Here is a 72,089-nt window from a genome sequence, read left to right as displayed (position 1 = left end):
TGATTCGGCCTTGGAATTTGCCACCCCCACCTCTCTTCACTGCTCAAGTAATCAGTTGTCAAGCATAGAGATTCACCAAGAACATGGAAAATGAAAGAAGGGTCAAAACTCTTAACAGGTATAAATACTCAATGGGCAACGGAAAGTAGCTTAGTAAAATGCCTGCACCAATTTATGAATATGGCGGCTGACCAGCTCGTGGGAAGGGATGGACGAGAGACCTCTAAGCTCGTCATCAGTAATGATGTTGTGAGCTCGTCCAAGAGCTGTGGTAGGATCTTCCCAGACACTCTTGCCAACCTTATCCTTCCCTTTGAAGTGAGTCGTTAAAGGAGTAAAGGTCATCATCTCAAGGGAAGGCATAGGAGAAGACGGGGTACCAAAAAGAGACAAGGGGATAGGAGTTTCATCTTTACCTTCATCCAACTTGCGCTTTTTCGATCTAGGAGTAAGTGGAGACAAAGGCTCATTCTTCAAACTCTTCACATGAGCGTATTTATCTTTTTTGTACCTGGTAGCCATTTTTGCAAAATAGAAGGTTAGAAAGCTAAGCTCTTATAAAGAAAGTGGAAAATAAAAAGAAGGGTAAGTTAAACCTACTTTTCTCTTCCCGAGCAATCTTCTTTAAAATAAATGAGGAAGGTTCAGATCTAAGGCAACACTCGTATAAATGATGAGGATCTACCAGGTCGTCGAAATCGTTGATAGTAAGGACAAACTTAAGAGCAGCTTGAACTCTTCCTTGATAACGCTCTTCCGATGCAGGCCAATTAGAAACTGCAAGACAAGTTGACAAGGAAAGATTAGAGAATGATAAGTTAAAACAGCTGGACTAACGAAAAGGTATAGAGACGTACCAAGAAAGGGAATTTCCCATTTCTATAGCAACCACAGGACCTCACCCCGCAGGTTGTTAGTCATGGTTTCCTATTCGGATCTAGAAACAAAAAAGTATCGTGACTTCCAGTCACGAAAGGAAGTAGGAAAGCTATGGACGATCCTAGACTTCCTATTCCAAGGCAAGAGTTCAAAATACCCATAGTGGGTAGAAGGTTTCAGACAGTATAAGTGAAGAAATTCATTTAAGGTAATCATGTCCCCATCATGGATAGATACCCAAATTGACATACAACCAATACTCGTCCTCCATGCGTTAGGGGCGAGCTGGCCAGGTGCAACATTGAGAGCAGAAAGAAGTTCCATGATGAAAGGATGAACAGGAAAATGAAGGCCACAAGAAAAGGTAGCTTCATAAAAACTCACCTCACCATAAGCAAAGGAACTGGCTTTTTCATTGGGATGAGGTAGTCTTGTAACGACCCCTGCAAGGAATTGGAACCTTTTTCGTATAGATTTCAAGTGTCTCTGTTCTAAAAAGCAAGACTCGGAGAAAGAATGGAAAGGATTGAAGGCGAAGAAGAAGAAGGTTTTTAAGAAGAGGAGGGTTTTGAAGATGACGAGGGTTTCAACATCACGATTTCAAAATATTTGTCAGTAGACTCACTACTCGATGACAGACCAGTTTCTAGCTTGCTAGACCTAACATCAGTATCCCTATACTCTATAGCAGTCATCTCTAGGTGATGAGCAATCAAAGAACGACGAATCAAGGGAAAAAGGCTAGTCAAAACAAGTCTAAAGGCCCCACAATCTCGAGGTAAAAACAAACTAACTTAGGGACGATGCTCACCAGAGAACTCAAGAAATACCACTAGTCTAGCAAGAAGAACGAAATAAAGGGAGCTTCCTGCCTAATGGAAGCAAAATCAACCATTAACGAAATCTAGAGAAAAATTAGTTTTACCATACAAAGGGTATAGAAGCTCTCTTTTTGTTTCAGACTTTAAGTGTAGCGTATAATGAAGAAGAAGGAAGATATGAGAAGTTTTTACTAAAAAAGGAAGCAAAATCAATGTGCGGGGAACACAAGGAAAGAACACACATGCGACCAACACGAGAAGGAAACGTGGTAATCATCTAACGAAAACGTCGCCCAATAATAAATGTGATGAGACGAGAATCTTGGGGTATGAATAAACTGGCCCGCCCAAAAAGGACTTTCCATATTCCTTTGCTTGTCCAAACAAAGGACGACAAAGAAATAAAGGGGGCAACTGACAAGTATCGCATAAATGGTTGTCTATCACTTGCAAACCATCCATAATAATGACGAATGTAAGTGCATTAATTCCAGACAACATTCAATGATTGAGTCATTATCCATTTAGTATTTTCTCTTACACAGGATCTTAGGTCATCCATCGTACTGATAAGGAACATACTGACGAGGCGAAATCATGCTTCATCATATATCTTCTTAAATACACTAGAAACTAAGACTCAAATACATATAAAATGCATTTTGATCTCGAATAATACATTAAAAAAATCACCCTTACACTCTGTTATAAATAACCTTCAATTGGCTCATTATAACATGCAAAGCTCAACAGTAAAAATATAGTCGTTTGAATTTTTCATTGTGAATGTGGGCAGCTAAGACTAAACCATATTAATTTTTTGAATTCTTTCGCTCTAATCTTCTCTTTATTTCTTCCAAATATTTTTCATTAAAAAATAATTATACGGATATTATAGTAGGATCAGCAGTCTTGTAAATGAAAAAGAGTACAGACTTGTCATGGTGATATTTTTATTTTTTTTGGAGATCAATGAGGGGACACAAGTATAGTTTATATAATTTTTTTTTTAGAGTTTCAACTAGGGTGTTCATCAAACTGCACAAACCACAAAAATCACACCAAAACTACCCGCAAAATAGCATAAATGCACTACATCGCATGGTGCAGTATGGTTTGCAGTTTTATAATAAGAAATCCGCATAAACCGCACGGCATTGTACCCTCTCTATATATTAATATATTTATTAATTTTTAATATTAAATATATTATTAGTAGTTTAATTTCCCTAGTTTTGGAAAAAAAAAAGTTTGATCACCTTAACAAGTGTTGACTAAGAAAACCAGCCCAAAATAAAGAAAAACTAGCTCAATAGTTTAAAATATGGCCCAAAATAAAGGAAACAAATTAGTTTTGGGCAAGGTAAGAAAAGTCCAAATTTTGAAAAATATACCGACTTCAAACCATTCAAACTGCATCTTATACACTGCAACCACATGTGACCGCAAAAATAAGTTGTGATATAGTTATAGTTTTGGCTAAACCATACCGCAAAGTGTGGTGCTAAAAATGGCCCAATACCGCACCGCACCCCACCGCGAACACCCCTAGTTTCAATCTATGGTGTTTGCTACTAATGATAGATCTTTTCAGACCAAAATATCAATCAGTTTTTAATGTAGGCAGAGATTGAACCACAGATCTCTTATTCAACCATCAGAGACTTTACTAGTTGACCTAACTGAAACTCACTATAATATGTTCCTCTTAATAAATAGGTTTGCCCCATTTCCTACTAAAAAAATCATGAAAGGTATAGTTTATATAGGTTTGCAAATAAGGTTTAATGAGATGGTGCAAAAAACTAATTACGAACGGAACATGAAGAATAGATTTTTACCGACCTTGCTCAAGAGAGGGACATTAGGAACTCTTGAACCTTTATTGTTTCGCTCAAGCGGGTTCTCTTCTCACTAAAGCACATTTACCATATCTTTTGAGCAAGCCTTCATCTTCGCTAGAACAAAGTAGGTCTAGGTTACTGAGTTTATTGGTATGTTAGTTCATATGGAAATGAGTTTGGGTTGTGGCTATGCTTGGCAACTGCATTGTTATGCTGTATATGGGTTTTCCCTTGTTTTATTATATTCACTTTGAGTGGCAGTTTATAATTGCCGACTTGTAGCGGTGGTGTTTTATAGTTTTGTAACTTAAAATAAGTGAAATTATTATAAATTTAGAGTAATCAAAAAATTAAAAATCATTAAGGTTAAAGACATAGGCCAAATGGACTTTTGATGATCAAAGATTCAAAGTACTTTAATCTCAAGTTGAGGATTTTTATATCAAATGAAGGTACCCAATTGCAAGTTTATAGTTTTAATTTGGTTTCGTAATCAACAATATGATTTATGATTAACTAGAGTGTAACCTCGTGCATAAACATGCGTATAATCAACCAATCAATATCATATCATGTCATATCATATACTATATGCAGAAGCTGAGAGAAAGTTGATTCCTACAATTAAAGAGGTGTTGCCATGTAGAAAAAGTGGCTATCTAATATTTAGACACATTTAACTTTAAAAAGCGATACATTATATTGTTTTACAAGATAAACACCGTTTGACATATATTAGAAAAAACTTTTTTTTTTTTAAATGTAGCAATTAAAAAAAAGGCGAAACTACACTGTTAGTCCCTCAAGTTTACCTTGTGTGCACAATTGGTCCCTCAAGTTTCAAGTGAGCGCAATTGGTCGCTCAAGTTTATAGAATGAGCAATATAAGTCATTCTTTAACTTCTGTTAGTAGTATTGCTTACATGGCTAACAGAATAATGACCTGTCATTTTTTAAATGATGTGGCTTTTTTATTTAATTACAAAAATTAATTTACAAGGAAAAAAAATCTGTAACCACGGCAAATGCAATTGGCAATAGAAGCAATGGAAGGTGAGAAACCAGCAACACTAGTGTGCACAATGTTACCCATAAACCACACCAACTTTTATGCTACAAGGTCTGCTCTGTTTGTGGTAAAGGGTTCGATTCAATAAGTGATTTTAGGCTGAAGTTTGCCAAAGGGACTCAAAGGTTGATAGTGGTGGATGAGTTTAACAACAGAGACATTCTCATTCCTGCTAGCCCACCATTCCTGCTATTCCTCTCGATATTCGACGCAATAAAGGGGATCGACTTCGCTTCAAGTCCGATGTTCTTCAATTCAACCAAGTTTCCCTTTTTCTTTTCTTAATTTATTTACTTTACCATGGCAATGTGATGAAACTCTTTTTTCTTTTTTTTACTTTCTAATCAACAAATATCTAAGTAAAAGCAATGCCCCAGTTATGAAATTAGAGGACATTTCTGGATGGGATTCTATGTACAATTAGTTAATTTTGATTCTAGGTCTGATGATTATTTTTTGGGAGGGTAATTGTATATTTTTTGTAAGAGCCTTTTACGATCCCACTTGTCTCTACAAATTTTGCAACTTCAATGCCTTCAACTCCATCTCCTCTGCTTCCAAACGCCTCTTCCGTGTCCTTGTAAGTCACCTCCTAAACCAATTTCTTATTTGTTTCCATGGAAATTACTTGAATTGGAACAATTCAGATTTTTATTTTTAACGTGTAAATTCATTTTTGTATTTTTTTAACAAAAAGAAATGCCACGTCATTTTAAAAAAAGACATATCATTATTCCGTTAGCCACGTAAGCAATACTACTAATGGAAGTTAATAGAAGGACTTATATTGCTCATTCTGAAAATTTAAGGGACCAATTGCGCTCACTTGAAACTTGAGGGACCAAATGCGCACACATAGTAAACTTGAAGGACCAACAATGTAGTTTCGCCTTAAAAAAACCCTAACGATCTAAAAAAAACTCTTAGATGCACACCTACAAAAACTCTAGCGTTTCAAAACATATATCAGGCGGTGGCTTTATTCACTCAAACGCACACCTACAGTTTGCCATCAACACATTTACCATCAGATTGAGAGATACGAAGACAAAAAGAGATAGTCCATAAGGCACATAGGAGTAGAGATTGAGGAAGAGAAAACTAAGTGCCATTAACACGTTACCATCAGATCGTCGAAACTACCATTGGAAAATTTTTTTCCTTTCTTTCTTTCTTTCTTAGATCTGGGTATGAGATGATGGAAATATGCATGTATGTAACAAAAAAATAACGGATTTACTTAATTCATAAAAGTTAACATGTACTATATAAGTTTCAGAATTTGAGAACAAGAAAGTGTACCTTGGAGCGGTGAATTTCAAAACCGACGATCAGAAGCACTTGGAAACACTTTCAATCTTCACTCCAATTCCACTAACTCCCAAGATGTGTGGTCTCTTAATTAGTTTCAAAGGAAGAATGTCAAAGTATCTAACACTTACATACACCACTTCACAAAAGTGTTCTACAGATTCTCTACAGAAAATTCTGTATGTTTCTCTATTTGTATCCAACTTATTATCTAATTGGGCTGGCCTTTTGGGCCTTTCCAATTGGGCTTAAGTGTGTGGCTTGGAGTGGGACCAAAAATGGACCAATAAGACACTAGCTCTAATGGGCCTTGGGCTTCTCTGTCAACTCTTGACAAGTCCAAAGTTACCATTAACTATATTTAATACCACTATATAAATATAGTTGCACTCTAGGCCTTATTTATAAATTATATCCCAAGACTTTATTGTACATGCAACCCCTTCATAAAATATTCGTAGTAATACAAAGTCATGAATGTAGACTGCCACTTTATAAATTACTACATCTTATCCTTGAGTACCCAGTTTAATCCTTTAAGTTATTCATCATATATTTATGAAATTCAATTTCATAAATATATACTCTAATAACTATTTACTAAAGTAGTTAGGCCTAACATTCTGAATAACAAACCCATTAAACTTATCTCAAAGGAATATTTTGTATCTCCGTTAAGAAACTATGAATTCTATCTTGAGAATATATGTTCCATCAACATTAAATGTGGTTGCCCAACATATTGAGGTTTTGACCATAACTCTAGATCACACTCCTAATATATCAGAGCAACCTACTCCTCATGATCAAGTCCATTATTCTTTCAGGATTAAGAGTTCATGCAAATACAAGTCGTGAGTTTATTATTCATTTGACAGTCGTTAGGAGAATAATAAATCTCACACCGGTCCAGTTTAATATGTTTTAAGTCTTAAATCATATCAACATATCAACTAGAAATCTCCATTTTCATGATCAAGACAAATCATCTTAGTTGATATGTTATAGTCTTCGCAGATGAAATACCCAATTTCATCACCGGCTACGAACTAAAATTCTAAGTTTACAAAGAACTTGTGATTTATATCTTCTGTGACTTTTCACATAAATTACATACTATACATCTCATGGACTATATGATAATGTCACAATACTCATGTTACCATTATTTTTAAATACAAAACAACTTTATTAAACACAACATTAAGTCACCATACATAATAACATACATAGTATCATACAATAGGATTTAAGGGCACTAATCCTAACATGAGATTGGTTGGATTGAATTTATTTAGGTATATGGATTACACTAGGTTTTGATTTTTTTTTTTTTTTTTTTTTTTTTGGGTTTTCACTGTTAAGAAACGATATTTTTTTTTATATTACGGAAATTGTACTTTTGTTTCTAACCTTAACCAAATCGTTGGGATTAAATAAGTATATGATTGAATGTTGTATTGATATTTATTTTAGGTTTTTTTGTCGTATACCCATAATCAGTATAGTTTTTGTTTTTGTTTTTGTTTCTATTTTTTTCCTTTTCTTTTTCAAGTTTAGGGATTGAATATAATTTAGGTTTGAATTTTTTGGTTGGATTGCTTTAGATTTAGTTATTTGACTTTAAAAAAAATAAACTGGTTAGAATACTATGCACAGAGAGAGAGAGAGAGAGAGAGAGAGAGAGAGAGAGAGAGGCCATGAGGCCTGAGAGGCTGAGACACGGAGAAACAAACAGAGAAAGAAACATAGAAAGAGGCAGAATGGTAAAGACTTCATCGATTGGGCATAAGAAATCAAAAAGTTTCAAAACACTCTAACACATTTAGATTTTAACTGTGAAAAGCCATACCTTACAACACAATCACTCTGCCTATTAACAACGCCTCCGACGGGGTTAGTATTCATTCTTCGACTTTTTCCCCACAAATTAGATCTGTTATATGTTTCAAACTTTTACAATTATAGTTGGGTTTGGTTCCAGAAATTAGGGTTAAGGAATTCAAAATTCTGATATGTGACTATTTTATTAGATATTTTTAGTAATAGGTTTGTTTAAATTCGTCTCTTTTGGATGTAAAACATTCAATTTCTTTCTCCGCGGAGATGAAGTGGAATCTTTCTTCAATCTGGAGTCTCTAATTTCATCAAAGCAAAGGTACCAAATTTTTTTCCTAATATTCTCCTAACTCTACCTCTCTTACATGTTCTGTTATTTCTAAGGGGGATTGAAATTATGGGATTTTGAAATCTGAAAATATTTTGTTATTTTGTTTATACATTGTAGATTTTAGACAATATTTAAAAAAAAATACTTATAGGTCATGATTTTGTTATTTTTGATGTTGGGTTTTTCTAGGTTTTGCATGTTTTAAACTCTTAAATCTAAAAGAATGATGTTCTTTGGACAAAATTGATTACTTTGTATGTTATGGTAGAGAATAATTTTCTCAGAGATTTACTTATCAAAAAAAGATAATTTTCTCAGAGATAGTATGATTTATGTTTGGGTATTTGGTTGGATTTAGGCATTTGGGTTAGATTTGGTTTTGATTAAGGTATTTGGGTTAGAAAATTAGAATTTTTTGAGTGAGTATTTTTTTTTTTTTTGGATATTAGGAATTGAATTGGTTTTGGGGCTGTTCTGTAACTAAGTTTACAATCTGCATGGTGAGGGGATGAAAGAATTCAAAGCGTGGCCAATGTTGCCAATCATATCTTCTTTGCTGGATACCGCTTCTCTGTGTACAATAATCTGTCACTAAACATGTATTTATACTCTTATGTCTTTCTTATAAGAGTCAATCTGTACTTTTTCCTCTTTATTTATAGGACATCTATTGGATGTTCTTTACATATATCTTTTTTAAATTTTTTAAAAATATAGTTGCTTAAGTGTATATTGCCATGTTCAACACAAAGATTAATTCATCTTTCAGATGACTCTTGGAAGTAGTGAATCCAACTCTTAATATTTGTGTTTCTCCTCAAGAAATCTCAACATGTGCACATTCTCAAGGATTGATTCATTTATCTACAACTTTGCCCAGTTTTGAAATTCACAGATATATGACAAAAATAAGGATAAAGTAGAGTGTTTGGTGATAGATGATTTTATATAGTTCTTGACAATTGTTTTTTAAGTTCCATTGACACTTACAATAGGATGAAAAATGAAATAGTTGGGTATATTTTTAATCAATTAGCTATAGGAAAGCAAATTTGATTAATTCTTTCCAGTTTAGTGGTATCATCTTAATATCTTTTGGTTAATTTTTTATTTATAGTTTGTGAAATTTCTATTGCTAAAGATCTATGTCGTAGTAGTATGTTTGGTTTATTGCTTTAGCATGAACCTGCAATTCTTTCATATGACTTTTAATTTTACTGCCATTGCTTCAGCCTTTCCTTGGAATTAAGGCTGTGATGACACGTATGGAAAATTGCCCACTTAAAAACATACCACGCTTACAATTTGAAAGTTACAAAATACAGCATGTTGCACCGCTTGAGGCTTTAAGTTTTAACTGTTTATTGTGCAACCTACAGTTTAAAACAAAAACACACAGATTAAAATAGAGAGAGAGAGAGAATGAGTCTATTAGCACAGAGAGTGGAGAGAGAAAAAAACTGAGAAATCTGCCCATAACTACGTCAAGCAACAGTCCAGGCCTCTGCCATTGTCAAACCCATTCCCTCCACCAGTATAGTCTTTGTTTTTTGGTTTTTTACTTTTATTTTATTTTTTAATTTGGGGTCAAATCTGATTTAGGTCGGGTATTTTGACTGGATTGGATTGCATTAAGTTTTTTGGCTTAGATTTGGTTTTGAATAAGGAATTTGGGTTAAGAATGGTTTTTAATTATTTGTGTTGGACTTGGTTTTCCTTTTGGATAATTGGGTTCAATTTGTTTTGAGTATATCTCTACACTCTAAAGCTTTCATTTTATTTATTGTGTTTTAAATTTTTTGTTGAAACATTTTTTCCCTTTATAATTTCGTTTCCCATGTTTCTCTTCTAGCATTGTTATCAAGTTTTTCCAATATATACTTCTTGTATTAGATTTTTTCCCCATATAGTTCACATATCACAGTGATTGCGTCAATTTTATTTTTAAATTGTATTTCATTGGTATACACACACTTTGTAATGTAGAATGAGGTTGGCCATATTTGATCAATAGGGCTAAGATTGCACACTTCACATCTGAATTGGATTTTTGTTCCTATTTATTGATAACAGATGAAAACAAACATATATAAGACAGCCCTGAAATCCAAATACAGAGGAAACAAGAAGCTGAAAACAGAAAGAACAAGAAGCTAAATACAGTAGAGAAGTACAGACCAATAGGTACACGCAGAGAAATTCAGAGCAACAAGTATGCAAATTGTAGAAAATGCAGACCAACAAGTGCAGAGAAATACAGACCGTGACAAATATTTTTAGATGTCAAATATTTGAGCTTCAAGTCCCAATATTTATTTATTTCAAATATTTGTTTAGTGATGTGCTCCACCTGTTTTTTAAGAGAATAGAATTAATAAAATTTTTTGAAATTGTTGTTTCCTTTGAGATACGAGTTTAACAATATGAACAATTTGAAGAACCCTTTACTCTTTCGCTATGGAATTTTCGTTTTAAATTTTAATGCGTTATCCTTTCTTATTTATCTATTCATATGCATTTAGTTTCTTGCTCTTTTCATGTTTGATGCATCTTAATTTGTTATAATATTTTGCTATCTTGGAGGGTTAGTCATGTTGTTCAAGTGTTTTCCACTAGAGTCACTAAAGTACATTCTCATGTTTGTAAGATTTCAATTTAATTTTTCAAAGTACAGAATTTTAAAAATCTTTCACTGGGTGAATTTCTAAATGCTGCTCAATGACACTTTGTGTTTGTAAGGGCATTCAAAAATCAAACAAAGAGGTACTTAAGAAGATTTTTAAAAACGTGAGAAGGATAGAAAAAAAAATCAGGTAATTTTAAATGTAGCGAATTCACGTTGACAGAATTAGAAATTTCTACTCATTGCACCTTACAACTTTCTCAAACTTACATGATGCAGGTCTTTGAATTATTTTAATTTATGCATTTATTATATTTGAATTTGATGATTATTCCTCTACAAATTAATTCTAATATAGATATTTTTTTTTATCAATTAGTGTTAGGATATGAACTTTTTTTAGGTAAAATGGGTTATCCAGATTTAATATTTATCATCTTTGCTTTCTAATTTATAAATGATGAATTATCAATATGAATTGGTACTAAATTCTTTCTAAGTGAGTCGAATAATTTTGACCGACATTGTGATTTTATGTAGCACTTAGAGAACTTGAATATTTTCACACTAAGTATCACCAAAGTACCGACCTATGATTTCATAGTACTTTGGAAAGCTGTGGTATTATGCAACAACCTGATTTAGCTATTCAAGGGTCATTTTTTCTTATTTTACAATTTTTATTTCATATTGAATAGTAAATCTAATTGGTATGAAATTTGACACGCATGTTAAAAATATAAAGAATATGCAATCCAACAGTTCAATTTTCAAAATATGTAATTATGTTATAAGCAAGTTTTTTGAGTGTGAGTTGTAGACTTGGTTATAAGCAAGTCTGTAGTCAAACTTTGTGCTTCTTACTATATTTATTTTAAAATTTTATGAATATTATGTGATTTTTCTCTTTAGTTAAATATGGATGATAGAATAGGTTCTTGTAAACGTGAAGATGATTTTACGCTTTGGTTTATGGTGGCCGATTGTTTCAACAATTACATGTTGGTGCACACACATGTATTAAAAAAAATTGAGTTATGTGGGTGTGTAACCATTAACCAATGTATATTGAAGACTGAATTATATAATAGATTGAAGCATGTGATTATCAGAGGAAATTTCAAATATTCTTGACTAATTTTTGTTACTAATTTTTTTTTTTTTTTTTGCTTTGTAATTTACATGTATAAATATAACCAAGCTAAAATATTACTTTTACTTTTATGTGTATAAATATAACCAAGCTATCTTAGAATTTTTATCATACCATGTTTATTTTTACTTTTTTTTTTTCTTATTTATTGGATTTTCCTTGGTCAAGATTGAACTTGCATTATGTAAGCTTTTCTAGGTTTAGGAATATTTTTTACATTGGCTGATGATATTTAATTTATGTTTAGCTGATGAAGAAATTATGAGATTAAACGCAATGTTGAAAGGCATGGTTGTTAAAAACTTTGGACCTACAATATTTAGAGATGAAGCAAGAAGTCATTAAGCAAGGAATAAAGTATTTGAAAGATTTTAATAAGTAGAACTTCTTTTTTATTTTAATAAGTGCATTTCTTTATTTCTATTAATTATATGTATTGTTGAATTATGAGCAAGTCCAAGGACAAGGCTTTAGGCCTTATTCTTTTGGAGTAACCTTTGAATTTCATAATTAATTTTTTTTGTTTTGATGCTAAGCAAAAAAGTGAAGTTACCTTGTCAGCTTTTCTGCTTATATAAATTGACAGTTTTGTTTGATTGAACTTGGATCATTTGAAGGCTTTTTTTTTTTTTTTTGACAATTTTCTTTACTAGGATGTGTTATAATTCAAACTTAATGTATATTTCCCTTTTTCCCCATTTTTACTTTTCACTCTTTCAATGCTGTGTATGTGTTATACTCAATTTTCTTTACTAAATTTGTTGTGAAAAAAATTATTTGACTTAATTTCGATTCAATTTATTTTCCATTTTTATAATTATTCAATCTTTGTTGTGAAGTGTCATAGTCTTTGGGTTTTACCCCCATTAATTTACATGTAAGGGTTTGCTGTGGCTTGAGCCACATTGTCTAAGGAAGTTAAAACACTTTAGTGAGAGTTATGTTTTATTTATGTGTTCGTATGTATGTTTTATTCTTTGGTTGATTTATTAATTATTTTCCTTGATGTGCTATATATTGTTGGTGATTGCATTTTCATCATGATCAGAAGGTGAAGATAGAAATTACTCTTATCAATGATAGAAATTACCCTAATACCTGCTGTGTCTTCGTCATTATCACAAGATGTAGATAGACTTTTTTTTTTCTTCCCAAACCTCATCTTGCTTGACAAACCTTATATTTATCTGTTTGTACCATATATATTTATCTTACATTTTAAATTGATTCTATAATTCATTACAACATTTGTATATGTCTATTGATTTTTTATGTATATAATTTTTATGTTAGGTTGTTCTATACAGCTTTTTTAGAATTGTTATAAAATATTGTTTCCGTAATTAAAGTTTAACAGTTTAACATTGGTTTATTTTAACAATCAGTTAAATTATACATGCCCCATAAGAATTTTAATGTATTTCACTGTCTTCTAATAAGTAAAATGACCCCACACATTGCACGGGTTAAACGCTAGTAATAACTAATAGTCGAAACATTTGACTTCTTGTTGACCGCGTCTCATTGTGCCATGTGGCTACATAAATTACTAACACGTCTATGATTAAAATTACAAACAATTGCATCTTTTTAGTTAAACATTCTCCTTTACAAAAATGCCTATTATTACAAACTAGAGACACAACTCTTGGGGCAATAGTTATAAATAAAACATCACTTCATTTTTATATCTTTCTCCTAAACGTTCTTCTTTCCCTTCTCTCTCCCTCTATCCAAAATTTAGTATTTGCAACAGGACTTCTCTTTTTTATAACACCAGCCAGCAATGTTCCAAAACAAGTTTAAAGGTCAAATACCTCTCCTAAAATGTGTGGTAAATAAAAAGTGGAGTATAGGCTAACGTAGCACAAAATTTGTATCATAAACTCAAAGGAGTAAGTAAAAATCACTTACAAAAATCAATTGATTTCATTCTCTAGAGTAAGGAAAAAACCTCCACAATGTGGTTATTATCGACAAAAGTAAATTGACTTGTAAGAAGAGGGCTGGGAGAGCGAACAACCTCTACAAAACTGTCAGCTTCACAAAAGGGTGACAAAGGAAGGTAACGTACCCGTAATAAACTTACGGCACTTTCAACGAATGACCACCATAAAAGCGAATAGATACATCTCCCCCACAAACCGACTAGAAAACCTAAAGCGAAGGGTGACCATAAGGCCGATGGGGTGGAAAAGCTTATGGGTCATACGTGGCCTCACTTGGTCCTCATAAATACTCATATATGGAAATATCTTGCACATTACGTACAAAGACCTTATCACGCTCTTGTATCTTCCCCATATGGAAAGACACCCTAGAATCTCGAAAACCCTAATACCAGATCTCCTCTACAAGGAAAGATCCTTACTTCCAAGGGATCTTGGTTGACCACTCACCACTATATAAGCACCAAACCTTCTCTTTCCTCAGGTAGGCAGAAAATCCCTATGTCTCTCACTATAGAGTTCTTAGAGATTTCTCATTCCCTAACTTGACCTTTGGAGGGTTCTTGGCTGGTATCACATCGATGCCTTCTGTTTGGTCCTTTTGCTCTCATTCCATAAGTACCCATTGGCGTGATTTGGAGTTCACAACTCACTGATGATTAAGAACATCAACAGTTGGCGCCGTCTATGGGAAGAACGATTGTGATTTACCATATCACCGCTTCTGAGAAGAGTTGCATGGTCCAAACATATTCAATGGCTACCATCAACCAGGAAATAGGAAACGCCTCCAACGCCTTGGAGAGACAAGTGCAAACCCTAGTTGTAGTAGTAGAACGACTTACCCAGTGCAACCAAGAGTTGAAGCAGCAACTAAACCAAAGGAATGAGTGGCGTCAGGAAGGCCCACATGACTAGCAGGATGTCAACGAGCAAAATGGTAGTCACCTATCGACAGGGGAAAGACATGAGAGGGAAGACTAAGAAGAAAGCAACATCCCAAGCAAAAAGGATGGCTCGGAAGATGCTAGCCGCCCCTCCGAAATGGAAGTCGGTGCGATGCGCATGGCACAGGATATGTAGATGATGAAGGAGAAGATGGACATGATGATGAATGCCATAAGGGGATGGGTTCCTACCAATTTGGACTAATTGGTCCACCGAACTGACTCCCCTTTCACTACACAGGTGACTTCCTTCCCCCACCAACGAAGTTTTGGATGCAACAGGTAGAAGCGTATGATGGATCAAAGGACTCGCTCTACCATCTAGAGTCATACAAAACCCTCACACACCTGCAAGACGAAATTATGTACAAAGCCTTCCCTACCACACTAAAGGGGCAAGCAAGGGTATGGTTCGACAAGCTTACCCTAAACACAATCTCCACCTTTAAAGAGTTGAGTGGACACTTTGTCACACACTTTATTTAAGGATAGAGACACAAAAGATCATCCGCAGCCATACTGAACATTAAGCACGGGAAGACAAAAGCCTAAGGTTGTAAGGGACCCGTTTCAACAAAGAGGATCTCTTGATTGACAAAGCAGACAAAAAAGTCCTTGTCACGGCTTCATCAGTGGATTGAAGAAAGGGGAGTTCCTCTTCTCAATCTACAAGAATGACCTAAAGACAATGCCGAAACGTTGTACAAGGCCATGAAGTACATGAATGCCGAAGATGTAATGATTGCCTGGGGGGACACACTGAGAAAAAGGGAAAGGCAAGATGACCATCACCCGGACAGAGGCAAAAAGTCAGCCAGAACAAATGACAGAAGGGACGATAGGAGATCAAAACCCCCGTCGGGGAGGATGATAAATTTCACTCCCTTGAACACCCCGCTGTAGGAAATCTCTTTAGACGATAACATCCCAGGCCGAGTCACTCGTATCTGCACACAGGCTAACCCTTTAGTTCGCAAAGAGCTTGCCCTCTTCCTAAAAAATAATCAGGACGTCTTTACTTAGAGCCACGAGGACATGCTAGGGATTAGTTAGAATACCATGGTCCATAAGCTCAAAGTATGCCCGTCCTTCCCCCCAATCTGACAGATGAAAAGGGTTTTCGCCTTGGAAAGGGACAAGGCCATAGCTAAAGAAGTACGCAAGCTACTGGAGGCAAATTTCATCCAGGAAGTCTACTACCTCGAATGGTTGACCAACGTAGTAATGGTCAAAAAAGCAAATGGCAAGTGGAGAATGTGTGTAGATTTCACCGACCTGAACAGAGCATGCCCCAAGAACAGCTACCTGCTCCCATGCATTGACCTCCACGTAGACCCCATGGCAGGCCACCAACTTCTAAGTTTCATGGACACCTTTTCCAAGTACAATTAGATCAGATTGGATGAAGCAGACCAAGAGAAGACCTCATTTGTCATAAGCTAAGGGCTCTTCTACTGCAAAGTCATGTCGTTTGGGCTAAAGAACGCAAGGGCAACATACCAAAGGCTCGTAAACAAGATGTTTGTTGGATAATACATGAAAATAGTTGTTTGTATCTCATACAAAACATGCGCAACGGAAAAATTAACGGATCTACTTAATTCGCAATTGATAACATGTACTATGTAAGTTTCAGAATTAAAGAACAAGAAAGCGTACCTTGGTGCAGTGAAATTCAAAACCGAAGATCAGAAGCACTTGGGAAGACTTTTAATCTTCACTCCAATTCCACTTAATGCCCAAGATGTGTGGTCTCTCAATCAGTTTTCATCAAAGAAAGAATAGGAGAGTGTCCAACACTCACATACAAACCATTTCATTCCTTGTATGAAAACTCTTATGAAAAGGTCTCATGAAAACCTTAATGAAATTTTGTATGATTCTCTCCCTATATATAACTGATTATCTAATTGGGCTAGCCTTTTGGGCCATTCTAATTGGGCTCTTGTGTGTGGCTTGGAGTTGGACTAAAAATGACCAATAAGACACTAACTCCAATAGGCCTTGGACTTTTCTGTCAACTTTTGACAAGTCCAAAGTTACCATTAATTATATTTAATACCACTATATAAATATAGTTGCACTCTAGGCCTTATCTATAAATTATATCCCAAGACTTTATTGTATATGCAACCCCTTCATAAAATATTCGTAGTAATACAAAGTCATAGATATAGACTGCCACTTTGAAGATTACTACATCTTAATCCTTGAGTACCTGGTTTAATCCTTTATATTATTCATTATATATTTATAAAATCCAATTCCATAAATATATACTTTAGTAACTCCTTACTAAAGTGGTTGGGCCCAACTCTCTGAATAACCAAACCCATTAAACTTATCTCAAGGGAATATTTTGTATCTTCATTAAGAGACTATGAATTTCATTTTGAGAATATATGTTCCATCAACACTAAATGTGGTTGTCCAACATACTGAGGTTTTGACCGTAACTAATACATCTCATTCCTGATATATCAAAGCAACCTACATTTCATGATCAGGTCCATTATTCTCTCAGGATTAAGAGTTCATGTAAAAAGAAGTCATGAGATTTATTATTCATTTGACAGTCGTTAGGAGAATAATAAATCTCACAACAGTCCAGTTTAATATGTTTTAACTCTTAAAACATATCAACATACCAACTAGAAGTCTCCACTTCCATGATCAAGACAAATCATCTTAGTTGATATGTTATAGTCTTCGCAGATGAAACGCCAAATTTCATCACCGACTACGAACTATAATTCTGAGTTTACAAAGAACTTGTGATTTATATATTCTGTGACTTTTCACATAAATCACATACTATGCATCTCATGAACTAAGATAATGTCCCATTAGTTCATTTATAAGTAGTCTCATATAATTAAACAATTTAATTATTTATTACATGCTAATAAATTGGATTTTTAGGGCATAAACCCCAAAAATCTCTCACTTGCCCTTAAAGACAATTTATCATATATCCGACACTTATTTCCCTTTAGAGTAATCTATAATCACTCTAAGGCAAGGTTTGGAAACAAGTTACAGCTAGATTTATTGCATAAATTATCTTTTCTACTACTATTTCTCATGTACTCATATCTCTCTAATGAGAAGATACTATTTACACTTAAAGTGTATCTTCACCACCTAGGATGAACACATATCTTGAAGTCCAACTTCATGAATCACAATCAAACTACAAATCAGTATTTGTACATCCAGTAACTATCAAAACTTCACTTTTGTGGACAAGCATGTAATCCCTCATTCTCCTAAGATATATGAGTATATGTTTTACTCCCACTAAATTAAGTGATCTTTGATTAATTGATATTTGCGTACCATACCCACCGCAAAATAGATATTTAGCTTAGCATGTAGCATAACATAAAGACTTCCTATCTATTTGATATAAGGAACCGTCTTAATATGCTCTTCCTTTTATATGTCTTAGAATCACAATCCTATATAAAGGAACTTCAAACTTAAAGGGAAAGAATCCTTTCTTGAAGTATTACATGCTATACTTAGCTAGAATCTAATCTATTTAAGCAGTTTGAGATAGACCAAACATCCTAAATTCTGAATTTCAACAAAGTTTAATTCTTAGGATGTGACCAGTCTTTCTCAAGTACTTTATATCGAACTGGACTAGACAACTAAAAACTCCATTAATGACATTATCTCTACATCATTCTAAATGATTAGAATGTCATCAACATATATTAAAGAAATTATTATTCTATATAGCTTTTACACACATAAGGCCTTTTAATACTTGATCAAAATCAAACAATTTGATTTCTTGATCAAAGATGATATTTTATGATTTAGGTGCTTGCTTTAGTCCATAAATGGAATTTAAGCAACTTGCATACTAAACACTATTGGTTCTTTGTTATGTACAAGTCTAATTACATCACAAAGATGTCTTTCTCAAGATTGCTACTAAAAGAAGCTTTCTTGACATCCATTGCCATATTTCAGTCAAATGAAATATAATGGATAAGAGAATCTAAATAGTGTCAAACTTGACTACTGGTAAAAAAATCTTTTCATAGTTGAACGATTTCTTTGTGAATAAATATTTTTGCCATTAGTCTTGACTTTGAAGGTTTGCACCTTCAATTCTATCAATCTCATTTTTCTTGTAGACCTATTTAAGAACAATAGGATTAATGTCATTAGGCGCCTCTACAAGTTCTAAACTTTAAATAGAATCTAATTCTATTTACATAATCTTGATCCAATAATCCATATTCATATTATCTATTGCCTCTACGTAGGACCGAGGATTAAATTCATATCCTTGTGGAATGACTTGAAAAGTTTATTCCAAAAGTATGAATTTATTTGTTAATTAACAATCCTCCCACTACGATATTGTTCCGGTGCACTAGCTATATTTGTAGAATAATGCCTTGTGATGTATCTAATACAACCATCTCATTTCTAAATGTATTTCATAGTTGTCTTACAACAAATTCTGACATTTGTCTTCTAGAACAATTGTACGTTTTGCTTTAAGATTATTCACATAGTCATCATCAAGAAACTTTGTATTTGTACTTTACAAACACGTTATCTTCTTTATGACTACCAAAACAATCTTCTACAATTCCTTTTGGATATCCAACATAAACACACATTTTTCTATCTTTTGATTTCAATTTGTTAGACTTCCTTTCTAGCACAAGTGTTGGACATCCCCAAAAGTGGAAGTATCATATACTAGATTTTCACCCAATCCACAATTTGACAGATGTCATAGGAACAAACTTTTGAAATCAACTTTAGATAATGTATAGTAATTATTAGAGTATATCTTCAAAAGAAATAAGTAAACGGAAATACTAATCATGTACTTTACTATTTCAAAAAGAGTCTTATTCCTCCTTCATGTATGCACTCACTTAAAAGAAGTTATTGAAACTATTTTCCTTTACAACAAAGGAACCCTAAATCATATTATCCTCTAAATTGAATTCATAGATTGAGAATATAACAAAATAATAGTTCTAAAAGCCCATCTTTCACCAATCTTGAATATCATTTAGATTAATAAGATCTAGATGTAAGTGCCAAAACATACATTGCTAAAGGACGAAAACTTTCTCTTTAAAAGTAAAACATGTAAATTTCCATCTAGAAAATAATCATGGACAAAGCTTAGCATTACCAAACCAGAAACACTTTCTTTTGGCCATACTTTTGAGTCTAATTTCCTTTTGGCAACTACTATGGCAACTAGCTTGCCCAACTGTTTGGTATTTTAATTCATTTTCTTACCACTCTTACCTTTCGGTTCAGGCTAAGAATTTAAATTCAATCATATTGATCCTAGCCTTAACTTTTAAAATGTCTTCCGTTGTATAAAACTCACTCATCAATTCAAATAATATAAAAGAAAAACATTTTCAAAACAATTTGAATTGATCAAATGATTCTAACAAGGACTTGTGGATCATATCTATATGAGATTAACATTTAATCTCTACATCCAAGAATTCCAATTTATTTTAAAAATAAAAATATATTCATAAAATGGTATAGAATTGGAACTCCTTAAACTTTTCTTAGCATTCAATATGATTCATACCAAACATCTCATTTAGACTTAATATTAAGTCTAAATCTAGTACTAACTCTAGCATCTCATGCTGTAGCACAATTGAGATAGAAGCCAATGTAACATTATAGCATTTCAATGGAGACTATGATCATATCATAAGCTATCTTCCATCAATGCATCATGTATAGGAAATTATGACAATGCTGAATCGAAATATATTTATGTACTTTAGCTCCTTTAAGCACCATGTCCAAAATTATTTCTTAGTTAATATGATTCACTTAAAATAGTAGCTTGAGAACAAAACTATGACAACTTTATTTTGAGACTATGAACATAATTACAGGGACATTATATTTTGCATCCATAACCATATAGTATGGAACCCGAAAAACATACTATACTAGGTGAAACGACAACCTAATCCCACAATTAATATCCCTCGGAAGCGAGGTCATACCAATCACTATGATCAGGCGAGAAATATTCTCATTATTAATGTTATCATGGTAACTCTTACCAAACAAAAATAATTTGCCGCTTTTCCTTTAGCCTCTAAGTAACAATGACATAGCTCTAAATGGAGGTCAACATTACACTTAGTCTAGTGTACACCATTGCCTAGAATCCATGTGAGTCACCAAGTAACTCCATGGAAGTGTGGTCGTTCTCAATGTAAAAACACACTTCATCTATCACTAAGAAGTTTAATTTGTAGTACCATGAATTAAACACTCTCCGAAGGGAGCAAGGCATATACGCCAAGGCGAGGTGCCTAATCACACTACTATAAACCGGCAATGGAGGCCATGAGAATCAACCCTTGAATCTCTCTCCTACTAGAAATTTTAAAACAAGTGGATTGTCATGAAATCCTTGTGATCTAATCACAATTTTAACCCTACACATCAAATGTGTTTAATTGTTTAAATTTGATGTGATGTTACTAAGTCACGTCACAATAGCGTAACGAACATTCGCGCAATCACAAAGAAGTTTAATCATGTAATCCGTGAAGTAAATACCCTCCGCATGGAATGCAAGACTCGAAGTCAAGACAAGGTATCTATTCACATTACAATAAACTTAATAAAAGGGTAATATCAACACTCCCACTCGTTATTTGGGTTTTTCTTAAATAATTGTGATCCCATCACAACTAATAACCTTGCACTTGTTAAAGACTCTAATCTCATTACAATCACTAACTAAAATGGAAGTCCTAAACTATTTAGGATTCCTTAAACACTAATGAATCAAAAATTAGTTATATAGAACTCTATCCTTAATTTACTAAATAAAGTATTCTAATCTCATTAGAAACTATATAACTTTAATTAGAATTTTAATCTCATTAAAAACCTCTAATTAAAATAAATTAAGGATTTTTAATCATACAACAATTCTAATCTCTTTAGAATGTTTCTTAAAAGACAAGTCCCAAACTATTTAGGACTAAGAGTTCCATTTAACTAATATATTTGATCTCATGAGGTCTTTTAGTTAGAAATATGTGTAATCTAATCACATATAGTCCTACTCTTTATACATGTAAAAAATAGGTGTCAGAATTTTTGGCTACTCATTCTGGCGACTCGCCCAGTCGCGAGACTCAAGTCTCCAGTTTTGGCGACTAGTCCAGTCGCGAGAACCCAGTTATGAGTTCATCCAGAAGCTCTGGCAACTCAGTCGCGACTCATCTCATGACTCGCCAGTCGCGAAAATGCCTAGAAAAAGCAGTTTTTCTTTTAACCGTTTTTTATGTTTCTAATGAACAAAACACATTCTTAATGATCAAAAACGATGAGATTAAGATTAAAACTTGAATTTCATTGATGTTAAAGTGTTAAAATTCAATTTTACATGGTTAAAATCAAACTTAAACAACATCATAACATCAAAATCAGTTTTAATCAAATCATAGTTTCAACAACCATGCAGAAAATTAAATACATACATAATCTTCTAACATGATGAAACTGCTATCTCTAATCCCAAAACTCACAAAACATGTTATACATATTCGAATTGAAAACTGCTCTGATACCATTTGTTGGATAATACATGAAAATAGTTGTTTGTATCTCATACAAAACATGCGCAGCGAAAAAATTAACGGATCTACTTCATTCGCAATTGATAACATGTACTATGTAAGTTTCAGAATTAGAGAACAAGAAAGCGTACCTTGGTGCAGTGAAATTCAAAACCGAAGATCAGAAGCACTTGGGAAGACTTTTAATCTTCACTCCAATTCCACTTAATGCCCAAGATGTATGGTCTCTCAATCAATTTTCATCAAAGAGAGAATAGGAGAGTGTCCAACACTCACATACAAACCATTTCATTCCTTGTATGAAAACTCTTATGAAAAGGTCTTATGAAAACCTTAATGAAATTTTGTATTATTCTCTCCTTATATATAACTGATTATCTAATAGGGCTAGCCTTTTGGGTCATTCCAATTGGGCTCTTGTGTGTGGCATGGAATGAGACCAAAAGGGACTAATAAGACACTAGCTCCAATGGGCCTTGGGCTTTTCTGTCAACTCTTGACAAGTCCAAAGTTACCATTAACTATATTTAATACCACTATGTAAATATAGTTGCACTCTAGGCCTTATCTATAAATTATATCTCAAGACTTTATTGTACCTGCAACCCCTTCATAAAATATTCGTAGTAATACAAAGTCATGAATATAGACTACCACTTTGAAGATTACTACATCTTAATCCTTGAGTACCTAGTTTAATTCTTTACGTTATTCATTATATATTTATGAAATCCAATTCCATAAATATATACTTTACTAACTCCTTACTAAAGTGGTTGGGCCCAACTCTCTGAATAACCAAACCCATTAAACTTATCTCAAGGGAATATTTTGTATCTCTGTTAAGAGACTATGAATTTCATCTTGAGAATATATTTTCCATCAACACTAAATGTGGCTGCCCAACATACTGAGGTTTTAACCGTAACTAATAGATCTCACTCCTGATACATCAAAGCAACCTACATCTCATGATCAGGTCCATTATTCTCTCAGGATTAATAGTTCATGTAAAAAGAAGTCGTGAGATTTATTATTCATTTGACAGTCGTTAGGAGAATAATAAATCTCATAGCAATCCAGTTCAATATGTCTTAACTCTTAAAACATATCAACATACCAACTAGAAGTCTCCACTTCCATAATCAAGACAAATCATCTTAGTTGATATGTTATGGTCTTCGCAGATGAAACGCCCAATTTCATCACCGACTATGAACTATAATTCCAAGTTTACAAAGAACATGTGATTTATATCTTCTGTGACTTTTCACATAAATCACATACTATGCATCTCATGGACTAAGATAATGTCCCATTAGTTCATTTATAAATAGTTTTATATAATTAAACAATTTAATTATTTATGACATGCCAATAAATTGAATTTTTAGGGCATAAACCCCAACAATGTTCACCCAGCAAATTGGGCGAAACATGGAAGTGTACGTAGACGACATGCTCATGAAAAATGCAAAGGAAGTTAGCCACTTAGACGACCTTTAGGAAACATTTAATACCCTTCACCTCTACGACATGAAGCTCAACCCCAATAAGTGTGTGTTCGGTGTGGCATCAGGGAAATTCTTGGGCTTTATGGTGTTGCAACATAAGGTGGAAGCTAATCCCGACAAGGTTCAAGCTATAATGGAGATGGCCCCTCCAAAGAACACTAATAAGGTGTTAAGCTTGAACGATAGGGTCGCAGCCCTTAACAGGTTTGTCTCTAGGGCAACAGATAAGTGTTTGACCTTTTTCAAGGTGCTTAGGAAAGCTTTCGAGTGGACCAACGAGTGCTAGAGGGCATTTGAAAAACTGAAGACGTACCTTGCGTCCCCGCTGTTACTCATTCCATCTAAACCTAGTGAAGAGCTCTCCCTCTACTTAACCGTATCCCTAACAGCCGTCAACTATGCACTTGTACAGGAGGAGGATTAAGTGTAGTTACCCGTTTACTACACTAGCCGAGCACTCCGAGGAGCTGAAAGGAGATATCCCTTAATTGAGAAGCTGGCCTTCACATTAATCACAACTGCCTAAAAACTCAAACCGTACTTCCAAGCACATACCATAGTGGTCCAAAAAGACAAGTCGTTGTGGAAGGTGATGAATAACCCAGAGGCAGCAAGACAACTAGTTCAATGGGTGATAGAACTCGGCAAGTTCGACGTCTAATATCGACCTAGGACTGCAATCAAGGCACAAGCCTTAGCTGATTTCATTGCTAAGTTTACAACGAAAGAAGACAAGGAGATGGAACATATGATATGGATAATATGGACAGATGGTTTGTCTAATCAATAGGCCGGAAGAGTTGGGGTCATGCTACAGTCGCTAGTAGGAGATACAGTAGAGTGTGCGGTCCGCCTCCAATTCTCAATGACCAACAATGAGGCAGAGTATGAAGTAATCCTTGCGGGCCTTAACTTAGCTAAAGTAGCAGGGGCTGTGTCAGCTCTCGTACACTACGATTCACAAGTTGCTATTGGGCACATCAATGGCGATGGTGAGGCAAAAGGGGAAAGAATGAAAGAATATTTAAGCATGGTCAAAGGCAAGATGAGCGAGGAATTCTCGGCTAAGTTTGTGTAGATCCCAAGGGAAGAGAACGAGCAGGTAGATCGCTTGGCCAAAGCTACATCCGCAGAGTACATGGACATCACTAATCAGGTACTATACTTTGTCCAATACTTTACTGCCATTGACAAAGTATAAGTACAGGTTATCCCTCTGGGAGCCAACTGGACGACGCCAATCGTATCCTACCTCAAGAATGAAACATTGCCAAAAGACCACAACGCTTCCCGTAGACTGAAGGTACAGTCATCACATTTTGTAATGATTGGGGATGTCCTTTAGAAAAGGGGATTCTCCCGTCCATATCTGAGGTGCCTAACCTCCGATGAAGCAAACTATGTCATAAAAGAAGTGCACAGAGTATGTGGGAACCACTCGGGGGCATGCTCACTAGTGCACAAGCTGCTATGGACCGGATACTATTGGCTTACTATGCAAAAGGACACCCATTCCTACGTGAAGGCATGTGACAAGTGCCAATACTTCAGCAACATCATACGACAGCCATCGAAGGAACTTACACCAATGAGCGCCCCTTGGCCGTTCGCCCAATGGGGATTGGACATAGTAGGATCCTTCCCTATTGCGATATGGCAGCTTAAGTTCCTCATACGGATCAACTACTTCATCAAATGGGTCGAGGCAGAACCATTGGCCACTATCATAGAGAAGAATGTTTGAGGCTTCGTCTGGAAAAGTATCATTTGCCACTTCAGAATCCCCAGGGTCTTCGTCTTTGACAATGGAAAGCAATTCGCAATGACACATTCAAGGATTTCTGCCAACAGTTAGGAATCAAGAACCACTACTCCTCTCCCAGTCATCCCCAAGCCAACAGACAAGTTGAGGTTATAAACCGATCCCTACTCAAGATGGTCGAGACTCGGCTCAAGGGGGCAAAGAATATATGGCCAGATGAGTTACCCAACATCCTATGGGCATACAGAACAACAGCTCACACACCTACAGGAGAGACACCCTTTCGCCTCACATTTGGCAATGAAGTCGTCATCCCAGCGGAGGTTGGGCTGACTAACTATTGAGTATCTCACCATAATGAAGAAAAGAATAAAGAAGGGATGCGCCTGCAATTAGACCTTCTTGACGAAGTCAAAGCAAAGGCAGGACAGAGGATAGCTCGTTATCAAGATCTGAAGACAAAGCACTACAACACCAAGGTCAGGCCTCGTCATTTTCAAGTCGAGGACTTGGTCCTAAGGAAGGTAAAAATGGCTACGAGAGATCCCGCACAGGGTAAGTTAGGCCCCAATTGGGAAGGACTCTACAAGATCGCCGACTACAACAGAAAGGGGACCTACTAACTGGGAACCCATGATAGATAAGGGCTCCATCACTTATGGAACATCGAGTACTTGAGGAAGTACTACCAATAGTAGAGAAAAGCAGCTTATTTGATCGCTTTCTTTTATTTTCTTGTTAGACTTGAATGTTAAGTTTCTTTTTAAGCTCATTTTTAGCTCTTTTGATTTTTAAGGATGTTAAGTTTCTCTTTAGCTCCTTCATTATTAATAAGACTTGAACGGATTATCAAAAAAGTTGCTTTACTCCTTACCTTTTAGTGGATCATCTAAATTACAATCCTACTTATGGGGTGGACAGATGACCAAAGATACTGATGGGCACTTGGTCTCGAAAGTTATACTAAGTCCTACCTACGGGATGGACAACGGGTATCTAGTCTCAAAAAATCATACTATGTCTTACCTATGGGGTGGACGGACGACCAAAGATACCGACAGGTACTTGGTCTCAAAACTTATACTAAGTTCTACCTACGAGGTGGACGGACGACCAAAAAATACCCCTAGATACCTGGTCCCAAATCATATTTAGTCCTACCTACATGGTAGACGAATGAAGTAGAGTCTCGATGGTACAAATGTAATGGGAGAATATAAACAATTATAATAAAAATAAAAGTAAAACTAGTATAAGCAATGGATAAAAGTAGTAGATATAAAGCCAAAGGGGTAAATTTTTTACAAACAAGCCCAAAAGAAAGGGCATCCACCATTGTCTTACAAATATTCTTATAAAAAGGAAGGAGACTTAAATACAACTTAAAAAGAAAAGGAGTCAGGACGAGGGAACACTAGAGACAGTCGGGCCCACAGTAGACAAGCCATCCGCAGCAGTTAGGTCCACAGCAGATGGGACCATAGAAGCTTCTGGGCTCTCAGGAGCAGGCTGAGTGATGACCCCGGTGTCAACGTCCTTTACTTCTTGACCAACAGCATGGACGGTGTCATCAATCTTGTCATTAACGGTGTCATACCACTCAAGGGTCAGTGAGACAGTGTCATCTATAGTGATCCAAAACAAGTCTATTAGGGTAGACGGTTCTGACTTATTTCAAGCAATCGTTAAACCCGTCACCATAGTAGCGTCACATGCGTCAAAAAAGGGCTAGGAGACACATAACTCCACCATTATGTCAGCCTTGGCCTTGTCCATCTACTCACAGAGAGCAGCTAGCTCTATCGTTAGGTTGGTCTTCGCCTTCTCTGCCTCCTAACCAAAGGTGGGTCTCCTCCTTTAGCTTGGAAAGCGTTTCTGTCAGTTCCTTATTGAGAGTACGGATGGCCTCCTTGTACTGATCCCTCTCATTATTCTCTATTTTCTGACGTTTTCATAGACATGGCAAAACGAGTCAGAATTTGCTGACCCGACCTGACTCGAACCCGATCTTTTTGACTCAAAGCAAAAATGGGTTGACCCACAACCCAGCCCGTGTCTTTTGCGGGTCAACTCGACCCGAATCGCAACCTAACCCGAACCATTTTTTAAAAACTTTTTTTTTGGTAAAAATAAAAATAAAATTAAGACAATATTGGTTTAATTGTTTATTGTGAGCTTTAAGGAATCAATTAATACATTTACATAACTGCATGCAAATTAATTGAAAGATAAATGGTTAAGCATTTTGTAATGAGAAAAGATTTTTAGATATCAAATAGCAAAGTACATGCCAAGATAATCTGGTGGGAAACATAGTGTGAGAAACATAGATTTAAAATTGTAGACATGTGTGAGAAACATCCACAAGTGTGAAAATAGTGAAGCCAAAGTATCAAATTAGCATAAATTATGAATGCTTAAACCTATTTTTTAACAATTTATGTCCAAAATAAACAGCTTTTCAAAATAAATTATGATATTTCCTAGAGTGTGTGTTGCTTAACAATGACATGATATTCATAAAAGAGACCATGTATAAATAAGTAAGCAATCAAATTTTAATGTATATCTCAAATTGAAATAAAGTGTCAACCACAATTGATAATAGATTATAAAATTAATTTTCAAGATTGTAAATTTCTTATATGTTTTTATTTTTCATCAAATGAGTTATCCAATAAGTCATTTGTAATTTTGTTTTATATTTTGGAATGTTGATATTGTGTAGAAATAAAACTTGTGTATTTGTTTTACTTATCTTTGTGTTTTTTTTTTAATTTTAGATAGCAATGTTAGGATTTGTATAATTTTAAAGTTATTGAATAAGTATTAATAAGTTTAATTAAGTTCATTCTTAATATAAGTGGTGAATTCAAAATAATTCATTTTACATCAAGTAATTTCTTGTATAACTTTCAAAATGGTAAATACATGTTATTTTCTTTATAAAATAAAATAAAATTCATGTGAAAAATACGGGTCAAAACCGACCTGACCCGAATCGCAACCCGATTTACCTGAACACGTTTTTAACCTACTTAAAATGACCTGTGACCCATTTAACCAGCAACCCGATTAACCAGACCCAACCCGCCCATTTTGCCATGTTCACGTTTTCGAAAGTAACGGATCACCCCTTCGTTGGCCACGCACCTATCCTAAAGGGCCCTCATCCACACCAAAGCTTGAGTAAAAATGGAAAGGATGACGGTTAGAATAGAAAATACAAATATGAAACATTAAAGCCAATGGGCACGTACCCTCGATAGGTCGAAGGGCCGGAAGAACCTAGGTCCTCAGAAAAGTGCTCGCCACAAGGGTTTAGGTCCATCTCCTTGATGAATAATTTGACCATCTTGATGGCATAGCCCTTACGGGTAACAAGCCCCTGAATAGGACCAGGGGTGATGAGGCCTTTCCCCGTCATCAAGCCCTTTCTAGCTCTATGACGAGGGGGCAGAGGGGGTGAGGGAGACTTCTTCTGTTGTTGGTCCCTAACAGATAGACCCGTTCCTTTCTTAAACGGACGGTTGCCCTTGGAGTCATTTTTCCTTTTAATGGTTTCCTTGGGGACCAACGCAAATGCCTCCCCCTGCTGCTTGCGCATGATTACTGATTTCCTCACCAGCATTCTTTGCTTGCCTGCATCCATCTCTAGAAAAGGTGATGGGGGTGAATTACAAGGACGGCTAGAATATAAGAGATCAAAAGGCTGATGGACGAATAGACTTACGATGGAGAGAAGATGCTTGCAACCGTCAGGCTACTAGCGTCGACTCTGGACCACTACAAAAGGCGTGTAAGGTATCAAGAGTGACCAAGTCGTTCCACTTCCTCTATTCCAAGGGGATCACCCAAACCTTCCTAAGGAAGTTTTCCTGCTCGTCAATTACCTCCAAACGGGCTTGGGCTAAAAAATAAAAGAAGTGTTAGATAAATAACTAAAACTGACGAGGTTACTAGAAAAGGGCACTAACAACTCACCAGACTCCTTGACAATTCCCCAAGTATTGTCAAACCCGTCGGGCATGCTATCCCATTTCTCAAACTTGCACACCCATTCTGTCCCCTTAACAAAGAAATACCTATTTTTCCAATTTCTGTTAGAATCTGGCATGTTAGACACTAATCTGAGTGACGACTTCCTAGCAAGGAAGTGGTAGATGCCCATTGATGAAGAGATCTACTAGGGCTTGTAATAGTACAAAAATTTGTCAAGCGTAAGCCAACAGTTCCCCCCACTCAACTGTCCCCATATAACCTCAACACCTATAAAGATCTTCCATGCATTAGGGGTAATTTGGCTGACGACAGTCTTAACCCAGTGGTAAACATGGCATTATACATACCAATGTTTGCCATCTTCCCTGAATAACACTTATCAACCTTCCCAGGTAGACGGAGAGGAATGTTATCAGGGATTTGGTGAGGGTCACGAAGGGTGTTAAAGACCTTCTGAGACATTGTCGAATAGATTTCATTCACTGTCCATATCTTAGGTAGAATGAAGGGCCTATTGCTACTACCATCCACCCGGCCTACCAACCTTTCACTCTTCTCTTGACTCCCATTGTCACTCTCTTCTTCCTCCTCACCTTCCTCTTCCTCTCCTTCCTTATACTCTCTTTCCTCTCCCTCGTCATATTCTCCTTCCTCATCCTCTTCATACTCCTCCTTTTCCCCCTCGTCAGGAGAATGAACAAACGGTTCCCTTTCTAGGACCAGGTTAAGCCTTCCTCGGTCTCACGACTTGATGGGTAGACTTTGTCGTAACCCAAACCCCTATGGACTGAGGACAACTATTCATTTGTCGTTTCTCTATCACCTAACATCTATTCACCTACAAGCGACGAAGGTATTTTAAGAGCCTATTTAACAGGTCTTTAAACAAATAATGACCAACTAAAAAAATAAATTAAGAAATTATAATAAAAGACAGGGTGGGGAAACTTACAAAGGATGGACGGCGACTCAGAATGACGAATTCCTCAAAGATAACATTGTGGTACGGTGACGGTTGCTTGTAAACGACAACGTGACACAGTAGTACTGATTTCCAAAACTCTCAAGAAATGAACAGCAAAGTAAAGAAAATAACTTAAGGGGGAGGAACTATTTATAAAGCGAAGGGTCATGGTATACGAAGTGACGCTTTTGATTGGAAACGAGGCCAACCAACGAGTGCCACGTGTTACTTAGCATTTAAACCTAGGGCTGCCTTCGCCATTTAATGACACTCTTCAATAAAACTCTAATTAATGATCCTAAATACCCATATTACTCCTAGGCCCGTAAGCTACGGCCGACAGAACCCGCAAAGTAGGGGCAGCTGACAGGGGTATTTTTGACAAAAGTAAGTTGACTTGTAAGAAAAAGGCTAGGAGAGCGGATAGCCTCTAGGAAACCATCGGCTTCACAAAAGGGTGATGGAGGCTCAAGAAAACTATGATAGAGGTAACGTACCCATAATAAACCGACGACACTTTCAACGGATGACGCCACCACAAAAGTCAACAGATACATCTCCCCTACAAATTGAAGGGAAAACTTGAAGCAAAAGGTGACCATAAGGGCAATAGGGTGGAAATGCTGACAGGTCCTATGTGGCCTCACTTGGTCCTCATGAATACTCATATATGGAAAGATCTTGCACATTACGCACAAAGACCTTATCACGCTCTCGTATCTTCCCCATATGGAAAGACACCCTAGAATTTCGAAAACCCTAATACTAGATCTATTGGGGTTTATGCCTAAAAATCCAATTTATTGGCATGTCATAAGTAATTAAATTGTTTAGTTATATGAGACTATTTATAAATGAACTAATGTGACATTATCTTAGTCCATGAGATGCATTGTATGTGATTTAGTAAGAAAAGATGTAAATCACAAGTTCCATGTAAACTCAAAAATGTAGTTCGTAGTTGGTGATGAAATTGGGCATTTCATCTGCGAAGACTATAACATATTAACTAAGATGATTTGTCTTGATCATGGAAATGGAGATTTCTAGTTGGTATGTTGATATGTTTTAAGAGTTAAGACATATTGAACTGGACCGCTATGAGATTTATTATTCTCCTAACGACTGTCAAATGAATAATAAATCTCACGACTTCCATTTATATGAACTCTTAATCCTGGGAGAATAATGGACTTAATTATGAGGTGTAAGTTGCTTTGATATATCAGGAGTGAGATCTAAAAGTCACGATCAAAACCTCAGTATGTTGGACAGCCACATTTAGTGTTGATGAAACATATATTCTCGAGATGGAATTCATAGTCTCTTAACGGAGATACAAAATATTCCCTTGAGATAACTTTAATGGGTTTAGTTATTCAGAGAGTTATGCCCAACCACTTTAGTAAGGAGTTACTAAAGTATATATTTATGGAATTAAATTTCATAAATATATGATGAATAACTTAAAGGATTAAATCGGGTACTCAAGGATTAAGATGTAGTAATCTTCAAAGTGACAGTCTACATCCATGACTTTGTATTACTACGAATATTTTAATGAAAGGGTTGCATGTATAATAAAGTCTTAAGATATAATTTATAGATAAGGCCTAGAGTGTAATTATATTTATATAGTGGTATTAAATATAGTTAAAGGTAACGTTGGACTTGTCAAGAGTTGACAGAAAAAACCCAATGCCCATTGGAGCTAGTGTCTTATTGGTCCATTTTGGTCCCACTCCAAGCCACACATAAGAGCCCAATTGGAATGGCCCAAAAAGCTAGCCCAATTAGATAATCAGTTAAATATAAGGAGAGAAACATACAGAATTTCATGAAGGTTTTCAGAAGTCTCTTTCATAAGTTTTTTCATTAAGAACATACAAGATATGAAATGGTTTGTATGTGAGTGTTGGACACTCTCCTATTCTCTCATTGGAAACTGATTGAGAGACCACACTTCTTGGGCATTAAGTGGAATTGGAGTAAAGAGTAAAAGTGTTCTCAAGTGCTTTTGATCTTCGGTTTTGAATTTCACCGCACTAAGATACGCTTTCTTGTTCTTAAATTCTAAAACTTACATAGTACATATTATCAATTGCAAGTGAAGTAGATCCATTAATTTTCCGCTGCGCATGTTTTGTATGAGATATAAACACGTATTTTCCATGTGTTTTTCCAACAATTGGTATCAGAGCTGTCTTCAATTTCAAATTGTATAACATGTTTTGTGAGTTTTGGAGTTAGGGACAATAGTTTCATGATGTTAGAAATTAATTTTCTGCATGGTTGTTGAAACTAAAAAACTATCTTAGAAAAATTCTGGTAAATTCAAAATTTGCAATGCTCAATTGATCGAGAATCTGTCGAGCATCGATCGAGCTGGTAGAATTTTTCTCGATCGATCAAGCTTCGTGGAATTTTTCTTGATTGATCAAGAATCTATTGAGGATCAATTGAGCAGCCAGAATTTTTCTCAATCGATCGAAGTACATTCTCAATCGATCGAGAACTGGGTATTCAGAATTTTTTCTAAGTTTTTTTCAAATATATAAAGAACAAGGATGTGTGTGATGAGATTACACATGGTTCTAACTAAAAGACCTAATGGAATCAATGGTATTAGTTAAATAGAACTCTTAGTTCTAAATAGTTTGTGACTTGTCTTTTAAGAAACATTCTAATGAGATTGGAATTGTTGTATGATTGAAAGTCCTTAATTTATTTTAATTAGAAGTTTTAATGAGATTAAAGCTTAATTAAAAGGTATATAGTTTCTAATGAGATTAGAACTTTTCATTTAGGAAATTAAGGATAGAGTTCTATATACTAATTTTTGATTCATTAGTGTTTAAGGAATCCTAAATGGTTTAGGACCTCCGTTTTAGTTAGTGATTCTAATGAGATTAGAGTCTTCATTAAGTGCAAGGTTATTAGTTTTGATGGGATCAGAATTAATTAAGAAAAACCCAAATAATGAGTGGGAGTGCTAAAATACCCTTTTGTTAAGATTATTGTAATGTGAATAGATACCTTGTCTTGACATTGAGTCTTGCATTCCATACGGAGGGTATTTACTTCACGGATTATAAGGTTAAACTTCTTTGTGATTGTGCAAATGTTCGTTGTGCGAATGTTCGTTATGCTATTGTGACGTGACTTAGTAACATCACATCGAATTTAAACAATTAAACACATATGATTTGTAGGGTTAAAATTGTGATGAAATCACAATGATTTCAATACAATCCACTTGTTTTTTAAAATTTCTAGTGGGAGAGAGATTCAAGGGTTGATTCTCACGGCCTCCATAGCCGGTTTATAGTAGTGTGATTAGGCATCTCACCTTGGCGTATATGCCTTGCTCCCTTCGGAGGGTATTTAATTCATGGTACTACAGATTAAACTTCTTAATGATGGATGAAGTGTGTATTTACATTGAGAACGACCACGCTTCAGTGGAGTTACTTGGTGATTCACATTGATTCTAGGCAATGGTGTACACTAGACTAAGTATAATGTTAACCTCCCTTCGGAGCTATGTCATTATTACTTAAAGGCTGAAGGACAAGTGGCAAATTATTTTTGTTTGGTAAGAGTTACCATGATAGAATTAATAATGAGAATAATTCTCACCAGATCATAGTGATTGGTATGACCTTGCTTTTGAGGAATATTAATTGCAGGATTAGGTTGTCGTTGCACCTAGTATAGTATGGTTTTCGGGTTCCATATTATATGGTTATGGTTGCAAAATATAATTTCCTTGGAATTATGTTCATAGTCTCAAAATAAATTTGTCATAACTTTTTTGTTCTCTAATTACTATTTTAAATGAATCACATTAACTAATAAATAATTTTGGACATGGTGTTTAAGGAGTTGAAGTACATATTTATGTTTCAATTCAGCATTGTCATCATTTCCTATGCATAATGCATTGATGGAAGATAGCTTATGATATGATCATAGTCTCCATTGAAATGCTGAAATGTAACATTGGTTTTTATCTCAATTGTACTACAGCACAAGATGCAAGAGTTAGTACTACATTTAGACTTTATATTAAGTCTAAATGAGAGTTTTGGTATAAATTATATTGAGTGCTAAGAAAAGCTTAAGGAATTCCAATTTTATGTCATTTAATGAAAATATTTTATTTTTAAAAATGAATTGGAATTCTTAGATGTAGAGATTGAATGTTAATCTCACATAGATATGATCCACAAGTCCTAATTAGAATCATTTGATCAATTTAGATTGTTTTGAAAATAAATCATTTTTTTTTATATTATCTGAATTGATGGGTGAGTTCTACGCAACGGAAGACATCCTAAAAGCTAAGGCCAGGATCAATATGATTTAATTCAAATTCTTAGCCTAGATCAAAAGGTAAGGGTGGTAAGAAGAGGAATTATAATACCAAACAGTTGAACAAGCTAGTTACCCTAGTAGTTGCCAAAAGGAAATTAGACTCAAAAGCATGACCAAAAAGAAAGTGTTTCCGGTTTTGGTAAAGCTAAGCATTGTCCATGATTATTTTCTAGATGAAAATTTACATGTTTTACTTTTAAAGAGAAAGTTTTCATCTTTTAGCAATGTATGTTTTGGCACTTATGTCTAGATCTTATTAATCTAAATTATATTCAAGATTGGTGAAAGATGGGTTTTTAGAACCATTATTTTGTTATATTCCCAATCTATGAATTCTATTTAGAGGATAATACGATCTAGGGTTCCTTTATTGTAAAGGAATGTAGTTTCAATGACTTCTTTAAGTCAGTGCATACATGAAGGAGGAATAAGGCTCTTTTAGAAATAGTAAAGTACATGATAAGTATTTCCATTTGCTTATTTCTTTTGGAGATATACTGCAATTATTACTATGCATTTTCTAAACCTGATTTCAAAAGTTTGTTCCTAGGACATTTGTCAAATTGTGGATTGGGTGAAAACCTAGTATATGATACTTTCATTTTTTGGGGACGTCCAGCACTTGTGCTAGAAAGGAAGTCTAACAAATTGAAATCAAAAGATAGAAAAATGTGTGTTTATGTTTGGTATCCAAAAGGAATTGCAGAAGATTGTTTTGGTAGTCATAAAGAAAACAAGATGTTTGTAAAGTACAAATACAAAGTTTATTGACAATGACTATGTGAATAATCTTAAAGCAAAACGTGGAATTGTTCAAGAAGGAAAATGTCAGAATTTGTTGTAAGACAACTATGAAATACATTTAGAAATGAGATGGTTGTATTAGATACACCATAAGACATTATTCTATATATATAGCTAGTACACCGATACAATATCGTAGTGGGAGGATAATTAATTACCAAATAAATTCATACTTTTGGGATAGACTTTTGAAGTAATTCCACAAGGATATGAATTTGATCCTTGATCCTACGTAGAGGCAATAAATGATATGAATATGGATTATTGGATCAAGGTTCTGTAAATAGAATTAGATTCTATTTAAAGTCTAGAACTTGTAGAGGCGCCTAATGGCATTAAGCCTATTATTCTCAAATAGGTCTATAAGAAAATGAGATTGATAGAATTGAAGGTGCAAACCTTCAAAGTCGAGACTAATGGCGAAAAGATTTATTCAGAAAGAAATGGTTCGACTATGAAAGGATTTTTTCATCAATAGTTAAGTTTGACACTATCTAGATTCTCTTATCCATTATATTTCATTTAGATGAAATATGGCAATGGATGTCAAGAAAGCTTCTTTTAATAGCAATCTTGATAAAGACATCTATTTGATGTAACTAGACTTGTACATAACAAAGAACCAGTAGTGTTTAGTATGCAAGTTGCTTAAATTCCATTTATGGACTAAAGCAAGCATCTAAATCATAAAATATCATCTTTGATCAAGAAATCAAATTGTTTGATTTTGATCAAGTATTAAAAGGCCTTATGTGTGTAAATGCTATATAGAATAATAAATTTCTTAATGTATATTGATGACATTCTAATCATTTAGAATGATGTAAAGTTATTGTCATCAATGAAGTTTTTGGTTGTCTAGTCCAGTTTGATATAAAGTACTTGGGAAAGACTAGTCACGTCCTAAGAATTAAACTTTATTAAAATTCAGAATTTGGGATGTTTAGTCTATCTCAAACTGCTTAAATAGATTAAATTCTAGCCAAGTATAGCATGTAATACTTTAAGAAATGATTTTTTCCTTTTAAGTTTGAAATTCCTTTATAAAGGGCTATGGTCTTAAGACATATAAAAGGAAGTGCATATTAAGATGGTTCCTTAAATTAATTCAATAGGAAGTCTTTATGCTATGCTACATACTAGGCTAAATATCTATTTTGCGATGGACATGGTAAACAAATATCAATTAGTCAAAGATCACTTAATTTAGTGGGAGTAAAGCATATACTCAAATATCTTAGAAAAGTGAGGGATTATATGCTTGTCCACCAAAGTGAGGTTTTGATTACTACTAGATGTACAAATACTGATTTGTAGTTTGATTGTGATTCATGAAGTTGAACTTCAAGATATATGTTCATCCTAGGTGGTGAAGATACACATCATGAAGTTGGACTTCAAGATATGTGTTTATCCTAAGTGGTGAAGATACATATCATGAAGTTAGACTTCAAGATGTGTTCATCCTAGATGGTGAAGATACACGTTAAGCGTAAGTATCATCTCATTAGAGAGATATGAGTACGTGAGAAGTAGTAGTAGAAAAGATAATTTATACAATAAATCTGACTGAAACTTGTTTCCAAGCCTTGCCTTAGAGTTACTATGAATTACTCTAAAGGGAGACAAGTGTCGAATATATGATAAATTGTCTTTGAGGGCAAGTGGGAGATTGTTGGGGTTTATGCCCTAAAATCCAATTTATTGGCATGTAAGAAATAATTAAATTGTTTATTATATGAGACTATTTATAAATGAACAAATGAGACATTATCTTAGTCCATGAGATGCATTGTATGTAATTTAGTCACAAAATATGTAAATCACAAGTTCCTTGTAAATTCAAAATGTAGTTCGTAGTCGGTAATGAAATTGACGTTTCATCTGTGAAGACTATAACATATCAACTAAGATGATTTTTCTTGATCATGGAAATGGAGATTTCTAGTTGGTATGTTGATATGTTTTAAGAGTTAAGACATATTAAACTAGACCATTGTGAAATTTATTATTCTCCTAACGACTGTCAAATGAATAATAAATCTCACGACTTCTATTTACATGAACTCTTAACTCTGAGAGAATAATAGGCTTGATCACATACACTCACATGCACACCATTTCAGTCCACATAATAGTACATAATAAATTCTGTATGTTTCTCTCTTTATATCTAACTGATTACTTAATTGGGCTAGTCTTTTGGGCTATTCCAATTAGGCTTTAGTATGTGGCTTAGAGTAGGACCAAAAGGGAACAAATAAGACTCTAGCTCTAATGAGCTTTGGGCTTTTCTGTCAACTCTTGACAAGTCCAAAATTACCATTAATTATATTTAATACTTCTATTAAATATAATTGCACTCTAGGCCTTATTAATAAACTATATCCTAAGACTTAATTATACATGCAACCCCTTTATAAAATATTCGTAATAACACAAAATCATGAATGTAAACTGCTACTTTGAAGATTACTACATTTTAATCCTTAAATCTCCGGTTTAATCCTTTAAGTTATTTATCATATATTTATCAAATCCAATTTCATAAATATGTACTTTAGCAACTCCTTATTAAAGTGGTTAGACCTAATACTTTGAATAATAAAACCCATTAAATTTATCTCAAGTGAATATTGTATATCTCCGTTAAGAGATTATGAATTTTATCTTGAGAATATATGTTCCATCAATACTAAATGTAGTTGCCCAACATACAAAGGTTTTGATTGTGACTTTAGATCACACTCTTGATATATCAAAGTAACCTACACTTCATGATTAGGTCCATTATTCTCTCAAGATTAAGAGTTTATATAAATAGAAGTCATGAGATTTATTATTCATCTGACAGTCGTTAGGAGAATAATAAATCTCATAGCGGTCTAATTCAATATGTCTTAACTCTTAAAACATATCAACATATCAACATATCAACTAGAAGTCATCACTTCCATGATCAAGACAAAGAACTTATGATTTATATCTTCTGTGACTAAATCACATACTATGCATCTCATGGACTATATGATAATGCCCAAATATCCATGGTACCATTATTTTAGACAATAATAAAACAACGTTTTAATTACAACATAATGTCATACATAGCATCATACGATAGGATTTAAGAGCACTAATCCTAACAAAACAGGGTATACTTTTTACTTGTAAATTGTTTGGTTATTTTCAATAAACTTCTATCTCTTATCTCACAAAAAAAAAAAACTTTTTTAACCAACTACTTACCCATCCTCACATTCTCTTCAGTGTCTCTTATTTTATTTTTTTAATTATAAAATAGGTTAAGTCATATTGGATATTCTACATTATATTCTTTTCATATTAATAACTTAAAAATACTTATTTTGCATGTCCTACTCTCATTTTCAAATAAAATGTTGCGAAAGATGTTGCGACTTAAATGATGCTCCCAAGTGCAGGATTATTGCGAAATAATAACTCAGTAAGTCCGAGATCGAATACACAGAGAAAAGGGAATTGATTAGCAAACCAAAAGAAAATAAAACTAAAATAATAAAGTTTAATTGAAGAGATTTTTGATAGTTTAGTAAAGTTAATTTAAATTTAGAGAAAATAATTATATATTAAGGCGCTAAGGTTTAGGGATCCACACACATCTATTAGTAGTCTTAACATATTTATTTTATAAATCAACTAAAATTCATACGAAGGATGATCTTAGTCGGATGATTTAGCAATAAAAACTCAAGAATTAATTGTCTAAGATAGATTCATGGAATTAATTGATTTTAGGCAAAACAAAATTAGTGAATTAATTTGCAGGGAATACTAAGCATTTAACGTGCCTCGAGTCCATGATAAATCAAAGAATTATACAAAATTAAACACTTTTCTAGATGATTAAATCAATCAAAAACATAATAGCATAAACATTAAAATCATAAAATAATTGTTAAGAACATACCAATAAAACGGTTGGGTTTTACCCCTTACCTTAGCAAGGCTTTCCGCAAGCCATAATATAAATAAAACTCTAAAAATTGTAAAGAAACTATAAGAAAATCTAAATTATGTTCTATGACAGCTCTCTCCTGAATTTTGCCCTAAAGAGCCTTTAAATAGGTCAAGAAATCCTATTACAAGTTGAATTCCCGTTTGGAGAAAATCCTAAGTTTTTAGGCTTTACTTAACTAACATTTTTGGCCCATTTAACTTCAGAATTCGGACTTTTGATAAACTATAACATTGTAGCCCTTTAAGTTAACTTTCTAGCCCAACTTGAATCATTTTGATTGGACATTTGAATCGAAAGTTATGCTCTAAATACTAACTGGTGCACAGGCTGGAATTCTAATCTGAAGTGGACTTGAATTTGGTGCAAATTTCCTTTGATTCCTTACTACAATTGGACTTGAATTTAATTAGGCTGGCCTTCTTTAACTTCATCATGGCCTTTGTAAAAGTAAAGCCCATTAGTTTTTTTCTTCGCCCTTTCTGTTAACTTTCCAGCCCAACTTGAATCATCTTGATTGGACATCTAAGCTGGAAGTTATACTCCAAATACTAACTGGTGCGTAGGCTGGAATCCTAATTTTAATAGGATTTGGGTTTGGTACAAATTTCATTTGATTCCTTACTCTAATTGGACTCGAATTTAATTAGGTTGGCCTTCTTTGACTTCATCATGGTCCTTGTAAATGTAAAGTCCATTGGCTTTCTTCTTTGCCCTTTAACTTAACTTTCCAACCCAACTTGAATCATCTCGTTTGGACATCTGAGCCAAAAACTATGCTCCAAATACTAACTGGTGCGCAGGCTGGAATCCTAATCCAAATTGGACTTGGATTTTGTGCAAATTTCCTTTAATTCTTTGCTCTAATTGGACTCGAATTTAATTGGATTGGTCGTCTTTGACTTCATCATGACCCTTGTAAAAGTAAAGTCTATTAGCTTTCTTCTTTGCACAAATCCACTTATTTAATTTCATTATCCTTTAAAAGATAAATTCACGCATTAAAATTCAACTAAGCACAAAATTAATTATTCAGCATTATTCCAAAACCAACTATAAAATACATGAATTAACTCAAAATAAATATAATAATGTTTTATAATAATGATATAAATATGCAAAATTAAGCTATTATCAAAAGACAAGAGTAGGGAAGAGAATGAGAAATCTGAGAAGAAAAGCAATCATAAGGTATGTAAAAAAATTTCAGTATTATTGTTGCTACTATTGGTGTGTGACCTTTTCAATATTTAACCTAAAAAAAAAAAAAAAAGACTTACAAATAGTAATTTTGGAAAAAAATCCATAGGTTTCTTGTCTTTTTGAAAAAGATGGAAGAGAAGAAGTTACCAAATACATATGAATTACTAATTATACCCAAAAGATTATGACCGCTCAATAGACACATTTTTAGTCAATAGAGACATTTTCATTCAATATGTACATTTTCGTTTAATAGGCACATTTTCAGTTAATAGACACTTTTTCATTCAATATGCACCTTTAATATATATCCAATACGAAAGATTATGACTTTTCAATAGGCACCTTTTAGTATATCTAATTTGAATGGTTATGACTTTTCAATAGACACCTTTTGGTATATATATGACAACATATCTTATATATAACTATATATATATATATATATATATATATATATATATATATATACATATATAACACAAACTAAACTAGAGACGCAACATTATGTCTTTTATCCCTTCCCACAAAAAAAGTTAATAAATAAAATAACATTGTTTTTTTTTTTTTTTCCTTTTAAAACTCATTCAATACCTATTTCCGTGCATCACACGGATTAGCAACTAGTGTGTGTGTGTATATATATAATATCAATTCACAAAAAATGTTAGCAAATGATGTTTTCTCTACTAGTGTGTGTGTGTATGTATTTAAATGATGTTTTCTCTTGTACTCATCTAATTAAATATTGACCACCAATAAAATCATTTAAACTTCCTAGGTTACATTTTCAGCTACAATTTACTTAAAAAGAGTTTTCACCATGGTCAAAGTTTAAATACAACCCAAATATCACCAGTAATCACTATCAACGAAAACTTATAGGAAAATTAAATAGAGATAGTACAACATATAAGTTTAGACACAATTCCACTAGAACTTTAAGCTATAAAACTCAACTAAGATTAGGCAAGCTCCAATATTCAAACTTTTAAAATCAATCATAAACAATGAACAACAATAGAAACAACAAACCAATGTATAAAAATCCCAAATATGCTAATGGATAACAAACCTTGAAAGAGGTTGTTTCCGTCATAGAAATTACTTCAAAAGGAATCATCTTTGTCTTTGTCATAGAGATAACCACCAAAAGAATCATCTTTGTCTTTATCACAGAGATAATCGTGAAAATAATCGTCTTCATCACCGAGATTGCCACAGAAAGAAAGGTTTGGAGGGGTGGTTCTTGGCGGTAACAAGTAGGGCAGGGGATGGGAACGACAGAGAGAGAGAGAGAGAGAATGGAAAGGGAGTGGGAATGGTGGAATGAGAGAGGTTTGGAGGGAGTGGCGCCAACTAGGAGGGAAGGGATTGAATGGGTGGAATGGTGAAGAGTGGTGGATGGGTGGGACTGTCGGAGACAATGGACGGATTGAGGGGGATAGGCGGAGGAAGCATTAGTTGAGGGCAGTTGAGATCGATTGAAGAGAGAAAGGGAAAAGAACAAAAGAGAGAGATGGAGAAGAGATTTGAGCTGTATAAGGCTAAAGGAAGGAGACAGAGAGAGTGTGAGTGACTAGTCTAATTTAGGGACTGAGCATTTTCATTTTGGTTATGGTGGGAAATAATTTTTCTTTTGATAAAAAAGAGAGGGAAATATAATCAGGTTGTGTAACATTTAAGTTAACAGGAGTTTTTTCTTGAATTTGAGCTTTAGTTGGGTTGAACAGGTGTCACTTTTTGGTGCTGACACATCATGGTTTGGAGAGAGTTCCTCCAATTCAGATTGAAAAGAAACTTTATTCATCCAACCAAGTTCTGGATATATATATATACTCATATATCATTTTAAATTATTGGTCCTCTATTTTATTTTTAGATATTCAAAACTGAAGTCTTAATTTCAAAATTAATAAATAAAATCTGTGTATTACCCTTTATTTATTATTTATTTTTTTTGGAGAAAAAACCATTTATTTAAAAAAAAAAAAATTGAATCCCAATATTTCTTTACAATTTTTTTTGGGAGAATCATATTTCTTTACAATTTAAATTAACTTAGGTAATTTTATAAAATTTTAATGGATAGAAAATACATTAATGTAACGTTTGGTACGGGGGAATGCATATTACTCCTAGCATTCAAATTCCTAGGAATGTGATTCTTTGCAATCTGGATGCTTAAGAATGTAGCTATTCATATGTTTGGTTTATTCCTAGGAATTTTAAATGAATTATTTATTTTTCTCATTTTATATTTAAATTTGAATGTGAACTACTAAGTCCTTTAAAAAAAAAATATTCCTCTAAATAAATAATGAAAAACAAAATATAAACTATTAATAATTTGTTGTATAATACACACACAACAGCAAAAGTGAATATCGGGCAATAATTGATGGTCCCCTTTAAACTTTTTTTTTTTTCGGCACCTGAAACCTAAATAGAAATTTGTTAAAGAATATATCAACAAAATTGTCTATTTTGTGTATATTATTTTGGCAGGAAAAGATAAAAAAAATAAAAAAAATATTGATGATTTGTTTTATATTTTATCTTAATTGCTTAAATGATAAAGAAAAAATGTTAAAAATTGTCAATTTATAAAAAATACAATTTTCTTTAAGTTTGAGAATTTGGATAGTTACCTGTTTTAAAAGGAATCCACATTCCTACTAAGAAGGATTTAAAAGGAGAATCCAAATTCTCCTAACATCTGATTCTCTGGTGTGATTTTCTGAAAATTTAAAAATATTATCTTGAATCAAACGCCACATAAGCAATATTGTTAAAAAAAAAAAAAAAATTATAAACATTATTTAGGGAGAGAGTGAGTGAGGAGTATTAGCGTACAGTAGACGGTAGTGGCGTATAGGTATTGGCCGGTCTACTCACATCTACAACGATGAGTGGGGATGGGACGGGAGGAGTTTGACCTTGATTCTCTCTCACTTTGCACACTTTCCCAAATCTCAACAAAATTTTACAAAACCAAAAACGGTTAATAGAATCGAACAGAGACAGAAATCCAGTAGTTGGAGATTATTAGATTTGGTTCGAACAGACAAAAAAAAAAAAAAATGCCATCTCAAATGATCCTACCCATAACAAACCACCACCCTTCACATTCCTTATTGGAAAAACCAAATTCAACGTCTGATGATGATCCAATAACAACAACAACAAATAGTCTTCTTTTTGAGGATGAGAAAACCATTTCCATTAAGCCCCTTCTCCCTCGGACCTTAAGCTACACAAATACTACTACTACTACTACTTCCACCACCTACTACCAGCAGCGCCGCCGCCGGATCGCCAGTGAAAACTCTTTGTCTTCGCTCTCCTCTTCTGCCCCCGACCGCCGCAACTCCTTCGGCCACAACGTTGGCCATGCCGCCGCCGAGACCTTCTTGATCACCCGTTTGAGTTTGAAGCTCCTGAGATACCTTGGGTACAATCTTGCTTTATTTTATTTTTTGTTTATTGGCATTGGAATTGGCTGTTGATTGCTTGGTTGTTTCAGCTTTTATTGGATTTAATGTGGAAAAGTTGAATTCCTGTTCATATAGGTTGTCTTTGAAGGTTGATTTCTTAAGTAAGAAGTTTAAGATCTATCTCAGAGAGAGCTTATTTGAATACATTTAGCTGGAGGAAATGGAGGGAAAATTAAATGATGCCAGCCGTTAAAAGAGAGTGTATATTATGTTTGTTGATCTGGATGGTTTTTTCTTTCAAAAAAAAAAAAAAAGGTTTCTAGGTAATAAGATGTGTCGGTGCTGTATTAGGTAGATTTTGGTCACTACTGCTAATGAGTTGGTTTGAGAAATGGATGGATCCATCCTTTTGGAAAAAAATTTTGTGTACCTTAAACTTTTGAATGAGAAAGGCAGGGGATCTAGTTAACTCTTTGTTTCCCCTCCATATACTTGTTACTTGTTTTGAGAGTTTAAGGTTTTGACTGTACCTTCAAATTTCATATAGCTGGGACTGTTGATGTCATAGATTGGAAGTGCGGCTAATTTCTTGCCAACCCTAAAAGTTATGTTTGCCAGTTCTGGTATCAATGGCGGTTTTATAAATTTTGCAGGCAGGTAGTTTATTTTCATCTATAATTATTTTATTTTTCAGGACAGATGGTAGTCCACTTTAAAAGGGTTTGTTGTATTTGATTGCAGAGATTAAAGATGTGTTGTGTTCTTTTTATTGAATTCAAGGGGAAGGGGGGGAGGGGGTGGGGCAAGGGATGAGCCGTGTTATCGAAATTGAAGATTCATTTGAGATGTGTTAGATGAGTCCTAACTAATTACATGTGCTACAACCTAATTGAGCACATGACTGATTATTGGGGCCTTCCCACATGCAAAGGGGAATTTTGGCTAGGCTTTGGCTTGGTCTTGGAATGAATCAAGGCATCTTGCTAAAAGAGTGCTAATTGGCACCTTCAGACATCCAATCAGGACTTTAGAGTGTCGATTGGAGCTCTCTGTTTCTTGATTGGGCACTTGGGCTGACTGGATTGTTTTCACTTCATTTTGGGCTGCTGGCTTTTGTTTGGGCTTCTGATGAATAACCTTTTGATTGTGGATAATTTTATTAAGAGGAATGTTTGTCATGGTCAAATGGTGTTGTATGTGCAAGTGTAGCTATGAAACTGTGGATTGTCTATTGTTACATTGCTTATTTGCTAATGCTCTGTGGTCCTTTGTATTTTCTGTTATGGGATTCAGTGTCTGGTGCCAAGTAAAGTGATTGATATCTACTTTTAATGGAATTGGAAAAGGGTTATTGGTTCTCATAACAATAGTCTTATTTGCAATGTGAATACTCATTGCATTATGTGGACAATTTGGAGAACTTTAGCTAGAACTTTTGGTGCTAAAACTAAGGTTGTAATTGTTTCCATCCTTGAGTTTAAGTAATTTCTAAATATGAATGGGTGAAGTTAGCTAAATTACATTTGAGGAATGATCAAATGGGAATTTCAGATGGCTAAGCCATTTTGTTCTATTGTGCTTTTGCCATTGACCATACCAAAACCTCTTAGTCTAATTGGAATATTCATTAAAGTCAAAGATGAATCCTTCACATCTTGAATCTTTGTTGTTCCCTGCCCTAAAAAATTACAATTGATTCCAATGTGGGAGGAACTCCGGTGACTATTGTGTGTGTGTGAGAGGCCTGGCTACCTTGGATTAGTCACAAAATTTGTGGTTTTTACTCTGTTGTTATGGGAGGTTCCATTTTCTTTTTCGTCGAGTCCAAGACTTTTGAATTCTTTGTTGAGGAGGGAGTTACTTATTATATGTTACGCATTTTTGAGAGAAATTGGATTCTTTTTGATTAGTTTTCATGGGCAAAGAGAGTGCAAAGCATTTGCTAGCTATTGTGGAGAATCTCATGTCCAATGTAACTACTGATAATTTTGCATGAACCTTCAGAGATGGTGATAAAGTATTTATTCTGCAACTAGGTTCCAATGCACATGGCAGTTTTTTAATGATCTCGGAACTTATCCATGGCTGTTAGAAAGGCTTTATCGTGGTGCCAGAAGGTAAATTGGGTAGCAGGTGGAGAGGGTTTGGATTTCATCTACGAAAAGCCATTGCTCCTGATATGCTAGCCATCAAACAACCATAATCTGTCCTGAAACCGATAGGGGAGAAGTCCAAATTTTTTCTGTTGGCAACGATGGAGGGTGATTAGAGAGATGGTGGTGGTAGCAAGAAAGGAAAGCAGTTTATGCCAAATTTTCAAAATTCAAACAAATCAAACTTGCACAATCATAGCCATGATACTCGCTATTTGAATGCTGGGAAGGAAAAAGCGATGTCTGAGGCTATATTTATGTTTGAGATTAAAGATATCGTTGGTAGTGGCACTGAATCTCATGCAAACATCTCATTTAACGTTGGATGTTTGCATGAGATTGGATCATGGACCAAATGGTGGGTGGGAAGTTAAGTGGTCCAAAGTCCAAGAAGTGGGCCTAGTTGTAAAGCCCAAGGGAAAAAAGTTTTAAAAAGGTTGTTAAGCCTATAGCTCCCTTCAAACCAAAGCCTAAACTCCACACATCTATCCCCAATCCCATATTAGTCTGGCGGCCTAAACCAAAACAAATCCACCCTTTTTCTTTTCCATCCGGTGAGACCCAAAACCCAGGGATCTCTTTGCCTTCGATTTTAGCAAGTTCTGAGTGAGGTACTAAAAGTTGCAATGCAGTGGTTGCCGAGCCGAAGCATCCTCAAGCTGGTCTTTGTAGCTCTTTGATGCTAGCCTAGTCGATGAGCTCTTTGATGATGTCGATATTGAGTTTCTCGGCTTCAATGGGGCTGATACTAAGTCTCTTAGCTATGATGAGGCCGATGAGTTAGCAATCACCTCTAATGGTGAAGATAACTTGCAGCGAGACATTCGATTGATACTTCTGGAACATTCCAGCAATGTTATCAAGAAATGGGGGAATTTAGAGCAATGGATGCTTGAATTGCGAAATGGAAGGAGAGTGGCGGTTCCGATTCAGATTTCTCTACCACCGAGTAAAGTCACACAGGTTTTGGAAGAGCAAAATCAGTTGGCCTTGGTTCCATTGAAGTCTTTAGACTCTTTGGGGGTGTCATCAACTCAATTTGATGGGGATGAAGTACTTTTGGAGGATTGGGTTTCGGATACCTATTCGGAGGCTGCTAAGCTACCTAACCAAAGGGGTTTATCGCCTCTAGCGGTGGAACCACTGGCCTTTTCTCTACCCTTGGCCACGGAAGGACAGGAAGTTGTGGGTGTGGAGAGTCCAGTGAGGAAAGAATCTTACTTTGAGTGGTTCTAAAGTAGATTCAACAGGTTTGATAACTTCTTAGGCATGTCCTTAAAAGGTTTGGAAAATCAAGCGACCAATTTTTTGTTAGCTGTTGAGGCTGAATTACACCAAAGGGTTGCTTTGGAAAAAAAAAGCACGTGACTCGAACAGTTTAGGAGTGAAAGGTATAAGAGAGTTGAAGGGCTGTTCAGTTTTATTAATTATGGTTCTACTTCAACTAGGCGTAGTGGTATTAATAGGGAGTGGGCTTTATCTATTTCTAAATGAATTTGAAGATACTTTCCTAGAATGTCAAAGGATTGAATGTGGTTTAGAAGAGGCTTCAGATTTGTAATTTGTTGCGTACCTGGAGGCCTAATATTGTATGTTTGTAGGAGACTAAACTCGAATGGATTACTAGAGGTATTGTTCGAAGTATATGGAGTTGTCCATATGCGGATTGGCTGTACTTGGGTTCTGAAGGTGCTTTTGGAGGTATTGTTCTGATGTGGGATCGAAGGGTGGTGGAAAAAGTGGAGGAAGCAGTGGGCTTTTACAGGTGTATAGGGGCCAAATTTGAACAAGAGGCGTAGGAAAATGTGGGAGGGGCTGATTAGTTGGTGGGATTTGCCATGGTGTCTAGGAGGTGACTTCAATATAATCTGCTTCCCATCAGAAAGATTAGGGGCTGCAAGTTGCACTTGGGCTATGTATGGATTTTTTTGATTTTATCTCTCTCCATGGGCTAATGGATATACCTATGGAAGGGGGCCTTTATACTTGGTCCAACACTTCCTCCACTTCTAGAATAGATCGGTTTCTTTTCTCTCCGCTCTTGACGGATCACTTCACTCGGTTTTTCCAAAAAAGGTTGTCCAGAGTACTTTCAGACCACTTCCCAATTCTGTCGGAGGGGGGGAGTCATCAGAGAGGTAGAACTCCTTTTTGTTTTGAAAATATGTGGTTGAGGGTGGAGAATTTTCTTGATAAAGTGAAGGCTTGGTGGGCATCTTATTTGTTCCAAGGCAATCCTAGTTTTATACTAGCTAAGAAGTTGCAGCTTTGAAGTTGGATCTAAAAAAGTGGAACGAAGTGGAGTTTGGCAATGTCACTTTCAAGGAACAGCAACTCTAGAACAAATTGAATGATTTAAATGTTAGAGAGGAGACTCATCCTTTAACAGTTGAGGAAAAGTTAAAACAAGCTAATCTCTATACCGATATTGAAAAGCTCACTCTTTTAGAAGAGATTAGTTGGAGGCAGAAGTCTAGGGTACTACACTAGAGGGAGGGGGATGCAAATACCAAAATTTTCCATAGACTGACTAATTCCAATAGAAGAAATAATGGTATTGAGAGCCTTATGGTTGATGGAATCTTGTCTTCTGATCAAGGTATGATTGCTGATTGTTTTACTAAATTCTTTATGAATTTATACTATGAGCAGCAAGTTGATCAACCATTTCTAGAAGTCTTGGTATTTCCAAGGATATTTGGTGATAATGCAGATAGGCTAGATAGACCTTTTGAGGAGGCAGAAAATTTTGAGGTCATATAGAATTTTAATGGTGATAAATCGCCTGGACCAAATGGGTTTCCAATGGCTTTTTTCTAAGCTTGCTGGGGAATTCTCAAACCTGATTTTATGGCTGTTTTTCACCATTTTTTTGCTAAAGGTTAGTTTGAGAAGAATTTGAATGCAACATTCATCAGCCTCATCCCTAAAAAAAAATGCAGCAATTGAAGTCAAGGATTTTCGCTCCATTAGTCTTGTTGGGGGGGAAGGGGTTTATAAAATCATTGCTAAGGTCTTAGTCACCAGACTTCGCACAGTCATGGAAGATATAATTTTAGCTTCACAGAATGCTTTTGTGCAGAACAAGCAGATTCTTGACCATGTACTTATTGCTAATGAATGCTTTGATAGTAGATTGAAAATTGGTTTGCCAAGGCTACTTTGCAAATTAGATGTTGAGAAGACCTTTGATCATGTAAACTGGGGATTTCTTATGTAGTTGCTAGAACGGCGGCGGTGGATTTTCTTCTGTATATCTACAGTTCACTTCTCTATTCTAATAAATAGCTCTCCTTGTGGGTTTTTTGAGGGTTTCAGGGGGTTGAGACAAGGTGACCTATTGTCCCCTTTGCTATTTGTCTTGGTTATGGAAGCCATTGGGAGAATGTTGGATAAAGCTGTCCATGATGGTCACATGTCAGGCTTTGGTGTGGGTTGTTTAGAGGGATGATCTTTGGCGATGTCTCGTCTTCTCTTTGCAGACGACACTTTAAGTTTTTGTGATGCTGATCTGGATCAGGTTTTGTTTCTCAATATGATCCTCATTTGGTTTGAGGCGGTCTATGGTCTGAAGATAAATTTGGGCAAGTTAGAGTTGGTTCCTGTTGGTATGGTGCATAATTTGGACTTATTGTTGAATGTCCTTGGCTGTAAACAAGGTACTCCTCCAATGAAGTATTTGGGTCTTCCTTTGGGAGCTAAATTCAAGAATAAGACAATATGAAATCCAATTCTGGAGAAGATAGAACAGAGACTAGCAGGATGGAAATGTTTGTACTTATCCAAGGGAGGTAGAGTCACTTTAATTAAAAGCACTCTATCTAATTTATCCACTTATTTTCTATCTTTATTTCCTATTCCTGTAGCTGTGGCTAACCGAATTGAGAAATTTTAGAGGAATTTCTTATGGGGTGGCATTGGAGACGAACCAAAATTCCATTTGGTTAAATGGGCTACTATTTGCACTCCCATTGCTTCGGAGATTGGGGATAAGGAAGGTAAGACTTTTTAATGAAGCTTTGCTTGGGAAGTGGCTGCGGAGATTTAGGATGGAGAGGGCTGCCCTTTGGAGGCAAGTGATAGAGGTGAAATATGGCTTTGAATGGGGTGGTTGGTGTACTAGGCCTGTTAATGGTCAATGTGGTGTTGGCTTGTGGAAAAATATTAGTCGGGGGTGGTCTTTTTTTTCTCGCCACATTCTATATGATATTGGGAATGGATCTAGGGTGAAATTTTGTCAAGATCGTTGGTGTGGTGAGACATCTCTTACAGTCAGCTATTTTGAATTGTTTAGATTTTGCTGAGACAAGGAGGTTAGTGTGATTGAGCTTATTAATTTTGATAATAGAGTCCTGTATTGGGATGTAAGTTTCTTTAGGGGTGTGCATGCTTGGGAATCAGAGGCATTGGCTGGTTTCATGGACACCATATATGGCGCTTCGGTGAAAGGGTTTGGTGAGGATAAGATGTGTTGGAAACCTGATAGAGAGAAGGGCTTTATGGTTAAGGATTATTATAGTATCTTAGTGGGCTTTAATAACGATTGCTTTCCTTGGAAAAGTATTTGAAACAAAAGATTCCTTCTCGAGTAGTTTTCTTTGTTTGGACTGCCGCTTTAGGGAAGTGCATAACAATTGATAATTTACGAAAAAAGAAGGTTTGGATATTGGGTTGGTGCTACATGTGCAAGTGTAGTGGTGAATAGGTTGATCATCTTTTTCTTCATTGTCCAATTGCAATGGATTTGTGGGCTATGGTGTTCAGTTCGTTTGGAGTGAGTTGGGTTATGTCGCAATCTGTAGTGGGGCTTCTAGCATGTTGGCAAGGTAGATTTGGTCGTCATCAAAATGGGTATATATGGTTGATTGTTCCCCATTGCTTATTGTGGTGTATTTGGAGGGAGAGAAATAGTAGGTGCTTTGAAGATAAGAAGAGATCCATATCAGATTTGAAGTTATTTTTCTTTAGAACTTTAATGGATTGGTTGGCTGCTTTGTGGAACCAATCATTTTTATCTTTTCTTGATTTCTTAGATTCTTGTAATTTTTATTGTTGATTGTTTGACCCCTTGTACACTCCCTGTGTACTAGGGTGTTCTCCTTTTTTATATCAATAAACTTATTACTTATCAAAAAAAAAAAAAATGTGGACAATTTTGAGAGAGTTGAATAATCAAACTTTTGAAGGTGTTGAGAGATTTGCAATTGAGATTTAAATTTTTTTTTTTTTTTTCAAAATATGATTTGCTGGATAGCATTTAATTCCTAATTAGATTTGGTAGATCTCTTAATTAGATTTTTTTTAGGAGGCTTTAGTATTTGAGTTCTCCTTTTTTCAGATTTTTTATTTATTACTTATAACTTTTTTTTACTGGTAAGTTACATATGCACCCTATGGGTCTTGAACTTATGACCTCATGCTCCATGTAAAACTTAGAAGTGGAGGAGCTGCTTGATGATCTATAGCTCATTGGCAAGAAATTAAATCCTCTCTCTAGAACAGAACAGAAAAGTAAAGAAAAAAAAAAAATGCATCTCAAATCCTACGCATATCCAACCACTCTTCACATTCCTCATTGGAACAACCAACAATTCTCAGCCTTGCCTTCCTCAATGTTGGTCAAGGGAGTGTATGATCCAACAACAACCATTCTTCTTCTTTCTTCATTGTCGCGGATGATAAAACCATTTCCATTAAGCCCATCTTACTTGGACATTAACCTCACCACCCAAACCACCAACACTAATTCCAGCTCCAGCACCTACTACCAGCAGCACCAGTGCCAGATCGCCAGTGAAAACTCACCGTATTCACTTTCTGCTGGCAGTGACTGCCACCAGTCCTTTGACCACAATGTTGGGCATGCTGTGGCTGAAACGATTTTGGTCATCTGTTTGAGTTTGAAGCTTTTGAGATACCTTGGGTACAATCTTCTAATTTCTTTGATTTGGTTGTTTCTAGTTTCTCACCATTACTTTGTTTTGTTATGGGATTGATTGCTCTCAAGGATACAGTTTTGTGATGTCTTTTGTATTTCAAGTGTTGTGGTTCCAAATAATTTTTCAGGTAACCATGGATGGAAAAAAAATTATAGTACTTCGTTCTTCTTTTTCCTCCCAAAAAAAAATACTGTACATCTTGAAGAATTTGTCATTTATTGGCATTGGTATTGGCTGTAATTGCATCTAAGGCAAACAAGAAGTAGCCTTTATATGTAAATATGTGAGGGAAGATTGATCATGAAGGTGTGAACATGTAGTGAGTACACAATTGACACCGCACATTTGAAGTAGGTCTCTAAGAGGGATAGGAAAGGTGGAAAGAATATTGATAACGTTAGATGCCTTTCTTGTATTTGGAATTCGAATCCTCATTGCATTATGTGGACAAGTGAATAGAGTTGAATTTGTCCTGTGATTGACTGATAGCTTGTGATTCCTTCTTAGATTTATAGATCTCTTAAACCTTAGATTGTAGTTCTTAGCAGGCTCTAATATTTGAGTTCTCCTTTCTTCAGGAAAATTCTTTATTACTAGTCAATTTTTTTTTGTCTGTGTAAGTTACACATGCACTCATTGGATCTTGAGCCAATGACCTCACTCTCTACCTAGAAGTTGTAAGTGTTGGAGGTGCTAGTATAGCTCACTGGAAAAAAAAATGTATGAAGTAGGCAATTGATACTACACATATGAAGTAGGCTTTCTAAGAGGGATAAGAGAGGTTGAAAGAAAATTTAGTAAGTTATAAAGAAGAGACAGTAGAAAATCTATTATGTGTGGCTTTTAATGTGTAGGTCAGTTAATCATCCCAATCACATATACATACTGAAGTAGTTTCAACTCTAATTTATGATATTTGAAGTTATCCTGGATTTTGAAATTTCAATTATGTATGCTGTAATGTTTGTTTGAGATGCTTTTCTGGACTATCCAAATTGTTAGATGCTGCTAATCACTTAAAGTTTATTCAGGGTAGGTTACAAATGGATTACAAGATTTCTGGCCCTTAGTTGTTATTCCTTTCTACTTTTCCCAGGTTTTTTTCAAGGTCTGTAACATTTATAATTCTGTTGCAAAAGTTCCATGCATACTCTACAGTATAAACATTGTACATATAATTGGTCATATACATAGGGTTGACCTATATATATATTTGGCAAACCTTTGGTACAGTTCATTAGGTGTTGTGCCTTAGGTTCCTTAATTAAATTCAACAAAGTGGTTGCATTGGCCAATAAACAATGGTTGAATTTAGTTATCCTTGGGGAAGATAGCAATGATTATGCTGCATTGGATAATGCAATTAGATGGTTAAATTTAAATGGGAAAGCTAAGGCACAGTACCTAAGAAACTGTATTGATTTGCCCATATATATATTTACATGCTTATGACAAATTGTAGGCCTGCACTACAAGGCACTTAGCAGAGCTGATCTATGCTTGTCCTCTCTAGTGGAGCATAACTACTCTGCTTGTCTTTCGCAGTTGGATATTACTATTTCTTCTCTAGTCAGGTCCGCAGAAGCATAGTTTATGGTGATCAACCGAGGAATAGGTAATTTAAAAATGAACTGGGCTGATTTATTGTGCATTTCGGTGCAATGAATTTTTTACACCCTGTTTATTTATTTATTTTGATAAGTAAGAATGGTATATATATGAAAAGGCTACTCGATGCATAAAAAGCACATAGCACACCAAGAAATACAAAAAAGAACAAAAGGCTGAAAGAAACCAAACAACAAATTAATTACAAAAGAGAAGAAAGCTAAGAAAAGAAGGGAGAGAATCACTAGACGTGAGTTCCCAAGCCCTAGACCAATCGAAAAGAGTTCTACTAAAAGGAGCAAGCATTTGATCTCCAGAATTATCCAAGTCCTCAAACGTTCGCCGATTCTGCTCCTTCCAAAGACACCAAAATAAACACAATACGACTAAATTCTAGATGTTAGATGAATGCTTCCCCAACCAATTTCACCAGCCAAAGAGTAAGTCTGAATTGCTCTAGGTATGACCCATGCAATGCCAAAAGAAGTAAAAACAAAACTCCACAACCGATGAGCTACCTCACAATAAAGAAGTAAGTGATCCACCGTCTCCTCACACCGATGACACATAATACACCAATCCACAAAATCAAAACCCCTTAGATTTTGTTCCAAGCTACAGACCAAAAAAAAAAAAAATGACATATGCTTAGCCTTAACTTTTTAAATACCTTTCCAAGAAAAGACAAGAGAGGGGTACCTCGCAACTTGTTATAAAACTACTGGATGTTAAAATCCCCATTAAGCTTCAACTTCCACCTCATCCGATCTCTAACTTCCATGGAGGGATTAATTGCCCCCAAAATACGAATAAAGTTCACCCCTTCATCCATCTCTCAATCATTAAAGTCCCGGTTGAAACAAATATTCCAACTTCTTCTCTCCCCCACCCCCATCCTTGTCAATGAATAGTCTATAGAAGCCTCCTTGTTAGTAGCAATAACATATAGCCTCGGGAAAGCCAGCTGAAAAGGCACCATGCCGCCTAACTTACCAAAATCTCACTCTATTCTCCATTCCAACAACAAACTGAGTATTTTTTCTAAAATCTTCCCAGCCCATGCGAATACCTCTCCATAAACCACACCCATGAGCTCTCCTACCCAACTTAGAGGTTCATCCCCCCACTCTTCTCCAAACTTTGAAGCTACCACCCTCCTCCAAAGCCAAGTCTCCTTGAGTCTCCTCATTTCCAAACTGCCAAAGCCATTTCCCTAATAAAGCCTTATTAAAAGTAGTTAGTTTCCTTATACCTAAACCACCGTTTGCCATAGGCGCGCATACTTTATCCCATCCTACCAAATGAGTTTTGCTATCCCCTCACAAAAAGTCCCTATGCAACTTTTCAATCATGTTAGCCACGTTTAGGAATGGTGAACAACGATAGAAAATAAGTAGAAAGACTAGATAACGTGCTCTTAAGCAACGTCAATCTCCTCCCCCCCCCTTAGATAAATATAGCTTCTTCCACCCAGCTAACTTTCGCTCAATTTTTTCCAGAATAAGATTCCATATTGAAGGGGATTTATGAGAGGCCCCCAACGACATGCCAAGATAAGACATAGGCATAGTTCTAACCTATCACCCTCCACTCTCTTCAGCATCCTACTAAAACTCTCTTCAGCATCCTACTTAAGACTTCCATTATAATAAAAAACAACATAGGAGATAGCGGATCCCCTTGTCGTAATCCGCTAGAACTACAAAAGAAATCAGCTGGAGACCCATTGATCAATATAGAGAATTTGAACCCTGGATATACAAGTACGAATCCACTTACACCACTTCTCCCCATAGCCCATTCTCTTCAACAAATACAGAAGAGCCTCCTAATTCACATGATCGTAAGCTTTCTCAATATCAAGTTTGCAGATAGCCCTTGGAACCCTACTCTTCACTCGGCTATCAACACATTCATTCGCAATAAGAATTGAATCAAGGATCTGTCTCCCGCCCACAAAACTATTATGATTCTCAGAGATCAACTGATCTAAAACCACTCTCAAACGATTTTCCAAAACCATAGCCCTGATTTTATACACACTCCCCACCAAGCTGATAGGCCGAAAATCTCTTATATTAGAAGCGTCATTCTTTTTGGGAATTAAAGCAATGAAAGTAGCATTAAGAGATTTCTCAAACTTGCAATGTTGAAAAAACTCTTCAAAGACGGCTAAGACGTCTTTCTCCACTACTCCCCAACAATGATGATAAAAAGCCATAGTAAAACCATTCGGACCTGGGGCTTTGTCCCCCTCCAAGTCTAACAACCTGAAAAATCTCCTCTCTCTCAAACTTCCTTTCAAGCCAAATCTTTTCATATCACCAATACAGTCAAACTCCAAACCTTCCACAGAAGGCCTCCACCCCTCAGGCTCCTAATACAAAGTTTTATAAAAATGTACTACCTGAGCAGCTACCTCTGATTCCTCCTCATAAACCACCACATCCACCTCTAAAAATCTCAGATGATTATACCTTCTGTGAGAATTAGCCATCTTATGGAAGAATTTGGTGTTATTATCTTCTTCCTTGATACATAACATTCTATATTTTTGTCTCCACCTGGGACCACAAATCTGCCCTATGACATTGCTCCCCATTAGTAAGACCAAAATCCCCTTCCTTAGCATCTAATTTTTTTAACTTCTCTAGTAATTGTTTCTTATGACGATCTACATTACCAAACTCTTGACGATTCCACTGCACAATGTCCTCTTTCAAGGGCTTTAATTTTTTGGCAAGCACAAAACTAGGTGTTCCTACAAAAGAATGTTGATTCCACCAGGTGCAATGCACTGTTTCTAGCCTTTGTAAAAGAGCAATGCACCGTTTCTCATGTTTGGTCATGGACAGCTCAACCAATTTACTGAAACCAGGAATATTGTGTTTTCACCTATGAAGCACGGGTGCGTTTCGGGATTCACCAATTTACTGAAACCAGGAATATTGTGTTTTCACCTATGAAGCACGGGTGCGGGAGCGGGTGCGGGACTCGGCAATTTTTGAAAAAGTAGGGTGCGGGTGCGGCGATTAAAAAATTATTAAAAATATTTTTATTTATATTTTTAATATATTGCTAAACATACATTTTTCACATTATATAAATATATACCAAATTTAAGAACAATGGTAAATAATAACTAGAATACAGAGAATAGGAGAGAGCCTAGCTGAAGAGTGAAAGTAGAGAGTGGGAGAGAGGCTCAAGAAAAATGAAGAGGGAGAGGGTTGGGTCTTGGTTTTTTTCCAAACGGTGCATTTGCACCTCTTCTTTTTTTATTTTTTTTTTTTTTTTTTTTTTTTTTTTTTTTTTTTTTTTTTTTCCAAGCCATAAGCACCTGTTGTTGTTGTTTTTTTGAATTTCGCCGGTATCGGCCGATTTTGGCCGGACCGATTCGGGACGAATCGGCGCGAATCGGCCCGATTTCGCGCGCGTCGGCCCGAATCGGCGCAGTATCGGCGCGAATCGCGCCGAAAAAAATGATTTTTTATTGCCGGACGCGGCATGGACGTGCAGGCAGCGGCGTCGCCTGCGCGTCGCCGTGTCCGGCCACGTCCGACGCGGGTGCGGCGGCCCAAACGCCGCACCCGTGCTTCATAGGTTTTCACCCATCCAGAATTATCCATCTTAGCCTCAAGACTCAATACCTCAGTGACCTCCAATTCTGCCAAAGTTGTCGATCCATTCGGAGCTATAATCATCATAGGAACACTATCTAGACATTCTTCCCTCTCACCAAAACCCACAGAAAAATCAACTTCATCTTCCACAAGCATGACCTCCCCAGAAAGGCTAAGTACCTCCTTACTAGCAAAGGAGTTCACCTCCCCACCCGATACTCCCAAGCTCATTGACCCAGCTTGCAAAAACCCCAAAAAAAGATTGGATAAAGATTGTCCAACCCATCGTGGCACATATTCGAGAATCATCGACCTCATAACTTCTGAAACCAACCCACATGACAACATCTTGGAACCAAAAATACTATCCCCTTTATAACCGAAGCTAAAAACCAAATTCTAAAGCTTCTTGGGGCAGCGAGATACTCCTACCGACGAAGCCCAAGCTGGGTGAGTAACCAATTCTCCATCCACATCGGACTGCATCGCCTCTACCAATGATACCACGCGCGGTTGAGAGACCGAGAGGCACTCTTTTGCTACATCGCTCCCCAACATCACCACACGTGTTTGAGAGACCGTGGACTTCTCTCCAAACCCATCAGGCTTATTTGGGAATGGCCCTAAAGAGGTATTAGAACACTCCCCAGCCTCAAATCTACCTGGGCTTGTGAACATCGGGCTTAAGTTAGAAGCAGAAAGGTCTTCTAACTATTTTGGGCCCAGGCCCAAACCCACCTTTTCATTACACATAGCTTGTTCTGTGGAAGCCCGTGTCACCCATTTAAATGAGTTCTTTCCACATTTGGAGTTATCCCAATAAGGGTGCGGCTTGTGTCCGGGGAAATTTATCACTGGACACGTTGGATTGCGGACACTTGTCCACTCTTAGACACGTGTCCAAATCTTGACGTGTCCAGTGATAACTTTCACTGGACACAAGCCCTTCCCTCCTAATAAACCCTTCTCTTCTCATTCTTAGCCACCTCCACAATTAATCCCTTCCCAATCCAACATGAATCCTTCAAATCACGCCCCTTACCAGTATCAGTTTTATTTGAATTCAAACTAAAACTTAATGGAGATCTTTTTTTATCTTGCATCGGTAATTTCTCTCCTGAATTAACACCCACATTAATGCTCCGCTCTCTCCCCTCCCCTCCCCTCATGGTTGTCGTACTAGGCTGACCCACCTGACCATCCACCACCAGATTCCGAGATTGTTTGATAGACACTGCCGTCATCTCCCTTGTCCGATTCTGCTGCTTGTCCACCATCTCCTCCTCTATTATATCTTTCCCTATCTCCTTGGTTTTATAGAACGACTGAATAACACCTTTAGTCTGCCCAGGACCCTTCACTGTCTCGACAAAAGACCAAGAAGGGTGAAACATTAAATTGCGTTTCTGTGTCTAAGGGATAAACTTTGCATGGCCTGAATCGCCCAAAGCATATTGATTGGGTTCTAACATCTTTCTCAACTCTAGGCCAAAGACCTTCCAACCATTTTTTGCTTTCCCTTTAGGGATTAGGACAAACCTCTGGAGCCCACCAACTTTGAGTTCTGACGCTGACAGGAACTGACCAAAAGAGTTTGATCCCCATTGCAAGGTGTAAGCACTATTCGCCTTCCCTAATCGTGAAAAATTGTTTGGGATTTAATCCAACCACCGTGTGTTCAATATCTTTAATCAACCATAATGCTGCACTTTTGCCCATAAGCACTGATTTCATGAAGTATTTGCCCTGTTCAAAAATACATAACGCAAAGAAGTTTCCTCCTTCCTCCACCACTAACTGAAAAAGCTTCGATTCAATGAAAAATTGTGAATCCCGCCCTTAGTGATCAAAAAGAAAAATGATAGAGGAAAAACAATATCTGACTAATCTGAGGTAGCCGGGCCTCTTCCCTCAAGCCAAAAATCTCAAATGCCCACTGTCATATTGAATATGAACTAATATGGTATCACATTGAAAGGTTTTTCAAAACAGTAAAGAGGCATAAACTTCCTGGAAAAAATCTAAAAAATCCTTCCTTCTCCACAATTCCCCAAAATGTTGGAAATATGCCATGGCCCTGTTTAATTTTATGGATTTCATGACAACTGTTTAAATTTTGTTCTGCAGGCTGGATCTGTATCTCCCCAAAAATAATGATGGTCCAAAGCCAGTCATTGCATTTGTAACTGGTGGCGCCTGGATTATTGGGTGAGGGTTGTTTTTGCTGATAGTTGATATTTGTACTTGAAATGGGAAGTCTAATAAAATCATAATAATAATACTAGTAACAGAAGAATATTTTTTTTTAAAAAGTTTTGGGCATGTAGAAGCAACAGATAGAGTCATACAATAAAACTTCAAATGTGACTGATATTGTACTTAAAAAGATAATTGATAAATAATAGCTTAAGCAGAAGATGAAAAAAATAATAGTAATGAGTACAGTAGATAGTACTAATATCAGAAACATTTGAGTTGTAGGTTAGATATCAGAATCTAATTTTGGTTTATTATTCATTCAATTACAAAAATTGGATCTAAGTTGATTAAAGGGTTGTCTTTTCAGATTTTGTTGATTTCTCTATTTTACATTCTTTTTTTGTGCGTCATATGCATACTTCTCCATGTCCTCAATGTGTTTTCAGACTTCTTTTTGTTTTTTCATCTTTTTGGATGCAGTTACAAAGCATGGGGTTGTCTTTTAGGACAGCAATTATCAGAAAGAGACATTTTAGTGGCATGCATAGATTACAGGTGATATGATTTACTTTAAGCAACAGCATACTGTTGTACATAATAAATCTCATCTCATATTCTCATCTTGCCAATGAAAACCATGTTCTGGATGAAGTTATCTTATGAATCTATTGAGATTTGGGATTGTGTGTGATACTATCTTTATATGATATCAATCTGAAAAGTTGTAAAATTCTATTGCCTCTTAGGGTTATTAATTGTTCATAATCTGTTGCTAATGTTACAAATAATAAATTATTATCTCATCTCATCTCATCTTACAAATCTTTGAAAGAGAGTTGTATTTGAAAGACAATTATATCAAGATAATTTACTACTTTTTCTCACCACCTTGACCCATGTTTTGAAGGCCTGTTTTTGGGTCCTTGTAGCACCTTGTACCATAATTCAATTACTCCATACCTGCATTTTTTTGTTTCTGTTGCACAGAATCACCTTTTAGACAGTATTATTCTTTATTATTAGCACTAATACGTGGCACCAGTACAAATATTAAATTAAGGTATCAATTTTTTTAATAATGATTCTCAGTAACTTACTCTATTTTTTGATGGTACCACAATTTGTTCTACATACTTCAATGCGTTGAACTACTTCTACAAGTTTGCAGGTAAGATATCCATCCTCTGATGTTTGTGCAGTATCTAACTCTGGCCTCCCAGACATCTTATATTGGTTGATGATTGCCACTCATGTCTTAGCATCCTTTCAGTAACCCATATTTTGAATTCTTTTGTAACCTGACAACCTCTAATCTTCATTATAATAAAATGATCTTTTTGTAATTCACATTGCAATAGGAACTACTCCATGTGTATCCGCAATAAATAATTATTTTTAAGAGACCTGCTTAAGGTCAGCAGAAGCGGCAGGTCGCAGGTTCAAGTATGAGAACCAACCTCTCCAAAACAAATTTTGGGTAGTGCTACCTACCAATCACCTATCCCAAAGTCCAAAAAAGTGAGAGTTTTGTGCACTGGGTATGACTTGCTTAGGGTCAGACTTACTGAATTTGAAAGGAAAAAGAAATAAAGGGTCGATGTGCTTTCTGAATGGAAAGAATATTATGATATATTGGGACCATCCTTGTTTCCTTGTGATGATGGTGTAGCCTGCACATTGCACTTCCCCTATATGTGTTCAAATGCTATACAAGGCACCAATTGACTGATTTTTAACTTGCAGTTTCTATTGTTTTGTTCTTATCTGTTTATAGAAGTAGCTTTTGAAATTTTAAAATTTATCATTCTGTCTCATAATATGAGGCATGATTTTGTATATTCGTTTCATGGACAAGGACAAGTAATATGCCTGCATGATCATCTACTTGCCTGCATGATCATCTTTAGATCTTAGTTAAAAATCCAAAAAATTACTTGTATGATACTTAAAGGGTAGCTTCACACATTACATGATTACTTCATTTGCTATTGTGATCATGGATGTAGCTTTGAAGAAGCCCAGATTTAATTTACATGAGGTTGATCCTCTATGTGGGTGAATTCTTTGCAAGTGTATAACATGTATACACTTGTAATACTACTTTGTACTAGTATGCATCTTAATTGAAAACTCATGCAGGAATTTCCCTCAGGGAACCATGAGTGATATGGTAAAGGATGCTTCTCAAGGTATCTCATTTGTGTGCAACAATATTGCTGAATATGGAGGCGATCCTGATAGGTAATAATCACTTCACATTTTTTATACATCTAAGCATGACTCCTGTATTTGGGCAAGAGAGAGGGTTGGGGGGGGGATGGGGAGTGGCGGTTGCTAATAGATATGTTCTGCTCATGCTTTGTTTATGCAGGATTTATCTAATGGGACAATCAGCTGGTGCCCATATTGCTGCTTGCACCCTCGTGGAGCAGGCAATTAATGAAGCTGGTGAAGGAGAGAGCACTTCTTGGAGTGTTTCCCAGATAAAGGCTTATTTTGGATTATCTGGAGGGTGGGTTTCTATTTCAGATTTTTTTGAACTTTGCGGAACTCTTTCCTGTGTTTCAAGCACAGTAATCCAAGTAGATGCTTCTTGTTAGAATAATGGTAAATATATCATTTCCTAACATTTTGAACAAGATGGTATTAAAGAAGGTGGTCTGAGTTCAAATTTAGGCTCCACTCTACATCCTGACATCTAAAAATTCCATGCCTTGGGTCCCACTTATTGAGGGAAAACTAGGCTCACATGTGAGGGACAGTTTTTGGAATACTGGTTAGGTGATTCAATTCATCATATCCTATTAGCTTAAACTTTGTGAATAAGTGGTAGCATATTACTTCAAATGATTTGGCATTTTCTCTTGAATTGATCCCAAAGGATTATCAACCAGTTGGCCAGTAGGTAATAATTGGTTTATTTTAATGTTAGAATATCTCACTTGGAGATTTTCTCTAACGATTCTTTGAATGTTGGGTTGATATAACCAGTAAAAAGCTCTAAAACAAACAAGATAACTATCGAAATAGTTAAAAATATGGCCTAGTTTTAATGTGGGACCTAATTGGCTCAGTTCATAGTCTACTTAGTTATTATTGAGTCTAGTATTAAGTCTGCTCAAGTCTGAAAGTTGCTGGTTCAGTTTTAATTAGCTTATACTTAAGTAGGGGTAATTTAATTATTTCCAGATTTTTTGGAATGGGCTGCATCAGAGATCCATGAGTCTTATTTTAAGTTTTGGTCCTTTTGGAATCCTCTTTTGTTTTGTTTTGTTTTTTTAATCTTTTCCTAGTTAGTTTAATAGTTCTTTGTTTTTGTTTGGAATTCCAAATATTTGTTGGAAAATAATTAGTAGTAGCTTATATAAAGAATTTTATTGGGTTCTTCCTAAGTATGATAGAGGGTTTGTCTTATTTTTCCACCCTCATTAAATTCACTGTTTTAACACCAAACAACCATCTCCTTTAAGATTCGATCTTTTTATGACCTAACCATCTCTAAATCCTTAAACGGTAAACCCTATTCAAGAATCCTTCCAGAGCCTATCAATTCATCAAAAAAAGAAAAAGAAAAATAATCCTTCAAGAACCCATCAAGAAACCTCATTTAGTGCTGAGTTTAGTAAAGGTCCTGCATCAAATTAGTATCATCGCTTTCCACTGCTTCTGTCCTGCTTGGTTCTTGTAGTGATTGCATGCAGTATTCAAATGTGAATTTTATATCATCAGATCATTCTGGCCTAGTTTTAATTTTTTTTTTCTTCTGAAGCGTTTCTTCTGAAGTATAAGGATTAGATCAGAACCGCAGATGTTTTTATATGTGATGAAAATTTTATTCAAATTGAAATGAATTAATGCATATGATGATCATAATGCATTGTCTTCCTCTCTGCAAGTTACAATCCAATATTCCAAAAAGCAATGAAACCCGAAAAGGAATCACAGTGTCAATTTCCCAAAGGTTGATATCAGAAATGCATAATTTGACTGTGATCTTGGGGTGTTAGGGTGAATTAACATGGTTGACTTTGTCTTTCCCCAAGCTTAGCCTCAAGCTTTATAGTGCCACTATGTTTTAACAATAGTTTCTAGTTTGTTGGTATACAATTATAAGTGACGTAAGTTGTTGGAGTTTATAATTGAAAAAAAAAAATTGATATGCTTATACTTAAATCATTTAAACGTGGGTATACTTTTTTAATTACCAGTTAGCAAAAAGCACAGAAATAAATAGTGGTCTTGTTCTAGTTATGAAATCATTCTTGGCATTTTCACCTGTTGTTTTTTTCAAGCATTTTCTACCTTATTTTTCTTGTATTTGCAAATAAAAGATGCATTCATCTTACATTCCTTGTATCGTTGACAAACAGGTACAATTTGTTTAAACTAGTAGACTATTTCCATAGTCGAGGCCTGTACCGTTCCATCTTTTTAAGGTACCTTCCCTCTTCTTTGAATTGATCACTTGAATTTTTTTTTTCTTTTTTTCACTTATTGAGTTATTGTTGGAGATGAAATATTTTTTTGGTTAATACCTTAATCTTTACAAGTCACTTTTTTGATCTGATTGCTTGAAAATGTCATACAGCATAATGGAAGGAGAAAAATCCCTGGAACGATTCTCTCCTGAAGTAGTGGTCCAGAACCCAAACATTAGAAATGCTGTTTCCCTCTTACCACCGATTATTTTATTTCATGGTACTGCAGATTATTCCATACCTTCCGATGCCAGGTATGAGTCTGGTCTGGATTGAACTCCATAATTTCCATTAATTACTATTAAATCAAATATTGCATGAGGTTCATTGGAGTTTTTTAGATAAATTTTTATAACTGGTATTCTTGTTTCTAAGTAACATAAATAAGCAGTTTTGCTAACTGTAGTGTTAATTTCCACTTACATCTTTCAATGTAATATATATATATATATATAAGGAGTTCATTGGTGTTATTTGTGTATTTTGCATATGCATAGATACACTTACAAAGATATATCTGAACCATAGGTTTGAAGCTTCATATATATTATATGGCCTTTTTGGTTTTAATTTCTATTGTTGATTTTGAAGTGGTTATTGCATTTTTGGGTAAATTTTCACTTACATCTTTCTAGTTCACTGTAGGTGCCATTGTGAGTGTACGATAGAGAGAGATTGGTGAGGGTATGCTTGGATTTTGTGGGGGGTTTGGTCAATTAAGTTTGTGTGTGATTGAGGAGAATGGGTGTGATGACCCAAGAAAAAACACTAGCCATATTTATGATATATCCTAAAAGGAGTAGTCTAGTCACAATTGAGACCCCTTGTTGGTGTTTATAAAATCTAGATCAATCGAGAATATGCCTGATGTAGGAGTCAGCACACACCCACACAACATAAATCAATATCAAAATCAATCCGGGGCATCACAATGGGTCTTTGGCTGGTAATGGATAGGTTCTTGTTGGTTTTGCATGTGAGTGGTGTTGGGGTTTGGTCAAGGTTTTTTAGGGTCGTCTATAGACATAGCAAATAGGTCGGGTCAGGTTCTAGTCGACCCATATTTCTTCACATGATTTTTTTTTTTAAAATAAAAGATGGATTTAAAAACATGTGCCTATATTATCTTAGAGATAAGCATTGTATCTAAACTTTAGAAGACAAATAGAAAAAAGAAAAAAAATTCTCACTCATCATTGCAAAGCCTACGACATGTACATAATACAAGCACTCTTTACCAATGAAGACCATCACATCTTATCAAATTCCAAAATATTACATATAAAATCACTATTTGAAATCTGAAGGGATCTGGCTCCCAATTCTAGCACCAATTTTTTTTTTTTTTTTTTTTTTCTTTCTTGTTGATAGGTTAGAAAAAGTATTATTAAAGGACAACTTAATACAAAAAACATGAAGCAGCCTAAGATTACAAAAATAAAAATAAAAACGAAAACTACATACAATAAAGAAGAAAATTTACAAACATTGGGAGAGATTCACTAGATGTGAGTCCCCAAACCCAAGACCAATCAAACAAGGTGCCATCAAAGGAGGCAAGCAGCTGATTTTCTAAACTCTCCACATCCTCAAAAGTATGATTATTGCACTCCCTCTAAATACACCACATCAAACATAACGAAATTAAATTCCAAATGCTACTTAATCAATATCTTGCACTATGTTACCCAATCATAAACTTTTGTATCTAGCAATGTCATACTCACCTAGATTCTGAATGGTAGCAAAAAGACATAATGTATGCAGCAATTTGAGTGAGCAGTGAACTACAAATCAGTTTTACATGATAAAACAATGCAACCACCACAGTAGGCCTTCTAAAATTACCTAATTGAGATACCAAGTTTGTAGTGCTTTTGTGCTCTAATTATCATCATCTTTTGTGCAGTAAGAGTTTTGCAGAAACTCTTCAAAGAGTTGGGGTAAAAGCTGAATCAATTTTGTTTGAAGGAAAAACTCACACTGATTTGTTTCTTCAGGTAAGGGGAAACTTAATTTGTTGCCTTTAGTTTGTTTTGTCAATATGTTGCTTTTGTGGATTGGAGAAACCTCTGGAGTTGTCATCTTTTTATGTCTCTCCTCATCTATCTTTGTCATGCATATTTAGACAATTGTGAAAAACAAACAGAAACTTGATCAATTTAGTTATATTTGTCGACTTGCCATTCAGGATCCAATGAGAGGTGGTAGAGATGAGATGTTTGAAGATTTAGTAGGTATCATTCATGCTGGTGATGCAGATGCCATTGCCAAAGATGCAGTCGCTCCTCCAAGAAGGCGCCTTGTACCTGAATTTATGTTGCAGTTGGCTCGAAGAGTTAGTCCATTTTAGCTATTTTTTATCCCTGAACTATTAAATGAAGAACCCATATTTTTGTTGATATGTACATATACTGCAGTGATTATTGTATTTGGGTTACTGCCTTTAGCATTCTCCCTCTCCCTTTTTTTTATTTGCAGTTGTTATGAGGTTTGTTCTTTTTCTTTATAATACTTATTGAGAGAAACAGCGTTTACACATTCATGGTTTTTTTAAAACTAAAAATTCAGTGGGATGTTTTAATGATATTAGTTGTTGTGGGTATTGGATCTCTGGAAGTTGCATGAGCGTATTTAAATTATGTGGTGCTTTAGTTAAAGAAAAAAGAAAAAAGAAAAAAGAAAAAAGAAAAAGAAAAAGAAAAGGTACTAATTCAGACTTATCATATATTACCATCTAGTTCTAACTGCATCAAAAACATTTTAGTATTGCATGGTATGCCTAAAATCGAGCAAAGTCTAAGATCTCATTGTGGATTATATGCACCGGTCCATCAAAGGGCTTTGTTGAATAAGAATGCCTTAGCATGGCAATATTTGGAGGTCATTACACAGAAGTAACCCGAAGTTGAAGATCGAAGGCCAAATCTTTGAACTGCATGAATCTGTTGATTGTAAAAAGGTAATTAGAAAGAGAACAGTATGGTGTCGACCGTAGGGACGGCTACAATGTTTAAGTCAATAAATGTTTTCCTTTTAATGGAAAGAAAGCCAACAGTTATTCTAATTATTCTCATGCACCTTGATCAATTTATAATGAGTTTTGATGACACTTTATGGTTATGGATGATAATTTTCATGAATATTTTGTTCGCATGCTTTAAAGTGAAGAACTTTGCATCCAATAACAATCAGTGGCTAGAAAGATAGACATGTACTAGGATCCGTGCATATGAGAAGAAGGAACACTCTTTCCAAATAACAATAATATTTTAACAATTTCGTTAGTTGATTGGTTTTGAAAGAATATGTGAAACTAGCAACTCGAGTTTCTAAAAATCGAGATTTAATTAGAACTCGAGTTTCTAAAGCTCGAGTTCAATGTTTTTGTCCTACCTTACCTGGACAAAATTTCCACATGGAGCCACGTAGAAATCAAGTTTATAAGACTCAAAATCTAAATTGCCACGTAGAACTCGAGTTTCTAAAGCATAAGACTCGAAATCTAAATTGCCACGTAGAACTCGAGTTTCTAAAGCTCGAAATCTGCATTATAAAAACAAATCCATACCACTTCAAACGGCTCATTACAAAATCCTCAAAGTTCAAACACTGAGTACTCGAACACCCTTTCGCTCCGCCCTTTGAAACTCACTCTTAAACTCACTCACTCACTCATTCATAAAGCAGATTCGTAGCCCAGTGCTGAAGCAAAATCGTAGCCCATTGTCACGAAAGTAGTCTCTCAAGCAATCGTAGCTCATTGTCAAAGCTGTTCGTAGCCCACCGTGCCGAAGGTAGTCTCTCTTTCTTCTCAATACTTTGTCGTTTTTGCTTCTCAGATTCCTCTGTCTCTCTCTCTCTTTCTCCAATTTTAGATTTTGGAATTTCATAATGTGACCTAGGGTTTTTCGGATCTTTTTGGGTTTTTTTTTTTTGTGTTTTTTTTGTTGGTGTTCTGAGAATATGGTTATGTTTTGGCAATATGAAGGCAAAATAACATAAACAGTGAGTTGAATATATGACAAGTAAATAAATTCTTTTCTAATAACTTAAGTTTTTGGGATAATGGTAATTTTTCAGGGTGAAAAATAGATATTATATTAACAACCTCACTCAGATTCATGCAAACATTTTAAGACATCAGAGATGAATCAGCATAATTAGAAAATATGTGTTTATTACAGTATGATACCTAGCTTGAGCCTTACTGAATGAAAAGGCATTTTACCATGAAACAAAGCAGGGGATTGAGGTCTGTGAATTAGGCAGATGTGTACTAGCGTGAGCCTTACTGAATGAAAAGGCATTTCACCATTATACAAAGCAGGGGTGTGAAGTTGGTGAATTAGGTAGATTTGTATTTTACTGTGCCTTTTTCATGGCGCACACTTGATGGAATTATGGCTTAATATATTTTGCCACTTTGGTGTCCTAGACACTCCTTTCTCTGAAGCATGTCACAAAGTGATTGTTACCTAAAATTTTGTTCACACCTCTCTAAAAGCGATCACATATTCAAGGCATATGCTAATACCTCATTCTTGGTTTAGTTGCCTTTAACACTGTTTTCCATCTCAAACATGATTTCTTGAACAGGGTAAGGCATTTCAGACATGTATTTTTTGTGATATTGGATGTGTGGAATAAATGTGGATCCATATGTAAAGTATTATGATATATTTAGCGATTTTGGTAGACATTTGCTGGAGTAATCAATTAAAAGTAAAATTTCGAAATGTAGGAAATGTGAATTTGTTGATCATATATGGTGATATCAACAATACTAACCTAGTCTCATGGAAGTAGTTTGATTTGAATGTAAAAATATTGACCTTAAATATCTTTAGAGTGGAAAGGGTTAAAGAGTGAACGTGAGTGAGATAGTTTCTTGGAAAGTTACATGTATTTAGTGGGTTTGAACCCATGTCTTCACCCTCCACCTATACTTGTGAGAGGAGGAAGTGCCATTTGAGCCAGGGCTAATTATTTTCTGCCCTCTTATTGTTCTTATTATTTTCTTTTTGCTAATGTTAGAAGCTTGCATCAAGGATCAATACTAAGTCCATATCTCTTTGCGCTAGTGATGGATGAGCTCACTAATTCGATCCAAGAGGAAGTGCTTTGGTGTATGCTTTTTGCAAATGACATATTTTTAGTGGGTGAACTAGAAGTAGAGTTAATGGCAGGTTAGAAATTTGGTGAGACATTTTAGAATCTAAAGGTTTTCGATCAAGTAGGGTTAAGACAGAGTACATGAGATGTAAATTTAGTAAAAGTATAAACATAATTAAAGGAATAGCAAGACTTGATGGTCAAGAGATGCTAAAGAGCGACAACTTTCAATATCTTTGGTCAATATAATTCATAAAGATGGAGATATCGAAGAGAATGTGAATCATAGGATACGAGCAAAGTAAATGAAGTGGAGAAGTGTATTAAGAGTGTTGTGCGATCATAAAATATCTCATAAGTTAAAGGAAAAATTTTGTAAGATATGACCAGCTCTATGTTACCAAATATTATGCTATTACGGAGCATCATATTATTAAAATCGGTGTCGCTGAATGAGTGCATCATCTTATTAAAATGGGTGTAGCTGAAATGAGAGTGCTAAGATGGATAAGTGGAAATATAAGGAAAGATAAGATTTGAAATGAGGAAATTGCTTAAAGAGAGTGGTAGCCCCTATTGATGAAAAGATGAGGGAGAGTCACTTAGGATGGTGAGGTCATGTTCAAAGGATAACAACTAATGTACTAGCAAAAAAGAGTGAGTTGATCCAAGTTGAGGGAACAAAAAAAGGTAGAAAAAGACCAAAACTCACATTAGTAGAAATAATAAAAAAGAGCATGTCAATTAAGGGAGTAGAGTGGAGAAAAAAAAAAAATACATACAGCCGACTCTAACTAATTTGCATATTACATTTGTATGTGTGTGTCAGACAAGGCTAGAGAAATAAAGGATTCCACTTGTATTGAGGTATTATTTTTAAAAATAACTTACCAATTACATAGGAACAGCAAAGATCAAGGCTGGATTGAATCCCCAATTACAGCAAAGTACTCTATTTAATCCTGAGTTATAGATGTACTTCTTCTTGCTTTCCATTCTTTTAGCATCCTTTTTTAAATAATATCAATAAGCTGCTCTTCAGTATAGATTTTCCTTGCATATAGAATAGCATTCCTTTGCCCCCACACTATTAATGATCTCACAGTAGCACTCTTTGCAGTATGGAGCCTCAAATCGATGACGAGCCACAGATCTTGCACCCTGGTCCGCTTGATGAGTCATTGTTGACGCGACAACAATATCATCAATCAGAGGACATTTGGAATGGCGAGGTGAAATATCTAGTTCTAACAACCGCTTTAATTTTTACGTTGTCTTTGACTTTTAGTTAGCAAGTTCTTTCAAAGTTGTATTTGTAGTTGTAACAACCGCTATAATTTTTATGGATTTTGCAGGACCCGGGCCCACTTACGTGCCGTGGTCGCACTAAGGAGATGGCAAACATTCAGATGGGAGATAATCGGGTGATTGACATTATCAAGTTGCTAAGGCTAGAAGGATTGTTTAGGGCCCCTTCCAGAGAGATAGATCATTGCCTAATATCGGCCCTAGTTGAGTGATGGCGGCCGAAGACTCATACGTTCCGTCTTCCACATGGTGAGATGTCAATCACCCTACAAGATGTGGAGGTCATTTTCAGACTTCCTATAGACGGTGAGGTCTTGGTTGGGCTGACTGTTGTGGTGTATAGGGATTGGCGAGATCTGTGCCTGGAGTTGCTTGGTTTTACTCTGGCGAATGACAACAAAACTTTGGTGGGGCAAAGAATTCTCATCAGCCGCCTTGTTGACGCCATTGAAGCGCCACTGCCTCATGATGCAACAGAGATGCAGATACACTAGTATGCCCGGTGCTATATTTTAGCGTTGCTAGGGGATAAGCTTTTCATGGACAAGTCGGGAGATAGGGTGCATCTGATGTTCTTGGCATTCTTGCGTGACCTTCGTGATCCGCCACAGTATAGTTGGGGTAGTGGTTGCTTGGCCTGGTTGTACAGAGAGTTGTGTCGGGCAAGTGAGAAAGGGGCATCGCAGATTGGTGGGGCGTGCACATTGGTCTAGTATTGGGCATGGGGAAGGTTGCCATTCTTGTGCCCGAGGATAGAGCCCCCACCTAGATGTGATTATGGCCCATGGCCATATGCTCCACTTGCATTTAAGTAAGTATTTTTCTGATATTTAGTGTGTTCTGCAATGTACTTTTCTTAGTAACTATAACATGGGTATTATCTTATATTATGTTATTTGCTCGTAACTGTAGGTGGGTGCAGGTGCCAAGCTCGAAGAGTAGGCCATCCGGCATGGCCTTGATCCACTATCGTGAGCAATTAGTTAGAATGCAGCCAGACCAAGTAATAGTATACAAAAATTCTGTTTGGTTATGTTAATTTTCCTTAAGAATATGATTGCTTCATCCTTTAACATATCTTCTGTTTTAATTCTTGTTTTTCCCTTTATCTATGTATTCTCCCATGTTTCACATTCCTTGATGTTATGATAATTGTTTTTTGTTTCTATTGTAGATTGTGTGGCAGCCATACGAGGCAGACTTCGGCCACCTTCC

General features: G+C 35.5%; 1 protein-coding gene across 2 annotated transcripts; it reads left to right on the top strand.

The window, feature by feature from the left end:
• The first annotated feature begins 43,950 nt into the window (after positions 1 to 43,950).
• On the top strand, positions 43,951 to 67,065 carry LOC142628021 (isoprenylcysteine alpha-carbonyl methylesterase ICME-like). 2 transcript variants are annotated; one of them, XM_075801952.1, is made up of 11 exons: positions 43,959 to 44,468; positions 53,575 to 53,651; positions 54,089 to 54,158; positions 59,902 to 59,982; positions 60,454 to 60,528; positions 62,113 to 62,214; positions 62,345 to 62,485; positions 64,344 to 64,409; positions 64,562 to 64,705; positions 66,361 to 66,451; positions 66,643 to 67,065. In XM_075801952.1, exons 1-11 carry the CDS (start codon positions 44,098 to 44,100, stop codon positions 66,802 to 66,804), a joined length of 1,380 nt encoding a protein of 459 aa, XP_075658067.1. In that variant the 5' UTR covers positions 43,959 to 44,097; the 3' UTR covers positions 66,805 to 67,065. The 2 variants fall into 2 exon arrangements, with proteins under 2 accessions (XP_075658068.1, XP_075658067.1); XM_075801953.1 differs by lacking the exons at positions 53,575 to 53,651; positions 54,089 to 54,158 and having other exon boundaries at positions 43,951 to 44,468.
• Positions 67,066 to 72,089: the final 5,024 nt, after the last annotated feature.

The sequence above is a fragment of the Castanea sativa genome, chromosome 3, assembly GCF_040712315.1.
Source record: "Castanea sativa cultivar Marrone di Chiusa Pesio chromosome 3, ASM4071231v1".
Lineage (NCBI taxonomy): Eukaryota > Viridiplantae > Streptophyta > Magnoliopsida > Fagales > Fagaceae > Castanea > Castanea sativa.
Note: the sequence above shows the minus strand (reverse complement) of the source record. Positions and strands in the feature narration are given on the sequence as shown.

Bases quoted from the DNA above. Each gene is read 5' to 3' on its own strand.
- LOC142628021 (XM_075801952.1), top strand. From the start codon at position 44,098: ATGCCATCTCAAATGATCCTACCCATAACAAACCACCACCCTTCACAT. The intron at 53,652-54,088 runs GTCTGTAACATT...TGTCTTTCGCAG, and splicing joins TTTCCCAGGTTTTTTTCAAG to TTGGATATTACTATTTCTTC. The intron at 64,706-66,360 runs GTATGAGTCTGG...TCTTTTGTGCAG, and splicing joins TCCATACCTTCCGATGCCAG to TAAGAGTTTTGCAGAAACTC.